At 39.4% G+C, this 60,948-nt stretch overlaps 3 protein-coding genes, 1 long non-coding RNA gene and 1 pseudogene across 4 annotated transcripts; 2 read left to right on the forward strand and 3 right to left on the reverse strand.

Moving 5' to 3' along the window:
* Positions 1-6,335: 6,335 nt before the first annotated feature.
* LOC119062524 (ras GTPase-activating protein-binding protein 1-like) lies at positions 6,336-8,819 on the reverse strand (annotated as a pseudogene).
* An 11,149-nt stretch (positions 8,820-19,968) lies between these two features.
* On the forward strand, positions 19,969-23,399 carry LOC128626699 (olfactory receptor 4E1; the record flags this gene model as incomplete). The annotated part of the gene is made up of 2 exons (XM_053660775.1): positions 19,969-20,874; positions 23,370-23,399. Coding segments are annotated over exons 1-2 (936 nt in total), but the record flags the coding sequence as incomplete, so codon positions are not given.
* Positions 23,400-23,938: 539 nt separating this feature from the next.
* On the reverse strand, positions 23,939-24,895 carry LOC128626700 (olfactory receptor 1509). Its single transcript, XM_053660776.1, has one exon. It carries the CDS (start codon positions 24,878-24,880, stop codon positions 23,939-23,941), a length of 942 nt encoding a protein of 313 aa, XP_053516751.1. The 5' UTR covers positions 24,881-24,895.
* A 1,387-nt stretch (positions 24,896-26,282) lies between these two features.
* On the reverse strand, positions 26,283-52,809 carry LOC128626702 (uncharacterized). The gene is made up of 3 exons (XR_008390740.1): positions 52,720-52,809; positions 30,456-30,527; positions 26,283-26,519 (listed from the first exon to the last, which is right to left on the reverse strand). It is a non-coding gene; the product is annotated as an uncharacterized LOC128626702 (long non-coding RNA).
* A 5,910-nt stretch (positions 52,810-58,719) lies between these two features.
* On the forward strand, positions 58,720-59,676 carry LOC128626694 (olfactory receptor 10G2-like). The gene has a single exon (XM_053660748.1). The coding sequence runs from the start codon at positions 58,720-58,722 to the stop codon at positions 59,674-59,676; it is 957 nt and encodes a 318-aa protein (XP_053516723.1).
* Positions 59,677-60,948: the final 1,272 nt, after the last annotated feature.

A 60,948-nucleotide genomic window follows, 5' to 3' on the forward strand; every position in this document is an offset into this window, starting at 1 on the left:
GAAGCAGCAAGAGCTAAGGGGACAGTCACCTACAAATGAGTGCCCATCAGACTGTCAGCTGATTTCTCAAAAGAGACCTTGCAAGCAAGAAGGGGCTAGAAAGAAGTATTCCAAGTCATGAAAGGCAAGGACCTACATCCAAGATTGCTTTATCCTGCAAAGCTTTCATTTAGAATGGAAGGGCACATAAAGCACTTCTCAGATAAGTTCAAGTTCAAGGAGTTCATCATCACCTAGCTCTAATTCTATGAAATGTTAAAGAAACTTATCTAAGAAGAAGAAGATTAAAAATATGAACAGTGAAAGGACAGCAAGCTCAAAGTTATTAACAATCACACCTAAAACAAAAGCAAACTAAGCAACCAACCTGGACAGGAACAGAACCACAGCAATGGATATCACACTGAGGGTTAGCAACAGGGGAGTGGGAGGAGGAGAGGGGGAAAGGTACAGAGAATAAGTAGCATAGATGGCAGGTAGAAAATAGACAGGGGGAGGGCAAAAGTAGTATGGGAAATGTAGAAGCTAAAGAATTTGTGACACATGCACATGAACTAAAGGGGGGATGTGAGTGGGAGGGGGTGTACAAGGTGGAGGGAAATAAAGGGTGAAAAATGGGACAACTGTAATAGAATATTCAATGAAATAATATAAATAGATAAATAAATAAATAATTCTTTTATAAAATAAAATAGTTGAGTGTAAACTTTAGTTGAAAAATAGTTTTTGACTCTCACTCAGAAAAGCCCAGGCCCAGATGTCTTTACTGGTAAATGGTACTGAATGCCTAAAGAATGAACCTCAGTCCTACACAAACTTCCAAACACAGAACAGGAGGGAACACTACCCACCTTACAATTACAAGAGGACAATGCTAAGAACTTTAAGAATTCTTCCCAAGACTAATTTTAAAACTTCTTAAACTACTCCTTTCATTCTTCTTTTCTGACTTTTCTCCCTTTACCTGGGCATTCCATAAGTTTCTATCTCCAGACCTCTACCTCCTACTCTTTATCTTTTAGTAGTAACTGTCATTTCAAAGACAAAACTTTGGACGAATGGATGAAACATGTATTTTTAAATAACTAACCTGACAGGGCTCTGAAATCAAAGCCATAACTCTGAGTTTTTTGTTTTTTCTTTATTCGCCCAGAATTCACCTTTAAATGCTAAACAGTTCTCTGGAGTTTGACTAGACTTTGCAATTCTCTCTCCGTTCGCCACCTGGATGTGTTCTGTATGCACAGCTTGGTTCGTTGCCACATTAATTGTCTTACATAAGTTAATTGTCTTACAACCACAACAGTTTTAATCAAGTCCACTGGGGAACCTAACTCCATTTGTTAACTGCTATTCTTACCACCGAGAAGCATTTAGAGGCCAGAGAGTAATCAGTGAGAGCAACAGTTATAATGAAGGGCTAGAGGTATCCTCTGGTCTTGTGTGAGATGTTGGCATGGGCCAGAGGAACACAGGAGATTAATTTAAAAGTTCAGTTTTCCCCTGGGCCATCTTAATAGGCAGTCTCTACTGACCTGTAATTTGTCAAAAGTACCCAACTCTAGGCTTCTTCCTTCCCTGAACTTTATGTGTGTTTCAGTTACAAGCACCTAACCTCTTGAGTGCCATTTGACCCAACAGAGCAAAAGCAAATTACTACCTACAACCCAATTCCTTTGTGCATAGCTCCCTTCATCATTAGCGGAAAGCACAGTGTCAGAGAGGATTTCTAATCTAGACTGTGGTTAAGTACCTCACCAGGGGCCTCTGTGAGTAGTTACTCCATACAATTCACTTATTCCTTCCATTTCCACCTGAGTTTGTCTGTCATCTCAGGTCTAACTAGGGATGAAATTCAAGATATTCAATTCCCATAATCTGAGAAATCTGGAACTGGAAGAAGTTTTTGATTACAGTCTAGCTGCTGTAGGACATTCATTTTACAGGAGAGAAAAGCAGGCTTTCCAGGTTATATGGCTTATGTAAGGAAGGTCACACAGAGAGCTTGAGTTTGAACCAGGTCTGGAATACTATTCTCCTATTCACTGTTCAGATAAAAATTGTAAAATTGTCTCCTGAAAAGCAGGCTGGGAAAAAGAGAGATTGCTTTCATTAAATTTTGATTAAGAAAATTTAATACCCTATTATTTCTTCCTTTGAAATTTTGAACTCTCTAATAGCTTTCATTACCTGCCCATTCTCATTGCCTTTGGCCTTACCACTCATGCTCCTAATGCTTCCACAGACTCCTTGCTTTGGCTTCAACACTCCAGGATTTCTTATTTCTCATCTGTGCTGCATATCACTGACAAATAATCTTCCTGAAAAAGATCAGGTCTCTACAGAGGGACCAGAGACATATGAAAAGATGCTCGGTATTGCTAGCAATCAGCAACACACAAATTAAAACCACAATGAGATACAACTTCACCCCAGTGAGAATGAACAACATAAACAAATCAACAAACAACAAGTGTTGGAGAGGATGTGGAGAAAAGGGAACCCAAGTGCACTGTTGGTAGGAATGCAGACTGGTACAAACACTTTGGAAAATAGTGTGGAATTTTCTCAAAAAACTAAAAATGGAACTGCCTTTTGACCCAGCAATACCACTGTTGGGATTATACCCTAAGGATCCTGAAACACCAATTCAGAAGAACCTATGAACCCTAAACTTTATAGCAGCATTATTTACAATAGGCAAGTGCTAGAAAGAGTGCACATCAATAAATGAATGGATCAAAACACTGATACATTTACACAATGAAATACCATGCAACCAAAAGAAAGAAGGAGCTCCTATCCTATGCAACAGTATGGATGGAACTGGAAACCATTATGCTGAGTGAAATAAGTCAGGCAGTAAAAGACAAATACCACATGATCTCACCTACAATGATCTCACCTGTAAATGGAACCTAATCCAAAAAACAAACAAACAAGCAAAATACAACCAGAAACATTGAAATACAGAACAAATTGACAGCAACCCGAGACCAGGGGGTAGAGGGATAATAGGGGATAATGGTGGGTGTAGGGGCCAAGGAATATGTATGAAGAACACATGGACAAAGCCAAAAGGGGTAGGTTGGAGTGTGGGAAGCAGGGATAAATGGGGTGGCAGCATGGTGAGATGACAATGGAAAGAAAGAACTGTACTTGAACAATAATAAAAAATAAAATAAAAGATCATGTCCCTGGACAGTGTTGTTTACTTGGTTGAAGCATCCTCTTCTACACTGAAAGGTCACCAGTTCAATTCCCACTTAGAGAATATGGAACATGCTTGGGTTGCAGGTTCTGTACTCAGTTGGGGTGCATGCGAGAGGCAACTAATCAATGTGTCTCTCTCACATCAATGTTTCCCTCTCTCTGAAATCAATAAACATGTCCTCAGGTAAGGATAAAAAAACATGTTGTTTATTATATGATAATTGCACCTCAATAAGGTTGTTATGAAAAAGAGAAAAGGCTTTCCTCACTAACCATTATGACGTAACTGGTGACCTTTAAGGGAACAGGTTCCATAGATAGGAGTTAGGAACTAAACGTTTGTGTCCTCCACCACCCCAATTCATATGATAAAATCTTAAACCTCCAGGTGTTCAGATTTGTGTGTGGGGGGGGAGTAATCAGGTTAGATTAGATCAGGAAGATGGAGCCCTCATGATGAGATTAATGCGTTTGTAAAAGTGGAGAAGACATAGGATCTCTCTCTCTCTCTGCTTTCTCTCTCTCTCTCTCTCCTCTCTGCCATGTAAAGATACAGGAAGAAAGTTCTTACCGGATACCAAATATGCCACCTTGATCTTGGGTTTTCCAGCCTCTAGAACTGTGAGAAATAAATGCTCCTTTTTTAATCACTCAGGCTATGGCACTTTTGTTACACCAGCCCAACAGACTAAGACAGACATACATGAGAAACCCAATTACAAACAGGAAAGAGTGAATGGGTAGTCAGGTACTGGAAGCAAATAATTTGTTGGTGAAATAGAGAATAAATAGAATAGCATCCCAATGAGACAAGAAAACCAAGATTAAAAAACTTTAATTATAGGTAAGTTCTAAGAATGTTTATAGACTGAAGGAATTGAAATGGTGAGAACAAAATTAAAGATATGAATAATTAAAGCAGTACATGATAGATTAAAGTCCCAAGGAAGAATAGAGGATATTTACCACAAAAATTTAGAACCTTCCCCCCAGAACAAAAAACGGGGGAGATGACCGCCAATAGCTGAGATACAGATATGTCTCTGAAAGGTTTCTTAGCAACATTGAAATCTATATGCATTTGCCCAGTGGCCTTTAACACCAATTCTGTTTCTGGGATGTTTTTCAAAAGTATAGCCACTTTTCACAAAGTTCACTTTAAAGCATTGTCTTGAAAAGAGACTTACACTCTCCATTTTAATCACATATCACAGTCTTGGATATAACAGAATTTATTTCTGGGATTTTGTTGTAGATGTTCCATGCATGTTTTGGTTAATTTTATATTTTCCAGCATTCTTTGACAAATACATCTTATAAATTGGAAAAACAAACTGTGGTATATTCAAATACTAACTACTCAGCACTAGAAAGTAATAAACCATTGATACAACAAATGATATACATGGATCTCAAAGTAATATTATGCTAAGTGCAAGAACACAGACCAAAAAAACAATACGTAATATCCACTCACATAAAATTCCAGCAATTCTAGAAAGGGCACAGTGATAGTGAATTTGATTTATTTTTTAATTATATTTTATTGATTGTGCTATTACAGTTGTCCCAATTTTTCTTCCTTCACCCGTCTCCACCCAGCCCACACCCCCCCACTCCCTCCGGCAATCTCAACACCATTATCCATGGCCATGCATCATGCATATGTATTCTTTAGCTACTCTATGTCCCGTGCTTGTACTTTACATCCCCATAACTATTCTGTAACTACAAATTTGTACTTCTTAATCCCTTCACTTTTTTGTCCAACCACCCATCCTTCTCCCATCTGGCAACCATCGAAATGTCCTCTGTATCTATGATTCAGTTTCTCTTCTGCTTTTGCTTAACTTGTTTTTTCAGATTCAATTGGTTTTTTTTTTCATTTTCTTCCAGAAATACATTAATAAAAATTGGCCATTTTCAAGAAGCACCTACTGTGTGCCCATTGATAAAACAGAATTATTAACTAAAAGAAATTTTACCATATGGATCTGATTTAAGCTAAAAGAATAGCATCTTCAAGCACATCCACAATGTCCAATATTAAAATCAAATTTCTTCTTATGGGCTGATTACAATTCTGAAAATACTGAAATAAAATGCAAACTATTTCAGTCGAAGTACCTCTGTCCTTAAAGGTATGCCAGTTTGAGACTCACTTTCAGAATGAGGCAAAACAAATGAACAGAAGACATACAAGTTGAAAAGAGGGAATCTACAACTCCCAACATACTCTGAACCTGAAAAAATAAATCTAGACTTTTTAAAGTAATTTTTCTTTAAACAATTGCAAAGGCTGGAATCAAAGAGAAATAGAAGGCACGATGTTTTTTTCTGGTTTTGTGTTTTCAGATTGTGATTGTGGTTTTGGTTGTTTTTTTTTGTTTGGTTTTAGAAATACAAATTAAACATGAAAAAGAACTCTACTTCAAAAATCCTAACAATCCAAGAAAGCATACCAGTAGTATTGTAGATATTTAAATCCTATCTCTCTATTTAAATTTCAAGGTAAAAACAGTGGATTTCAGAATTGTTTTGTGATCATATATGAAAGAAAAAACTTTCACTAATACCTGTTAACCATTCCATTGGGAATCTAAAATGTCCATTTTTCCAAAGGCAGTTTCTCCACACCAAAGTAGTCATGACTCTTCAAAGAAGAAACAATTTGGGTTTTACCTGTCTTCAAAATGTTTATCATATCTCATATTTCTCAAAGGCTTTCAAACATGTAGAAAATAAGAAATATCCCAACAAATAAAACATACCAAATGTCAGTAATAAGCATGACACATTACTTTGGGGAAATGACTATTTTTTTAAAAATCAGTTTATGCAAAGTAAAGCAAGGAAATTCAGTCTTTTTTCTTTGCTTAAAATATATTATTTTCTAAAGTATTATTTCATAAAATTGGAAGTAAAGGACCACAAGGTGAAAAGAGGGGAGGGGAGGGAAGGGAACACACACCATTAACACAAAAAGTAAAATTGGACAAACTTAAGCAGTTTCTAAGAGCCAGGGTCATACTGCAAGATTCCAAAGAGTGGATGAAGAAGTTTACCATTTGCAGGAGCAGGAGTTTGTACTGCTGCAGTGAGGGTCAGTGGAGAACAATTCACTACCTTGGAGAAATTCCCCTTCCCACCCCAAATCATGGTTTCAGCATCACACCTCCACAGGCAGAGCCTCTCATTCCACCAGCCAGGCCACCTCGAGGGCCTCTGGGGTCCCACAGGCAGTTATCTCATGGCCCTTTCCCAGGCAGCTTGAGTCTTCTCTTCCACATTCACTCGGACCTCACCTCTGAACACGATGGGCTTGCTCCTAACAACTTTTGAGCAGGCTCAGAATCACCAAACACAATGAATCCAAAATTGGGTAATTTTACACCACTACTGATGCACAGTTTAAACACATTCCCATAATTTTGAAAGAAATCTTTAAGCTCTGATTTATCCACTTCATGAGGCTGATTGCCAGTGAAGAGTTGGTGACTTCAGGGTGTCACAGTTCTTCAGGTGGTTCACATAACCTTCCTCACCAGCCTCACGGATTAGTCTAAGTCCCCTCTGGTGAGAAATATTTATACGTTGTTCAGACACTCTTTTTTTTTAATTAATTTATTTAATTATTGTTTGAGTACAGTATTCTGTCTCATACTGCCATCGTAGCCCACCCCCCCAGTGCTCCCCATCTCCCTCCCATTCCCCCCACTCTGCCTTAGTTTTTCTCCATGTGTCCTTTATACTTGTTCCTGTGAATCCTTACCCTTTTCCCCTGAAATTCTCTCCCCTCTCCCCTCTGGTCCCTGTCAGCCTGTTCTGTATTTCGGTGTCTTTGGTCATATTTTGCTTGCTTGTTTGTTTTGTTGTTTAGATTCCTGTTAAAGGTGAGATCATATGGTATTTGTCTTTCACTGCCTGGCTTATTTCACTCAGCATAATGCTTTCCAGTTTCATCCATGCTGTTGTAAAGGGTAGGAGCTCCTTCTTTCTTTCTGCCGCATAGAATTCCATTGTGTAAATGTACCATAGTTTGTTGGATCCATTCATTTACTGATGGGCACCTAGGTTGCTTCCAACACTTGGCTATTGTAAATGGTGCTGCTATGAATATTGGGATGCATAGGTTCTTTTGGATTGGTGTTTCAGGGTTTAGGATGTACTCCTAACAGTGGAATTGCTGGGTCAAAAGGCAGGTCCATTTTTAGTTTTTTTTAGAAAATTCCATACTGTTTTCCACAGAGGTTGTACCAGTCTGCAATCTCACCAACAATGGATTAGGGTCTCCTTTCCCCCACAACCTCTCCAACACTTGTTGTTTGTTGCTTTGTTTATGATGGCCATTCTGACCAGTGTAAAGTGGTATCTCATTGTGGTTTTAATTTGCATCCCTCTGATAGCTAGTGATATTGAGCATCTTTTCATGTGTCTCTGGATCCTCTGCATGTCCTCCTTGGAGAAGTGTTTGTTCAAGTCCTTTTCCCATTTTTTAATTGGGTTTCTTGTCTTCTTAGAGTGGAGTCATGTAAGTTCTTTGTATATTTTGGAGATTAAACCTTTGTCTGAGGTATCATTGGCAAATATTTTTTCCCATAGAGTTGGTTCTCTTTTTATCTTAATATTGCTTTCTTTAGCCGTGCAGAAGCTTTTTATTTTGATGAGATCCCATTTGTTTAGTCTTTTCTTTATGTCCCTTGCTTTAGGGGACAAATCAGTAAAAATGTTGCTGTGTGAAATATCTGAGATTTTCCTGCCAGTGTTCTCCTCTGGGATTTTAATGGTGTTCACACACTCTCTGATCCCTCTGAAACCTCTGTGGATGAATCTCAAATTCAGGGTTAGACTCTGAGCAAGGCTGGGAAGTTCATGCATTAACAATGAGGGGGTATCCCAGTAACTTGAAGAGCTCCACTAGGTGAAAAGTTCTTACTGGTCACAGATGCCCAGGAAAATGTCTCAAGTCTTCCTGCATCATCTGAGTTATGTCTATAGGTGCTGGAGACATCGGGTCAGTACAGGGTCAGGCTCTGCTTCAGCAACAGGTTCCTTTAAATGTTTTTCAAGTCTTTGCTGACAGTCTGATCATAGAAAGTTCCAGAATCATCAGGTACCATCTCATGTGTCTGCTGTCTTTCTTTACGTTCCTCTACTTCTACATCAGATTCCTCCTGAGGCTCAGTGACAAAGCCACCAAAGACCTCATCTTGGTATCTGAAGGTATCATTGCGAATGTATAAGTTATTTCCAACAAAGCCCTCAGGAGCAAGGACAAATGTCTGCATGAATCTTCTCAAAGCCTACTTGTTATCAGACAGCAACCCTATCACCTGGACCAGCACACCAGCATTCAGAGCAATATAAACATCAACATGGAAAATCTTAGTGTGACAATTGGTAAAGGTCTGTGACCTCACTTTGCTACAGATTTCTTTCTGTTCAGAGATCTCATCTGCTGGTTTTCCATTTTAATCCAATCCCCCATGAACATAAGAAGAGTTCTTGCCATAAAATCTGTGGAACATGTCTGGGGCCTGGCTCAGTAATGTGTAATACTGTCTCACACGTTCCTGCCCTATCAGCAGGGGTCTAGGTTTCTCCATAACAGTGTTTTAGTCTATTCAACATGCACAGGAGAGTGGGAGAGCTTGGTTGTTTAAAGATATGTATTTGTTATTCATATGTCTCTTCTTCTTCTTCTTCTTCTTCTTCTTCTTCTTCTTCTTCTTCTTCTTCTTCAGGAGCCTTTAATATTTCATATAAACCTGATTTGGTGGTGATGTACTCCTTCAGTTATTTCTTACCTGGCAAGCTCATTTATCAGTCCTTCCATTTTAAATGATAGCTTTGCTGGGTACAGCAATCTTGGTTGTAGTCCCCATTTTCATATCTTTGAATATTTTTTGCCAGTCCCTTCTAGGCTGCAAAATTTGCTTTGAGAAATCAACTGAAAGTTTGATGGGGCTCCCTTGTAGTAACTAACTACTTTTCTCTTGCTGCTTTTAATATTCTCTCTTTGTCTTTAACTTTTGGCATTTAAATTATGATGTGTCATGGGGAAGACCTCTTTGAGTTCATCTTGTTTGTGACTGTCTGTACTTCCTGGATTCATAAGTCTATTTCTTTCAACAATTAGAAATGTTTTCTTTCATTATTTTTTTCAAATAAGTTTCTAATTTCTTGCTTTCTCTCTTCTCCTTCCAGCACCCCTGTGATGTGAATGTTGGTACGTTTAAAGTTGTCCCAGAAGATCCTTATGCTATCCTCATTTTTTTAGTTCCTTTTTCCTTCTTGCTGTTTCAATTGCTTTTTATTCCTTCCTTATATTCCAAATAGCTGATTTGGTTCTTGGCTTCATTCTGTACACTCTTGATTCCATGTAAATTGTTCTTCATTTTAGTTAGTGTATCCTGTGTTTGAAACTGGTTCTGTTTTATGGTTTCAATGTCTTCTTTTTATGCTGTTGAAGTTCTCTCTGAGTTCATCTGCTCTTCCTCTAAGTTCACTGAGCATCCCTATAACCAGAGATTTGAACTCTACATCTGATAGCTTGCTTGATTCTATTTTGTTTAGGGTTTTATTTTTCCAAAGTTCTGTTCTTTCATTTGGGTCATGTTTCTTTGTCTCCTCATTTGTCAGCTTCCCTGATTTTTTTTCTGTGTGTATTAGGTAGAGCTGCCACATCTCCCATCTGTGATATTAGAGTGGCCTAATATCACAGGTGTCCTATAGGACCCAGTGGCACAGCCTCCCCTATTACTCTAGCTGAGTAGTCAAGGTGCACCCATTGTGTGGGCTGTGTACAGCCTCCTATTGTAATTTAAACTTGATTGCTCTTCACATGTCCAATATCAGCCACTGCCTGTGTTCTGTCTAGAGTCACACAACATAAACTACAGAGAAATCTGTGAATTGCTGCTACTTCTACTGAGCTGGAGGTGCCCAGGTGAAGCCAAGCTGTGAATCAAGGTCAGCTGCTGCTAGTGCTCAGCCTGTGGCAACTTAGTGAGAGGCATTGTACTCACTGAAGCCAGATGCCTTTTGTTGGATAAACTTTAGGAAAAACTTAAGCATGAGCCAAGCCAAGCCATTCATATGGAAAAGCCTGGAAACAGCTTGGGTTGTCCTCTAAGTTGGGTGGGCAGGGTCTCTTGGAATCACCAGGGTGGGGCAAACAGTGTGAACCAGGTTGTAGAGTCTCTGGTACGGAGCCTGCCTGCTAACTCTGTGGCTCTGTTGGGGGAGGACTCAGAAAAGGAACATTGGCTCCTGCCAGCCCTTCTGTCTGGAAGAAATCCACCCCTGCTCCACTTCTCACCCTGATGCCCCACAAACCAGTTCCTCCCCATATGTCTCTGGTGCCTTTCAAGCTGCTGCCCTTGAGCTTGAGCTCAGAGCAAATAAGTCTCAGTAAGTCTGTGCATGGCCCTTTATGAGGAACTTTCATGAATATCAGAAATTTCTGTTTTCCAAAGCCTCAATACCCACTGGGTCTCACAGTCAGAAGTTACAAAGACTTACCTTCCTGGCACCGGAGCCCTGGTCTGAGAAGCCTTCCAACTTTTAACAGTATCCTCTGATTAGGGAAGTCGTACATTACTTCCTCATCCTTCTCCAATAATATTTTATAGGAAACAAAAGCCAGATTTAATCTGGTGAATTTTTACAGTAACATTGGCTGTGTTATGTGCTGTGTGTTTGTGTGTGCAAGAGAGAAAATGAGGGTATAAAGAAAGAGGAGTTGGAAAAGCTACACCAATGAATGGAAGGGTTAACCTATATATAATTAACCTGAAATTTTTAGTCTCTACAGAATAACTTCTCATTTTTATCACAGTGGGTAAAATGAATGATTTAGCCTCTTAAATGTAGATAAGGCAATAATATCCTATGAGCCATAAATGTATATGAAGTTCTACTTTTTCATAACATCTCACATGATGCTTATATTCCATTTTATTACTTTACAGTGTCAGGCAAATTCCAACTACATATTAAACTTTCAAATATTAATAGTCACTAACATTTGAATATGGACAAACTAAAGTGGAAAGAAAAGGAATACAAAAATATAGCTTCTTCCATTATCTATATCATAACATTAAACATCGAGTGTTTTAAATCAGCATCAGTGTGGATGTGATGGCTGGAACCCTACAGCCATCTTGGGCAACATGGACAAGGTCTACAACTACATACAGTGAATTAGAAATGTAAAAGGACTGCCCTGGCTGGTGTAGCTCAGTGGATTGAGCATGGGCCTGCAAACCAGAGGATCATGGTTTGATTCCCAGTCAGGGCACATGCCTGCGCTGCAGGCCAGTTTCCAGCAGAGGACTCACGAGAGGCAACCATACCTTGATATTCTCTCCCTCTCTCCTTCCCTTCCCCTCTAAAGATAAATAAATAAAATCTTTAAAAAAAAAAGAAATGTAAAAGGACTGTGGGTAGTAGGTCCCTCATGTCAAAATCATCATACCATTCCCTGAGTTGCTACCCCTACACTTATTTTATGTGAGAGAAATGTAAAATTCTAACTTTTATAAAAATCATATCACTATTCAGGCCTTCCTTTTTTATGTGTCATCCGCTATTTTTGCTTTTCTCTTTTCTTTAAATTACCCATTCATTTAACACCAACTTCATTTTCGCCTACAACCTAGAGATAGACATTGAAAAACATAAAATAAAATCCCTACTTTAAAAATATAGGTCATTGTTATGTGGTTCAAAACTCCAAAAGTATAAAAGAATATAGATTCTCCCTCCTACTCTTGCCTCCCAGGTAACAAATTTCTACCCTGTTTATCAGTACATAATGGTCTTATATAAGTGTTCTGACCACCAATTTCAGTGAGGAGATGGGGGCTTTTCTCTATACTAACAAACAATGGTCAGGACACCAGCTGGCTATCCTATGATTCAGCTCAATTCTCATACTATTTACCTGGAGATAGTGTCAGATTCCACAGGTTAAGGGTTCAGTTCTACCCTTAAGGGTTCAGTTCTACATTGTCCCACCTCACCATCTCTACCACTTCAGATGTCAGGCACAAGACCAAGCCCAGATTATCATTTGTTCTTCTGACCCACCAGCTGTAGATGGGAAGTTCCACCAACACTTTCCTTGTACTTCAGATGCCACTTGAAAGTCCTGGTTGTTATCTATACTTTTGACTAACAGGCTATAAATCACAGATTCTCATGACTGCCCTCCACCACACACACACACACACACACACAACTTGGCCTTCATTAATTTGTTGGGGCAGCTCACAAAACTCAATAAATATTTTACTTAGTAAATTACTGGTTTATTATAAAAGAAAATAACTCAGGAACACTGAAATGGGAGAAATACATAAGGAAAGGTATGGAGAAAGGGCATGGAGCATAGGCTATTCTTCTGAAAATTTTGCTCTAAGGAAGAACAAAGAAATTAAGTTATGTGCTGGTTGGAGAGAAATGTGGAGTAAAAGAAGGGTTTTTTAGTACTGGAGTTATTACTGCATGTTTGCAGTCCTGGAAGTAATTATTCAATACTGGCAGAAAATTGATGATGCAGATGGCAGAAAATAGCAGAAGCAAAGTCCTCGAGAGACAAGAAAGAATGACACCTCAAAACAAACAAAGGATGGCATTCAAAGTACAAATGGAAGAGTTGGCCTTAGATATAAGAGGATGTCCAATATGAAAATAGGCAGAGTTTACAGGTTTAAATGCAAATCTGCGGATGATTGAACAAGTCTTTAGCTGCACCTAAGAAAGCAGAAGTTACTGAGTTTTGAGTAAAGACAATGTAAAACAATCACCATGGAGGAGAAGAAAGTAAATTGAGTATGGAAAATGTAGAATTGCCTATGTAAAGTTGTGGTCAAAAATTATAAAAATAATAAATTCAGAGAAGACATAAATGAAATAGAGTTATAAAATGATACAAAATAGCAATGAATCCAAAAGCTAGTTCTTCAAAAAGGTGAACAAGATTGACAAACCTTTAACCAAATTCATCAAGAAAAAAGAGAAAGAACCCAAATAATTAAAATCAGAAGTGAAATAGAAAAAACATCAGCTAACACCATAGAAATACAAAGGATTGTAAGAAAATATTATGAACAATCCTATGCCAACAAATTGGAAAACCTGGTTGAAATGAGTAAATCCCTAGAAATGCACAACCTTCTAAAACTAAATCAGGAAGAATCAGAGAATATGAATACATTGATGACACCCAGTGAAATTGAAGCACTAATCAAAAAAATCTCAACTTATAAAAGCCCTGAACTGGATGGCTTCACAGGTAAATTTTACCAAGAACTAATACCTCTCCTTCTCAAACTGTTTCATAAAATTGAAAAGGAGGGAAGCCTCCTCAGCTCATTTGACAAGGTCATCAATATCTTAACTCCAAAAGCAGATAAAAACACTACAAAGAAAGAAAATTCTATGCCATTATTTCTGATGAACACAGATAATAAACTCCTCAACAAGATGTTAGTGAACAGAATACAGCAATGCATCAAAAATATCATACAGACGTCCAGCCAAGATGGAGATGTAGGTAGATACACTTTGCCTCCTTGAAAAACCAAAAGAAAGATAATAAATTCAAAACAAAATAAATAACCAGAACTGTGAGAAAATTGAACTGTGTGGCAGTCTAACAACCAAAGAGTTAAAGAAGAAACATTTTCAGACCTGTAGCAGGGGTGGAGATGGGCAGCCAGGGCGGAGAGGACTTGTGGCAAGGCAGCAGCTGGACTCTGGGCTGTCAAGGTGGATGCTGGAGGAATGGGTGGTCCTTCACTTGCATGCAAATAAACAAGGAGAAACAACTTCAGAGAGGAACAAACCACACAACCCAGGATTCCAGTGCAGGGAAATAAAGCCTCAAAACCTCTGGCTGAAAAAAACTGTGGGGTTGAGGCAGCAGGAGAAAGTCCAGCCTTACAGCAGAGTGTTGGAGAGACCCACAGGGTCATAGAATCAAACCCACTCTCCCAGGAATACACACCAGAAGGTCCCAATTTGCTCATGGGAAGGGGAGAAAGTGAATGAAAGCCAGCATATAGCTGGGCAAGTGTCATTGTTCCCTCTCAGACACCTCCCACACATATAGAACCAAACGCAGCAATGTGGGTGCTGTGCCCTGGCAAATAGCTAAGACTCCACCCATTACTACACAACAAGCCTGCTAACAAAAAAAATATATGAAGGAACAGATGAACTAACAGATCATAGCTCCAGGAAAAAAATACAACTAAGCAATGAAGAGATAGCCAACCTATAAGATGCATGGTTCAAAATACTGGTAATCAGGATGTTCACAGAAATGGTTGAGTATGGTAGCAAAATGAAGGAAAAAGTGAAGGCTATGAAAAATGAAATAAAGGAAAATGTAAAGGGAACCAACAGGGACAGGAAGGAAACCAGGACTCAAATGAATGGTTTGGACCAGAAGGAAGAAATAAACATTCAACTAGAACTGAATGAAGAAACATGAATTCAAAAAAATGATGAGAGGCTTAGGAACACCCAGGACAACTTAAAATGTTCCAACATCTGAGTCATAGGGGTGCCAAAAGTAGAGGAAGAAGAGCACGAAATTGAAAACTTATTTAAAAAGATAGTCAAAGACAACTTCCCCAGTGTGGCAAAGGAAATAGATTCCTAGGAAGTCCAGGAAGTTCAGAGAGTTCCAAAGAAGTTTGACCCAAGTGGGTACTTCAACAGCATAAAGGTAGCAAGACCCAGGTAGCAATGAAGGTCGTATTATATGAAATAAACAAAAATATACAAAGAACTAACAGTGACCAGAAGAAAACCAGAGCTCAGATCTGTTTTTTTGTGACCAGAGCTCAGATCAAGGGTTTGGAGCAGAAGGAAGAAAGAAACATTCAACCAGAACAGAATGAAGAAACAAGAATTCAGAAAAATGAAGAGAGGCTTAGGAACCTCCAGGACATCTTTAAACATTCAAACATCTGAATCATACAGGTGCTAAAAAAAAAAAAAAAAGGAAGAGTGAGAAATTGAAAACTTATTTGACAACATGAAGAAAAAGAACTTCCCCAATGTGGCAAAACAAATAGACTTTCAGGAAGTCCAGGCAGCTCAGAGGGTCACAAAAAAGCTGGACCCAAGGAAGAACATATCAAGGCACATCATAAGTCCATTACCCAAGATTAAAGATAAGGAGAGAATCTAAAAAGCAGTATGAGAAAGGAGACAGTTATCTACAAAGGAGTGCCATGAGACTATCAGCTGATTTCTCAAAAGAAACCCTATGGGCAATAAGGGGCTGGAAAGAAGTATTCCAAGTCATGAAAGGCAAGGACCTGCATCCAAGATTGCTCTAACCAGAAAAACCATCACTTAGAATGGAAGGGCAGATAAAGTGCTTTCCAAATAAGGTCAAGTTAAAGGAGTTCATCAACACCAAGTCCTTACTATATGAAATGTTGAACGGACTTATCTAAGAAAAAGAAGAGGATCAAAAATGTGAACAGTAAAATGACAACAAACTCACAAGTGTCAACAACTGATTCTAAAAAAACTAAAACTAAAACAAACAACTAGAATAGAAACAGAATCACAGAAATGTAGATCACATGGAGGGTTATGAGCAGGGAAGGGGAGAGGGAAGAATGGGGGGAATAAGAGGCATAACTGGTAGGTACAGAATAGACAGGGGGAGGTTAAGAACAGAATAGGAAATGTAAAAGCCAAAGGACTTATATATACAACCCATGGACATGAATTAAGGGCATGGGGAATGATGGTAGGAGGGGGTATGCAGGTTGGAGGGGGATTAAAGAGGGAAAATGGGACAACTGTAATATCATAACCCATAAAATATATTTTTGAAGTGCTAGTCTCTGCTGATCAATGATAATAAACCCAAAAAGAAAACTGAGGGAAGAGAAACCTAAAGCAGAGTCCTGGGAGCAAGACCTTTTGGCAACTTCTGATACTTTTCCTCTATTACCATCTTCTCTTCTACCTACTGTCACATGGAGAAGAATCAGTTATGACACTTGCTTCAAGCTCTACACCCTCTGTTTAGAACATCCTAATCATTCCACAGAACTATTCAGTCTTGTAATTTGAACTCAAAGCGTAATCTCCATCTCTCTCCTTTGAGTTCTTTCATGAACTTAAACCAACAAACTCATATATCTAAAGAGAGAAAATACAAGGGAATTCACACATGAAGTTCTACATTTTTATGATTATCCAAAATAATGAATAAGTGATGCTAAAGAAGTCAGCTGGTAGTTGGTGGTGGCTTGTTTCTTTGCTTGCTTGCTTGTTTGAACTGCATATTACAAAATTATGTGAATACCATAACACATTGACTAAGTGCCACATGCTTTGCAAAGAGTTCTAAAATTCTTACCAGTTTTATTTATGTTTTATAAATTAAAAAACTGAGGTCCAAAGAGGCTAGATAAATTGCTAAAACTTACACACCGAGGACACTGAAATTCCCACTTAGACAATCTAACTCTAGAGTCCAAACGTTTGTCCTCTCTGGCAGGAAAATGATTAAAGTCTTAACTCCATTAACCTTCCCTCATCTCTGTGTTCTTACCTGAATTAAAATAAGAAAACATGAAAGCCCCTTACCTAATACTTAATACATCATTAACAATCACTAAATTGTAGCTTATTTAATCACATACAAACACATCCTAAAGATTTAGATGTCAAAGTCTCACTTTTTCATTACATTTCCTTAATGATATTTGTATAGTCTATAACTGCAGTCCCCATACAATTTACTTTTTTTAACTAGTTACTAAGGCAAGCTGATGTCATTGCTTGAAAGTTCCCAAGGACACAAAGCCTATATAATTCAGTAGAAAAATACCATTGGTGCAGCTGCATTGGTCCTAAACAATTTGTTCAAATTTGGCATTTGAAGTGTCCTGGTAAACTAGCATGGCCTGCAAAAGTGCTTGGTAGTGGCTTTTAATCCTTTCTACTCATCACAGCACTCTAACAAAGTACAAAAAATAAACCCTTCCTATACCATATCTTCAATTCACTGGAAACCAATTCTAGAAAAGCTTAGCACAGAGTTACATACTCCACATATTGAAAAAAACTGTGACAATAATATAGGTGTGATTTTTTGCAGAAATCTTGAAATACCTCTGATAAAATATCACCAAATATAGCTACTGTGACTTATTACAAAAATTGTGAACAAGACCAAAAGGAACTTCAAGGACTTTGACCTTCTTTATAGAAAAATAAAGGTAAGTGGGGTGATTTGATTTGTCCAACTTCAAACAAATTGCTATTTCTACTGGAAAATAATATTCTTGAAATTTAAGCTATGAGACTGTGACAGTTCACTTTCCTCTGGAGGTGCTGAAGCATCAGGAACAACCCATGGTGAGTTTTAAAGACATTTTACTTTTATTCTGCTTTTGCTCCTGTTTTCCCCCATTTTCTGACAAATATGAGAGAGACACTAGGTTTTCTGTTTCTGCACAATATTCTTGACATAAACTAACACCAAATTTTAACTTCAGTTGGACACATTTCCCTTTACCAAAGCATTTTTCCATGGCTCCACAGATATAGAAACAAATTATGATAATAGAACAAAAGTCATCATGTCAGACCTACATCTCACTCTTGAAACCCTTTCCTATCTGTGCAACTAGAATTTCTCATATGAATTTAAACAAATCCATGGCTCCCTTCTTGGTCAGTTTTTCAGCTTTCAATTATGTAATCATTCTTATTGAACTTAACAAATTACAAAGGTAACAGATGTAAATCATTAAACATTTAAAATTGTTCTCTGGAGGAACAGATTTAAGTGGACACACTAAGAAAAATGTTTAAATAGTAAAATTAATCAATGCCTACATTATGTGTTACTATAAATATAAATCTAAACACTGGACACCGTGAGTTTAATTTAACTGAAAGAGTTCCCCTTTCCCCCAAATTCTTTCTTTGTCACAGAAGTCTTTTTCTAGTTCCCTGATATTACAATACCATTAGTCTTTCTTCTGATATGGGCAACAAGGGCCATTGTCTGCAGAAGTTCAGGATGAAATACAAGAAATATTTCAGAAGAAAGGGAGAACTAGGAACAGAAAAGTGTTTAGTCTTTTTTCATAAGCAATGTGGAGTTGATTTATTTCTATGTAGAGTTGATATCTGTATATTGAGAGAAGATATAAAACATGAGTCCTGATAAATATGGGAAAAAAGGTAGCACCAGACAATAGGGCCCAAGGAACTAAAAGGGGAAGCCTGCTTGGGTGGGCTACCCCTGAAAGACCATGCATCAAGGCAGCAGCATTGAGGAGACAAGCTACATAAGAGAGGCTCCCCACAGATGCCCACCCAAGCTGGCCCAAAACACCCAGGGAAAGAAGTGGGAGGTCACACACCCATTCTACTTAACACCCCAATGATGCCTATCACCACCAAAAGGCAGGTCAGAGTGCTGGTAGAGTAGAGAGAGCCTGGACTAGGAATTAGGTAGCCTGAGCTTTAGACCCAGCTATTATTCCAATTCTCTGTGAACTTGGGCCAGTTGCTTTACCTCTCTGTGCCTTATTTTCTCGATTTGTAAGATTAAAAACAAAACCGAATAGAGCCCTGGCTGGTGTAGCTCAGTGGATTGAGTGTGGGCCTGCAAACCAAAGCATAACCAGTTCAATTCCCAGTCAGGACACATGGCTGGGTTATGAGCCAGGTCCCCAGTAGCAGAGCACAAGAGGCAACCACACATTGATATTTCATTCCCTCTCTTTCTCCTTCCCCTTCCTTTCTCCCTAAAAATAAATAAATAAAATCTTTAAAATATAGAATAGGTAAACTACTTAAGGGCTAAGTTCATTTAAGGGCCAAGATGTTGTAATCTATAATATATACACATATATATTTTTTATTAAAAATAATGAGCCTTGAGTCAAAGGTAGACTAATATAAGAGAAAATAAAACAACTACTTTTGTTTTACTTGTGGCCAAGCTACAGAACTAGATTTTTTTTAAAGATCTGAGGATATACTCAAGACAGCGATGCTATTAGACCTGAATCTTGACCTCCAGCTTAAGAATAAGTCAATCCTCATCTGAAGGGTAAGGGAAAAGCAAGCCTTCATCACCCTCTCCAGAGTTTTCAAAGTTTTCAGGTTTTATCTATGTTCCTCTACAGAATTGTTTTAAAAATGCCCAGCCACATTGCCAGTTGGCCAGTACCTTGGAGAAAAACTTCCGTCTTCTGAAAACTAGATCACTGAAATTACTGTCTCAGGGCATCATGACAGAGCCAAGAGGGTAGCAAGTAATTTGGGTAGGTAGAAAATGCAGTCACAGAACTGTGAAGAAAAGTGTGCTCGAGGCCAGCGTTTATGTGACCTTGCACAAATTACTTACTTGGAGTAAAGAGAATTTTAATTTCTCGTCCTGTAAAAATCTATAACTTAAATCCAAGCACTAACATCTCACAATAATGAAGGAGAAATAACTTGTTTTCTGTCTTCCTATCCAAGGTTGCTTTATATATCTTTGTAAATCAAGATTCTCCATTCTGTTATTCAAACATTTACTATATGTCCAGCATGATTTAAGATGCTGAATGGGGTTTTAAAATAAGATACTTTACCATAAATTCTAGATGCAGAGGAGAGTCATGGGCATAGAAGAAATTAAATGACCAAATAATTGATTCAGATCTGTTTTTTTTTTAATCCTTGACAGGAGTGTCCAACAAAGAAATGCAACAGGCTGGTCTGCTCAATCAAACTACTTTAGTGACACATTTTCAGCTTCAAGGTTTATCTGTAAATCAGAAGGAGCAGGTGACCATGTTTGTCATGTTCCTCATTCTCTATGTCCTGACACTGATTGGGAACATTCTCATCATAACTATTACCTATGACCACTGGCTCCACACCCCCATGTATTTCTTCTTCAGCAACCTGTTCTTTATTGATGTCTGTCACTCTACAGTCACTGTCCCCAAGATGCTGATAGATACTTGGTCAGAGAAGAAGCTCATCTCCTTTGATGCCTGTGTAACTCAGATGTTCTTCCTACACCTATTTGCCTGCACAGAGATCTTTCTCCTCACTGTCATGGCCTATGATCACTATGTGGCCATTTGCAAACCCCTGCAGTACATGACAGTGATAAACCAGAAGGTATGTGTGCTGCTGGCTGTGACCCTCTGGACAGAAGGGACCATTCACTCCATAGCCCTGACCTCCCTCACCATCAGGCTGCCCTACTGTGGTCCTGATGAGATTGACAACTTCTTCTGTGATGTACCTCAGGTGGTCAAACTGGCCTGCACTGACACCCACATCATTGAGATTATCATCATCTCCAACAGTGGGCTTATTTCTGTGGTCTGTTTTGTGGTTCTCCTGGTGTCCTACACCATCATCCTGGTGAGTCTGAGGCAGCAGGTCCACAGAGGCAGGTGGAAAGCCCTATCTACCTGTGCAGCCCACTTCACCATCGTCACACTGTTCCTAGGACATTGCATCTTCATTTATTCTCATCCGCCCATCAGCCTCCCAGAGGACAAGGTGTTCTCTATGTTTTTCACTGCTATCACCCCCCTGCTGCATCCCATCATCTACACCCTAAGGAATAAAGACATGAAGAATGGCTTGGACTTCCACCAAGATGGAGGCACTGCACCTTCTCACACAACCAAGTTTAAAAACAACAAAGTTTTAGCAACAAAAACGTAGCCAAACCACAAAAAATTGAACTACTTGGAAGTCTGACAACAACGAACCCTTCAGCCATACCGGTAAGAGGGGCAGAGCCAGCAGCAGAGCAGGGTCGGGCAGGAAAGATCCACCAGACCGACCCAGGCACCCAACCCAGGTGCATCAGCAGCCGTGGGCGGATCCCAGGTGTGGAGAAGCAGGCGGACCCACTGAGGGCACAAGGCAAGGAACCCACTGAGGGCGGACTGTGGTCATACATTTGCATGCAGATAAACCGGATAAGAAGCTAGCAGTCGTGAGACAGACCTTGCAGGCAGAAAGCAGTTGAGGGAGCCGCCATTGTCCCTCTCTGATTCTGCCCCCACATACAGTGTCACAAACCAGTGACCTGGGTGGCCCCGCCCTGGTGAACAACTAAGGCTCCGCTCCTCATACATAACAGGCACGAACGGATCAAAACATAGCTCAAGAAAACCTCAGATGCACACTTCAAAACACTGGTGATCAGGATACTCACAAAACTGGTTGATTATAGTCACAAATTAGAGGAACATATGAAGGCTAAACTAATTGAAATGAATGGAAATGCACAGGAAACCGATAGTAATGGAAAGGAAACTGGGTCTCAAATCAAAGGAGTGGACCAGAAAGAGGAAAAAAATGACCAAACAGGAAAGGATGAAGAAACAAGAATTCAAAAAAATGAGAGGCTTAGGAACCTTCAAGACATCTTTAAACGTTCCAACATCTGAATTATAGGGATATGAGATGGGGGAGAGGAACAGCCACCAGTGGAAAACTTATTTGAACAAATAATAAAGGAGAATTTCCCCAATCTGGCAAAGGAAATAGACTTCCAGGAAATCCAGAAAGCTCAGAGAGTCCCAAAGAAGTTGGACCCAAGAAGGAACACACCAAGGCACATCATAATTATATTAGCCAAAATTAAAATGAAGGAGAAAATCCTAGAAGCAGCAAGAACTAAGGGGACAGTCACCTACAAAAGAGTTCCCATCAGACTGTCAGCAGACTTCTCAAAAGAGACCTTACAGGCAAGACAGGGCTGGAAAGACGTATTCCAAGTAATGAAATCCAAAGACCTACAACCAAGATTGCTCTATCCAGCAAAACTTTCATTTAGAATGGAAGGACAGATAAAGTGCTTCTCAGATAAGATCAAATTCAAGGAGTTCATCATCACCAAGCCCTTATTATATGAAATGTTAAAGGGACTTATCAAAGAAAAAGAAGTTAAAGAAACATGAATAGTGAAAGGAAAACAAACTCACAGTTATTAACAACCACACCTAAAACAAAAGCAAACTAAAAGGACAGCTAGATCAGGAGTGGAAACATAGAAATGAAGATCTCAAGGAGGGTTAGCAACAGGGGAGTGGGAGGAGGAGAAGGAGGGAGAAGGTACAAAAAATAAGTAGCAGAGACAGTAGATAGAAAATAGATGGGGGGTGCAAGAATAGTAGGGGAAATATAGAATCTAAAGGACTTGAGACACATGGTCATAAACTAAAGGGGGGTAATGGTGGGGACGGAGGGGGTAGGGTGGAGGGGAATGAAGGGGTGGAATAGAACAACTGTAACAGCATAATCAATAAAAAAAAATTTTTTTAAAGTACAAATTGGTAGTTACAGAATAGTCACAGGGATGTGAAGTACAGCACAGGAAATATAGTCAACAATGTTGCAATAACTATAGATGGTGTCAAATAGATTTATTGGAGTGATTACATTTTACGAGTTATAAGAATATTTGTTTTTATGTTATATAAATGTCTAAACAAGGAGCTATATACCTGAAACTGATATAATATTGTGTGTTGACTGTAATTTAAAAAGAAAAAAGTAGGAAAAAACTGGAACCACCCAAATGTCCACCAATATATGAATGAATTAACAAATCGTGGTATACCCCGGGCAATAAAATGTTACTCACAACAAAAAGGAACAACCTACTGACACTACTAAAACATGGACTGACCTCAGAAACAGCATGCAGAGCAAAAAGTGAAGGAACAGAAGAGTACATTTTGTATGATGTAATTTAAATGCAACTCTAGAAAAGACCAATGTAATGCTTAGTGGCAAAAATCCGATTCTTGGATGCTTGTGTGGAACGGAAAGATTGGCTGAGAAGGGGCTGAAGGACCTTTGTGGAGTGTTGGAAATGTTCTGTATCGTGAATAGGGAGGTGGTTATATGGGTGTATATATGCCTTTATAAAAACTTGTCAAGATTTACAATTAAATTTGGTGTCTTTTATGTAACTAAATTTTACACTGATTAGGTTTATTTTAAAATGCATACTTTCCATATATATATCAACCTTGAAGTTGTCAAAATAAAATCACTATGAAAAGTACAAAAATGCAATGCAGTATAAATAAGTAAAGGCTTAAATACGTTAGAAATATATTTTAGAACAAGTAACCAGAAAGGAGGGGGAGGAGGATAAGGGGGGAAAGAAGGTGAAGGGTCATCAGGGAACTTGTATAAAGGACCCAGAGACAAAGCCAAAGGGGGTAGGATTGAATGTGGGCAGTGGGGATGGATAGGGTAAGGGAGATGGTGGGAAGAAAGTGGGGACAAAGTTAGTTGAAAAACAACAATTTTTTTTAAAGATTGAAATCACTAAACTGTATAATATACATGAGTAATTTACAGCTTCTCAGAGTCAATAACCCACAGAACAGTACAAATCAACAAAATAGGCTCTCTCTGAACTATACCAGTTCCTGAAAATGGCTCTATGCCACAAATTGTGGGTTTTTATTTGTGAAATCAGAAGCTTTTGAATGTTTCCAAGTTCTTTTTCCTTACATGTCCTACCATGAGTTTTTATTTTCTCCCATTAAGTAATAGTTAACAGTCCCTCTCTCTGATGCAAAACCTTCCCTGCCACCTGCCATTTCACCTAATGTTTGTGTTTCTTTACTTTTGCTCTCTGATTCAAGATTTGGCCACAATCATATCTATAATCTCAAGATCATCATGTACATGCTTTTGTGAATAAAACTTGTCTCTGTCTGAGATGCTTCATGGCAATTTTTATTTCCTCATTCCTCAAGCTGTAAATGAGGGGATTCAGCAAAGGGGTGACCACTGTGTAAAAGACGGATACCACCTTGTCCAGGGGGAAGCTGGTGTCGGGCCGAGTATAGATGAAGATACATGGTCCAAAGAAGAGGACAACCACCATAAAGTGAGCTGAGCAGGTAGACAGGGCTTTCCGGCGCCCTTCAGCAGACTGTTTTCTAAGAGAAACTAAGATGACTGTGTAGGAGGTGACCAAAGCCAGGAAACAGGTGAGGGAGATGGTCCCACTATTGGACACCATCAGCACTCCTGTGAGGTATGTATCTGCACAGGCTAGCTTGATGACAGGAGGCACATCACAAAAGTAGCTGTCGATAACGTTCGGGCCACAGTAAGGCAGATGAACAGTCAAGATGGTCTGCACAAGAGAATGAACAGTGCCCCCCACCCAGAGTGCAAGGACCAGCTGTGTGCAGACCCTCATGTTCATCGCATTGGGGTAGTGCAGTGGAGTGCAGATGGCCACATATCGATCATAGGCCATAATGGTCAGCAGGAAGATCTCAGCACAGGCAAAGAGATGCAGGAAGAAGAGCTGTGCAATGCAGTTGTCAAAGGAAATGGTTTTTCGCTCTAAAAGCAAACCCTCCAGCATCTTGGGCACAGTGACAGATGAGTGGCAGATGTCAATAAATGACAAATTGCTCAGGAAGAAATACATGGGGATATGGAGACGTTCCGTAAAGACTATGGTAACCATGATGAGAATGTTCCCCCATAGAGTTAGCACATATGTGGCTGTGAATGCCATGAAAAACAATATCTTCAGTACCCAGTTATCAGCAAGTCCCAAGAAGACAAATTCAGTCACTCTTGTTTGGTTTAATGTATCCATCCACTGAGTTTTCCAAAGGACCTTGGGGTGGGGGTGGAGAATAAAAACTAATTCAGCTTTAATATTACAGGAATCAAACAAACTGAAGTGATTCTTTATGCTGATCTGAATTGTTTATATATATTTTAGAGTTTATGTAATTAAGACCAACCTAATAATAATTGCTCCTATGTACCCACCATGTATCAGGAGCCATACCAGGCACCTGATGTCCACCATTCTATTTAACCAAACTACACTATGGCGCAGGCATGGATGAGCTTGTCTCGCAGATGACATAAGTGGGCCTTATGAGAATACACCCTGGCTGGTTTGTCACAGTGGATTGATCGTTGGCCTGCAAATCAGAAGGTCACCAGTTCAATTCCCAGTCAAGTCACATGCCTGGGTTGTGGGCCAGGTCCCCAGTTGGGAGCATGGGACAGGCAACCAACTGACATCTCTCACACCAAAGTTTCTCTCCCTCTCTTTCTCCCACCCTTCCCCTCTCTCTAAAGTAAATAAATAAAATATTTTATTTTTAAGAATAAATAAGTTGCCAAAACCCTTAGCCACTAGTCAGCTGGCTCTTTTCATTTCATTCTAATCCACAGATACCACTAAATTAATATTTCAAAGTACAATTCCCGATAAAAAATCATTCCCTATTTGACTCTTTCTATCAAATTAAATGTACCTTCAAAACCTGCAACAGTCTGCTGCACATTAATTTTTTCCCATGCATTCTTTTCTCCAGCCAAACAAGTTCCCATTGCTCAGCTATACTACCTCCACTTACTTTCCAAAATCTTTGTCTCTATCTACTCTGTTTCCTCAGCTCAGAGGAAACCCTCTAATCAAGTATACTCTTCTCACCTCATCAGTGACTATTTATGTACTGTTCATTTTTCAAGTCTGTCTCAAAGACACTCTTCCTTTAGAAAACTTCCTGACACAAGCAAATTCTATCTCTGCCCTTTCTATTTGGAACTTAACTGCAAAGAAAAATGAAATATTTAGTTTTGCTCTCCGGTAAGTTGAAATTTTATTTAAAAGCAATAACCACATATGACTTATTCCTTATAGCACATAGCATGGTTCCTTGCACACAATAGGCATGCAAAAAATATTTTTATTTGAACTGAAGTAACCTGTAAAAGAATCCAATCCTTCCTGCACAATAGAGATAACAAGTGACTAAAGACACGTAGTTTTTTAATTTTGTAATATGATTTGTCCCTGAAGACATATTATTATATGAATACTAAAGTTATATTACCTTTAATTCCCTATACTGATTAGGTGGCTAAAAACTGCAACAGAGTTTACAAATTAATTACAACAAATTATTTAAAATATTGATGTTATTGATTCAATTATTTCACTTGTAGCAATCTTCTAAGTATCCAAACTACGAAAAAAACTAAATGCAAGTAAATATTAATGCCCTGACCAATGTGGTTCAATTGGTTGGGCAGCGTCCCACATGGCAAGACGTTGCTGGTTCAATTTTGGCTTAGGACACATGTCTGGGTTGCAGATTCAGTCCTAGGCCAGGGTGTATACCAGAGGCAAACAATTGACGATTTTCTTGCACATCCATGCTTCTCTCCCTCTCTTTTTCCTTTACTTTCTCTCTAAAAACAAATAAGTAAAATCTCTAGGAAAAAAACAGAAAATACTAATTACAGCATTATTTAAAATAACAGTCTTGCGGCTTTTCTATTTCTCATCAAAATCCCAATGGCATTTTCTTGAAACCTGAATAAATATAGTGGAACTTGAATAGAACTGTATGCAGCTAATATTAAAATATTATGAAAAATAAAAATTGAGATAAACTTGTTTACAGTCTCAACAATTTAAAATGTATATAATGTAATGTGTGTTTTCAAAATACATATAGTAGACTAGGAGAAAATATTGCAACCCATCTGACCAAAAAGGAACAATATCTTCTTATTCAAAGACCTTTCAAAATTTGGCAAGGAAGGAGAGATGACAATTAAATATGGGGGAAAATATAAGTAGGTGAATCAGGAAAAATGCAAATGACAAATAAGTATGCATGAAAAGATGCTTAACTTCAGAAGTAAGTGAAAAAACAACCAAATCCTTTTTTGTCTCTCTTCAGACCAGCAAAGGTGTACGCAGGCTTGTAGAATGCTACTGGATGAAGGTATTATTAAGACCTTTTTGGCAAATAATCTGGCAGTGCCCTCAAAATTTTAAATGCTTATAGCTCCAATCCAGGAATCCCCCCTTCTAGGTCTATACAGGGTGGGGCAAAAATACATTTACAGTTGTGAGTATGCAAAACACAGAGTTTATTCTTATATTATTATTTATCAAATATTGTATTATTTTCCATGCAAACGAATATAAACCTAGTTTTGACCCACTCTGTATTTCACAGAAATAAAGGAATTGGCGATTAGGGCTATATGTTTTAAATATTTTTAGCAAACCATGGTACTAAAAATAAACTAAATGTTTATCAATAGAGAAATAGGTAAATTAATTTTAGCATAGCCTCAATATTATGTAGCCATTAATAACAATGAGTCAGGTCTATACACACTGAAGCAGTGATTTTTAATGCCTGAGGAGGGTGCTTATAAATTTTGTTGCCCAGTCCTCACTCCAAACAATTAATCCAGACTCATGAGTACTTTTAAAGCTCCTTGTTGATTCCAATGTAAAGCCAAGATTACAGGCTATTTTCATGGAATGTCAACCATATATTAAGTAAAAAGACCATATTATAGGTGGGGAGCACCTGGCAGGGTGGGCTGGGATGGGAGTAAAAGACAGAAAACTGTACTTGAACAACAATTAATTAAATTTTTTTCTAAAAAGACCATATTATGAATATACTGTGAATCAGGAAAGAAGGAAGGGAGGGAGGGAGAAAGGTAGGGGAACAAAGAGAGAGAAAATAAAGAACCAGAGAAAGGAAGGAATCAAAAGAGTTTTTACCCTGGCTGGTATGGCTCAGTGGACTGAGTGCCGGACTGCAAACCAAGGTGAGGCAGGTTCAATTCCCAGTCAGGGCATATGCCTGGGTTGTGGGACAGGTCCCCAGTAGGATGTGCATGAGAAGCAACCACACTTTGATCTTTCTCTTCCTCTCTTTATCCCTCCCTTCACCTCTCTAAAACTAAATAAATAAATAAATAACTTTTTAAACAAAGCCCTGCCTGGTGTGGCTCAGTGGATTGAGTGCCATCCTGTGACCCAAAGGGTTGCCAGTTTAATTCCCAGTCAGGGCACATGCTTGGGTTGCAGGCCAGGTCCCCAGAAGGGAGCACAAGAGGCAAATATACACTGATATTTCTCACTCTCCCTTTGTCTCTCTAAAAATATGTAAATAAAACTTAAAAATAAAATTTAAAAAAAGGAAGAAAGATGCTCTGAGGTCTTAAAGATGAGGATTGTTTGATTATTTTTAAGATTTTCTTTCTTTCTTTATTTATTTTTAGACAGAAAGAAAGTGACTTAGAAGAGAGGGAGAGAAACATCAATATGTGCTGGCTTCTTGCACGTCCCACACCGGGAACCAAGCATGCAACCCGGGCATGTGCTCTGACTGAGACTCACACCGGTGACCCCTGGGCCAGTGCTCAATCCACTGAGCCACAGCAGCCAGCGCTGTTTTTAAGCCAAGAGCTAAATGGTGTCCTCTTCTCTGCATACAGAGCATGCAGTCAACACCATCTCTCCCATATTTTCCAAGAAGGCAGTCATGGTGAGTTGTGTCCCAGAGAGTGACACAGAGTAAGGAAGGACAGAAGAGCAGAGCTCTTGTAACTCAGCTGTGGTCTTCCATTTCTTCTCCAGAAAGGCACAAATCTAATCTGTATGCTGGCTTTCAGAGCACAGAAATGACATGCTTATTTCAGTGGTAATAATTACAGCCTTGCTTAAACAAATAAACAAAGACTGAATGACCATCTGCTAGTAGAAGAGACTCATTCTCTCTTCAGATGGTTGTGTCATATTAAACATTTGCTCTATAAAGAAGTGTGAACTAGGATGATGCTGGCTTCATAAAAAGAGTTTGGGAGTTTTTCATCCGTTTGGATTTTTTGGAATAGCCTGTAAAGAATAGGGGTTAGCCCTTCCTTAAATGCTTTGTAGAATTCTCCTCTGAAACCATCTGGTCCAGGGCTTTTGTGTGATGGGAGTTTTTTGATTACTGCTTCAATTTCATTTGCTGTTATTGGTCTGTTCAGGTTTTCTGCTTCTTTTTCATTGAGTTTTGGAAGGTTATATTTTTCTAGAAATTTGTCCATTTTACCCAGGTTTTCAAATTTCTTCGCATACAGTTCTTCATAGTAATTTCTTACAATCCCTTCTATTTCTGTGCTATCAGTTGTAATCTCTCCTGTTTCATTTCTGATTGTGTTTATTTGTGTCCACTCTCTCCTTTTCTTGATGAGCCTCCTTAAAGGCTTGTCTATTTTGTTTATCTTTTCAAAGAACCAACTCCTGGATTCATTGATCCTTAGAATTGTGCTTTTAATCTCTATGTCATTTAGTTCTGCTCTGATCTTGGTTATTTCCTTCCTTCTACTGCAAAGGGCTGTCTTTGTTGTTGTTCCTCGAGTTCTTGCAGGCGTAGGGTTAGATTGTTTGTTTGAGATGTTTCTATCTAGGTGCCCATCAGTAAATGAATGGATCCAAAAACTATGGTACATATACACAATGGAATTCTATGCAGCAGAAAGAAAGAAGGAGCTCCTACCCTTTGCAACAGCTTGGATGGAACTGGAAAGCATTATGCTGAGTGAAATAAGCCAGGAGGCGAAAGACAAATACCATGTGATCTCACCTTTAACAGGTAGCTAAACAACAAAACAAACAAGCAAGCAAAATAAAAACAATGACACTGAAATAGAGAACAGGGGGACAGCGACCAGAGGGGAGAGGGGAGGGAATTTCAGGGGGAAAAGGGGAAGGATTTACAGGAACTAGTATGAAGGCCACATGGACAACAACTAAGGGGGGGTGGAAATGGAAGGGAGGTGGGGGGCACTGGGGGTGGGCTGGGATGGGAGTAAAAGACACAATACTGTAGTTGAAAAATAATTAAAATTTAAAAATCTAAAAAAAACAAAAAGATTTGTGAGTGCCTAGCCAGAAACTGTGCTAGGGATTCAAATGCAAAGAGAAAGGGGGAAGTGCTGGTCTTGATCTCTCCCAACCCCCAAACTCCATAACTCTATGACTTCTTTAATAAGTAAAAAAAAAGAAACAGGTGCTCTGGCAAAATCTAAAAGGTGACAAATCAGAACCCTAGGCATCTTGAGGAATCTTGGAGAATGTGTGTATATGTGGTGTATATTTATTGGTGCCCTCATAGAAAGCAACAAAATGAAAAAGCACAGTGAGTCAGAAGACAAAGAAGAGGTTAAAATACTTCTCATAGGTTAAAAGGCCTTCTATTAAACTTCTAAACACTGCACACTCATGTAACATTTCAGACAAGTAGTTAAGATGGGGTCTTGCTGAACACCATGAACATATGTGAACACAGGTGCAAGCCCACAACAAACATGGCAGGCAAAGCAGGTAAAGAGGTGGTAAAACTTACCAGTTTTCTCCTATTATGCAGGGGTAATTCAGCTGATTGATATTCTTTAACCCATGTCTTTCATAATTCCTCCTGAAATGAAATAAGCAAAACAAAATACTTTTAAATACAAAATTTTAAAAACTCTGCTTTGGACATTGGTAACTGGTTTTCTATTTAAATAGCTGCACCTTTTTAATGTTGGTGCTTGTATTTTTTTAATCCTTTCATTCTCTGTAATTTTGCATGTGTCCTTTTCAATACCTTTGTCATTCTCTGCCAAGAATGGCAGAACTAAGCCTACTTGCCATTTCTATTTTAAGCAGTAATTACCATGGCACTTTAGAACTGCACTTGAACTGACTCCAAAAAACACATTTATTACAGAAGAAAAGTATTTTTGTTAATATAAATAAATGGCATACTTTAAGACATATGACCTGATATTAACTTTAAGCTTAAATTTTGTATCATGAAAATAAAGAAGTATTTTGATTGTGGTAAATATGTCACAATGTACACATACATCAAATCATCACACTCTTATCTTAAATATATTCAATTTTTATTTGTCAGTCGTATCTCAGTAAAGTTGGGGGAAAAGAAAATATACAAATTTCTAAGGAGTTGTGCCAAATCAAAGGAAGTTAGTCTCCAGTTCTATTGCTCTCCTGCTGAAGTAATAAATGTTATGGAGTGAAGACCTACTTTGTAAATTGACATATCTAAACTCTTGGATTCTGATTCTTTTTACTCCTTTAATGAATACATCTATCATATCTGTGACTTGGGCAAGTCACCTGATTTTATTTTCATTACAAAGTAGTAATAATTTTATCTCTGTAATTATTGTGATGGTTCATTTTCTTTGTCAACTTGACTAAGCCATGGTATTTCATTGTGTGGCCAAATACCAGCCTAGGCATTATTGTAAGGGTGTTTTTTCAAATGTGAAACATTTAAATCAGCGGACTTTGAGAAAAGCAGAATACCCTGCACAATATGGGTAGGCCTAATACAATCAGTGGAAGGCCTTAAAAGACAAGACTGAGGTTTCCAGGAGAAGAAATTCTGCCTCCATACTATATTCCGATTCACAACTATAAGACTAACTCCTGCCAGTGTTTCCAGTCTGCCAGCCTGCCCTCAAAACTTCAGGTTAACCAGGCCTCACAATCTCATGAGCCCATTCCTTAAAATAAATCTCTCTCTCCCTCTTTCTCTTTCCCCGTACTTATAATTTATTTTGATCAATAGATTAGATGATAAATAGATATAGATAGAGACAGGAATAGATGATAGAGAAATAGATGATAGATAGATAGATAGATAGATCCCATACATTACCTTTCTCTGGAGAACCCTGATTACTAAAATTACCTTCCTTGTAATTATCTTAAAGATAGGAATGTGGTTTAGGTTTAGGAAAGTTCAGGTATATAAGAAGACCACTGCTCCTTTATTGTTCTCAAGTGATAAACTTCCTTTGAAGATTTCACTGTGTCCTCTCCCCCTCCCTCAACATCTACTTTAAATAACTAACAATAGAGGTGAGGCAGAAAGAAGACAGGAAAATTCCTGTAATCCAATCAACTTGAGCTAGTAACTATCAAACTCTGACTCACTTTTAAAGGTTTGCTTGTCGCAAATAGATTTTCCACTGGCTTCAAACACTTACCATAAACTCCCAGACCTCCTCTAATGATTTATTTCTCCTCTTACAACATGTTACAGAAGCCTAGACTGTAAAATCGTGAAGCACAAAATTCTGCACGCGGCGCATTTCAGGCTTGAAAGCTTCGGGATTTTTATCTACCTGACAAAAGATTTTGAATTGATCATCCAATGACTATAATTGAATTTGCCATCAATGAATACTCAAGGGTATTATTAAAAGTTTTCTGTTTCACTGAATTTCCAGTGATTAATCTCCTTCACTTAGCGATTTAATAAGTGGACAATAAAACCAGCAGCCTCCAACTATGGAAGAGTTCCAAACTTTGGCAATTAGCATGACATCAGTTTGCTTAGCCACTGTACTAACCACTGCAGTACGCCCCAGGGATTCACAGGCCAGTGGCAAGTGAAACCTCACCCAGGAATATTCAATAAATTGGTACCAAGCTACAAACTTCCAAAATGCCCAATCTATATCCTAGAACACACTTAATGTCCAGAAATATCGACTAGACCCCTCCTTGTAGGCCTTTTGTACAGACTGGATAAAAGTTGAAAGCAAAAAATATATATAATCCACACTCTACAGGTTGTTTGCATGGGGTAACCTCTTTCACTAAGGAAAAGTATAAGGAGGTTTGTAACCAGTCAGGTTTTTTTTTTTTAAATTTCTTTATTTTGAGAGAGACAGGAAGGAAGAGAGAGAAGGAGAGAAACATCGATGTTTGAGAGATACATCAATTGGTTGCCTCTTACTCACCCCCAACTGGGGACCTGGCCCGCAACCCAGGCATGTGCCCTGACTGGGAATCAAAGCAGCAACCTTTCAGTTTTCAGGCTGGTGCTCAATTCACTGAGACACACCAGCCAAGGCAAGTTTTTAAATCTCCTTAAAAGAATTTTGACCACTTAAAGCAACAAATAATAATAATAAGTTGCGGAATTTATTTTTTAAAGATTTTATCTGTTTATTTTTAGACAAAAGGAAAAGGAAGAAGAGAGGAAAATATCACTGCGTAGTTGCCTCTCAGGCACTCTTACTGGGGACCTGGCCCAAAACCCAGGCATGTGCCCTGACTGGGAATCAAGTGGCAATTCCTTGGCTCACAGGCCTTTGGTTTTCAGACTTGCACTCAATCCACTGAGCCACACCAACCAGAGCAAGCTTTTAAATTTCCTTGAAATAATATTCACCACTTAAAGCAAACATAATACTAATACATAGTGGAATTTACAACATGCAGGAGTAATATATTAAAATAATAAGAAAAAGGCTGGTAAAAATAGTAGTTTGCAAGATTTTTATATTACACTGCCAGGGTCCAGCCTCGGCAGGTCTCAGGGTCCCCGAAGGATGGACGGTACAGGCAACAAATGAAGAGTCAGACACCCAACTGGATGATGGAAAACAGCCAGCCTCTGTGGATCTGCCTGAATTCCCAGAGTTTGATCTAAGCTCCATTTTTATAGAGATTGTTATGTAACATTAAAGGAACAGGTTCATGGCATGATCAGTTAAGCAGAAAGAATCAATATAAAGGTAACTAGGAAAAGTCCAGGAAATTCGAACTTCTGCCAAGATGGAGCCGTAGGTGGAAACATTGTACCTTCTCGCACAACCAAGTCTAAAAACAACAAAGTTTTACCACAAAACTTTGTAGTAAAACCACAAAAACCACAGCCAAACTACCGAAAATTGAACAATACAGAAGTCCAACAACAACGAACCACTCAGCCAGACCAATAAACCAGTGAAGGAGCTAGCAGTGAGACAGACCGTGCAGGCCCCAGCAGGGGAAAGAAGCAGAGGGGACCACTACTACTCCCTCACTGACCCCGCCCCCACACACAGCATCACAAACCAGCAAACTGGGTGGCCCCACACTGGTGAACATCTAAGGCTCCTCTCCTCATACCTAACAGGTGCGAACAGATCAAAACATGGCTGAAAAAAAACTCAGAGCCCCAGAGCCCATAAATCTAAGCAAACAAGAAATTGCCAAGCTATCAGAGGCACAGTTCAAAACACTGTTCATCAGGATGCTCACAGAACTGGTTGATTTTAGTCACAAATTAGAGGAACACATTAAGGCTAAACTAATTGAAATGAAGGGAAATGCACAGGAAAGCAACAGTGATGGAAAGGAAACTGGGAATCAAATTAAGGGAGTGGACCAGAAGGAAGAAATAAACAACCAAACAGAAAAGAAGGAAGAAACAAAAATTCAAAAAAAATGAGGAGAGGCTAAAGAACCTCTAGGACATCTTTAAATGCTTCAACATCCGAATGATAGGGGTACCAGAAGGGGAAGAGGAACAGCCACCAGTGGAAAACTTATTTGAACAAATAATAAAGGAGAACTTCCCCAATCTGGCAAAAGAAATAGACTTCCAGGAAGTCCAGAAAGCTCAGAGAGTCCCAAAGAACTTGGACCCAAGAAGGAACACACCAAGGCACATCATAATTACATTAGCCAAGATTAAAATGAAGGAGACAATCCTAGAAACAGCAAGAGATAAGGGGACAGTCACCTACAAAGGAGTTCCCATCAGACTGTCAGTACACTTCTCAAAAGAGACCTTACAGGCAAGAAGGAGATAGAAAGAAGTATTCCAAGTCATGATTTCCAAAGACCTACAACCAAGATTGTTCTATCCAGCAAAGCTTTCATTTAGAATGGAAGGACAGATAAAGTGCTTCTCAGATAAGATCAAATTCAAGGAGTTCATCATCACCAAGCCCTTATTCTATGAAATGTTAAAGGGACTTATCTAAAAAAAAGAAGATAAAAAAGATGAACAGTGAAAGGACAGCAAACTCACAGTTATTAACAACCACACCTAAAACAAAAGCAAACTAAGAGGACAACTAGATCAGGAGCAGAACCATAGAAATTAAGATCACATGGAGAGTTATCAACAGGGGAGTGGGAGAAGGAGAAGGGGGGAGAAGGTACAGAGTATAAGTAGCATAGACGGTAGATAGAAAATAGATAGGGGGGAGGTCAGGAATAGTAGGGGAAATAAAGAATCTAAAGAACTTGAGACATGTGGTCATAAACTAAAGGGGGGAACGGTGGGGGAGGGGTGTGCAGGGTAGAGGGGAATGAAGGGGTGAATAGAAAAACTATAATGGCATAGTCAATAAAATATATTTCAAAAAAGTAAAGTACAGGAAATTCCATAGATTCAATTATGTTAAACAAAGGTTATTTTGACCAGGAGAGGCATTAATCAGACAATTAGAAATAGCTGTATGTACATAGTGTTAAATGTCTCATTGATGAATAGATGTTTATTAAAGTTCTTAGAATTTGGCATGGGTCAAAAGGATACACCAGACTGAACAGTGGTTATAAGAAATTTATTACAAGGCCTTTGTGGTGTCTAACTTAACTATCTTTCTGCATAAACTCTTACTTTATGTACTTTGGACTCTAACTCTTTAGCAATTGTTTTTACATGCTCAGTTTGTAATAGTTAACTAGCTTCTCCTGCTTCTTTACCTGTCTAAATTCCATTAATATATATTCCTGTCCAAGGTAGAGGAGGGGCTGTTACTCCATCAACTTTTAGACATTCAGGGGCTACCCCACTGGGGGGACTTTTGTTCTATGGCTAAGAAATCATTTTGTACAACTTTATTGGAATTCTGCAGATCATTGGGCCTGATATACAGGTGTCTAAACATCCCACCACCTATTATTCACAGAGACAAACATGCAAGGAGAGATAGACAAGAAATCCAGCCACAGTTGCCTCTGCTGTGCAGATGCATCTCATCCATCCCAACTGTGTCAAGGGGATGGATGTTGGTCAGCTCCTAACATTACACAGGGAGTGGTATGATATTACTTGATGATGTACTACATTAAAGATATATACGTGTATGTCGAGAAGGTATCCAACCATGTAATATGAAAAAGTAGAGACACTGATTGAGGAAGATACAAGATAGAAGAGACATTGTAAAGAGAAAAGTGACACCTCAGTCCCTTCAAAGTAGGCCCCTTGGAACCTCTCACAGTTCTCCCAATCACCATCAGCTGCCCCATCACATTTTCCTGAATGTCATCGGTGGTCTGAAATCTCTTCCCTTTCAAAGGTAATTTTAGTTTTGGGAAAAGCTAGAAGTCACAGGTTGCCAAATCTGGGCTGCAGGGCTACTGGGTTACCTGCGTGATTTAATGTTTTGTTAAAAAACTCTGCACAAGACTTGACACAAGAGTGGGCACATTGTCCCACTCATTGGCAACACAGTGAAGTTGCCAATCATCAGCTGCCCATAGCTGAAGCCACCTGAATCACTGGAATAGTTTCTGCAGAGTACGTTCAAGCTTCGTGCAAAATTTGATGTAGATTTATTGCTCTACTCAATCATTTTGAATGCAGGGCCACACAGTACCCATGCTCACTCAGCAACGTCTATTGCCCCCACTGACTACTACAGTGAAGTCATCATTCTTCACCTACACACATTCATTCCTGTCCACTATCCTGTCTGCCAGGTTACGTCAATGTCACACAAACTGTTCTCATTATGTTAACAATGGCTGGACTTTTTCCAGCCAGACATCAGATTCTAAATGCTAGAGAAACAACTAAAATAAAATGCCATAGCTAACAAGGTAATAGTAGAGATAAAATGGTTTTAAAACTTAATCCAAATTCGAAAAGAAAGAAAACATACAAAAAATGACAATCAGAAGCAAGCAGCAAATTGGTGGATGTAAACCAAACCCCATCAGTTATTATATTAAATATAAATTGTCTAACCTGTATTCAGAATATATGAACAACACTTACAACTCAATGATAAAAAGACAAAAATCCACCTTAAAAAATGGGCAATAGGAAGATGGTGATGGAATAGGATGGAGAGGATTCCATTTCCTGTACACATGGGAGAAAATCCTGGCCAATCTACAGAGGAACAGCACAGCCAACAGTTCCCCAGCATGTATGAAAATAAGAGACCAAAAACTGCAATGGACAGTGAAAAACCAGACAGTAAGGAGACAGTTGCAGGTCAGTAGGGTCTCAGGGACCTGAGCAAAGGCAAGAGCAACGGCCTCGATCTGCGACCAGCGCCCGGTGCATCTGCCATGGACTCTTCAGGAGCCCCAGTGCCCCGCAGGTCTACGGCAGACTCCTTGGGAGCCTCAGGCCTGCTGCAGGGTCCTTGGGAGAGAGCTGGGTCATCAGCTCCTCCCTCTCCGTCTAAGCAAGGTTGGGCAACACCAGGGAGAGACCTTTCTGCTTGAGTTCACAGAGAATGTAATAAGAACAAAGGGCCATGTTAAACCGCAGACTCTGTGGTCACCAGCCCAGGAGAATTGAGAGGCATATTGTCGAGCTCTGACTCTGATACTCCCCCGTCTGGCTGGGAGATTAGGCTGTGCCGAGAGGCAGGCTTTCTCGGGATATTTTTTGGAAAATAAACTGAAGGATTCTCCTTCGACAGCCCCTTGGCTTGCTCTACCCTCCCCCACCTCCCCCACCCTGGCGGCAATCCAGAGGATGGGCAGAGTTCCATCCTTGAGTTCCCCCACGGAGCTGGGAAGGACCGCACCAGATCATAAAGGACCCAGACAGCCTGGATCGCGAGCGTGTGCCTGTACCCCAGCCCACAGCAAAGACCCCCCACCCCCCGGGGAAAGTGCTCTGCAAAGAGCCTAGATCACCTTCACAAGGGCTGCGGAGAGGCGCCTGACTAGCTCTTGGGAGAGTGCTCCCAGAAAGATCACACCAATAGACCCTCAGCCTGCTGCAGCCAGAAAAACCAGTTTGGCCACTTTGAAACCAAAAAGAGATTTTATTTTAAGTAATCTTGTATCTTTTGAATTTTATTATTGTTTTATCGTTCAGTACTTCTTTCCTCTCCTTTCTTCTTTCCTGTTTTATTCCTTCTTTCTTTCTTTCCAAACTTAATGTTTTTTCTCCCTTCTCCTGCTTTTTTTGCTTCTTTGTTTTCTTTTCTTTTACCCACAAGTGACACAAACAACTTGGAATCACGAAAGACCAGAGTTGGACCCAAGTAGGGGGCATCTCAACAGTAGAGACAGAGAGACGAATTTCACTTTGCTATACCATAGAAGCCACAAGTTGCTGAATATTTGGGTGGGTTTTTTTTTTTTTCATTATTCTCACTTCTTTTATATTTTAATAGTATCTTTGTATTCCTTCTCTTTCTGTCTAGGCTTCTTTGCCTTGACTAGTTATATTGTATCATTTGATAGGTCTCCCCTGTTCTCTCCTCCACATTGTATTGCTAATTTTCTACACTTCACGCCACTTTTTTTCATTTAGCACACTTCCCGAAGTTCTATACCCGTATTCATGTTATCCAGATCACATAGAGTCTGTCATATTGTTGCTGTAATATTATTGTAAATAATGGCTGTTCTATACAACCGTAAATACTTCACAACACATCTCCCAGATCTTAGCCCACTTTACAGTTTCCTGAATTTTTTAGTGTAGTGATTAACTCTATTTGCTCACACACCACACCTAGTTACTATCCTTTACTCTCACCTTACCTCAATATTTGACCACGCACAACCTCGGTGCTTTCTAGACCCAACTCACAAGACTTTCCTCCCCAACAAGAGACTGATCTTTTGAACATCTTTTCTTAAAAGTGGCAAGTTGGGTTGAAGATTATAGTTAACACTATATATAGCCTAAAGATATTCTATCTCTTCTCTACCGGCTGTGACTGTACATATCATAAAATACTCTCCCACTGTCATAAACCATTTTGCCTCCCCCTCCAAATATTCACACACACACACACACAAAAAAAGAAGTAGGTGGAAGCAGAGAAAATCAGGAAAACTGAAGGAGACTGTCCCACTGAATTTCACAGGTATTTTACCACAGAAGTTCACAACATAAACCCAGGGAGTCAGAACAGATCAATTTAACAAGCTGAGGCTAACAAGAAGAGTCTCACAACCAACTGGAAGACAAAGAAACAATCCCCAAGTGAAAGGAAAGGAGGAAGCCTCAGAAAGAATGTTACATGAAATAGAGGCAAGTCAGCTATCAGATATTGAATTCAAAGCACTGGTTATCATGAAGTTCAAAGAGCTCACAATGAGCTACCAGAAACTACAGGGGAGGTACAATGAACTCACCACAAACTATATCAACATGAAAAGAAATAGAAACTATCAGCAAAGGCCAAGAGGAAATGAAGAATACAATTTCTGAACTAAAGAACACAGTAGAAGGAATCAAAACAAGATCGATGAGGCAGAGGATAGGATTAGTGAGCTGGAGGACAAAGTAGAAAGCATCTCACAGAAAGAGCAATAAAAGGAAAAGAGGCTCAGAAAGAATGAAGAGGGATTAAGAGAAATGCAAGACAATATGAAACATAATAATGTCCAAATAATAGGGATACTGAAAGGAGAAGAAGAACAACAAGGGATAGAAAACCTATTTGAAAAAGTAATGAGGGAAAACTTTCCTAATTTCATGAGAGAAAAAATCACACAAATCCAGGAATCACAAAGAGTCCCAATCAAGAGGAACTCAGAGAGGCCCACTTCAAGACACATCATCATTAAAATGGCAAAATTCCAAGACAAAGAGAGAATCTTAAAGGCAGCAAGGTAGAAAAAAGAAGTAACATACGAGGGAGTCCCAATAAGGTTAGCTACTGACTTCTCAATGGATACACTCCAAGCAAGAAGAGAATGGCAAGAAATATTCCAAAATGAGAACCAAAGACCTGCAACTAAGACTACTTTACTCAGCAAGGCTCTTAATCAAGATAGAAGGCCAAATAAAGAGCTTCCAAGACAAAAGAAGTTTAAAACAATATGCTGCCACCAAACCAGCCCTACAAGAAATACTAAAAGGACTGCTTTAAGGAAAAGGAAAGAAAAGAGAGAGGTAGAGAGGAACACAGGTACAAAACTGGCAATGAATAAGTACCTATAAATAATAACCTTAAACATAAATGGATTAAATGCTCCAATCAAAAGACATAGAATAGCTGAATGGATAAGAAAGCATGACCCACACATATGCTGCCTACAAGAGACCCACCTCAGGACACAATACCTACAAAGACTAAAAGTAAAGGGCTGGAAACAAATTTTCCAAGCAAACAGACAAGAAAAAAATCCAGGGTACCAATACTCACATCGAACAAAATCGACTTCAAAAAAAGGGTCCTAAAGAAAGACCCAGACTATCACTTCATAATACTCAAGGGAAGAATCCACCAAGAAGACATTAATATCATAAATATATATGCACCCAATAAGTATATAAAGAAAATCTTAGAGGACTTCAGGAAACATATTGACAGCAACACAATTATAGCAGGGGATTTTAACACCCCACTATCAAAAATGGACAGATCTTCCAAGCAAAACATCAACAAAGATATTGTGGCATTGAACAACACCCTAGATGAAATGGACTTAACTGATATATACAGAGCCCTTCATCCCAAAGAAGCTAAATACACATTCTTTTCAAATGCACCTGGAACATTTTCAAAGATAGACCACATGATAAGACACAAAATGATCCTCAAAAATTGAAAAAATTTGAAATCATACCAAGCATTTTCTCCAACCACAAGGGATTGAAACTGGAAACCAACCCCAAAGGAAAAAACCCAAAACACCCAAAATCATGGAGATTGAATGGTATGCTATTAAACAATGAATGGGTCAAGAATGAAATGAGGGAAGAAATCAAAAAGTTTCTGGAAACAAATGAAAATAAACTCACAACAACCCAAAACTTATGGGACACAGTGAAGGCAATCCTGAGACAGAAGTTCATAGCAATACAGGCCTAGCCAAGAAAGATAGAAACATTCCAAACAAACTACCTAACCCTACACCTACAAGAACTTGAGAAACAACAACAAAGACAGCCCAAAGCCACTAGAAGAATGAAAATAACAAAGATCAAAGCAGAATTAAATGACATAGAGACTAAAAGCACAATTCTAAAAATCGATGAGGCCAGGAGCTGGTTTTTTGAAAAAATAAACAAATTAGACAAGCTTTTAAGCAGGCTCATCAAGAAAAGAAAGGAGAACCCGAATAAACACAATCAGAAATGGAAGAGGAGAGATTACAAGTGATCAAACAGAAATACGAAAAATTGTAAAAAATTATTATGAAGAACTATATACCAAGAAATTTGAAAAACTAGGTGAAATGGATAAATTTCTAGAAAAATATAATCTTCAAAAACTCAATGAAGAACCAGGAAGCCTGAATAGACCAATAACAGCACATGAAATTGAGGCAGTAATCAAAAATCTCCTGAAGCACAAAATCCCTGGACCAGATGGTTTCACAGGAGAATTCTACAAAGCATTTAAGGAAGAGCTAACTCCTATTCTTCACAGACTCATCCAAAATATCCAAAATGATGGAACACTCCCAAACTCTTTTTATGAAGCCAGCATCATCCTAATCCCCAAACCAGATAAAGACACAACAAAGAAAGAAAACTTCAGGCCAATATCAACATAGATGCTAAAATGCTCAACAAAATATTGGCAAATCGCATCCAACAATACGTTAAAAAGATCATTCACCATGACTAAGTGGGATTCATCTCAGGGATGCAAGGATGGTTCCATATTCCCAAATCAGTAAATGTAATACATCATATAAACAAAAGAAAAGACAAAAATTAAATGATCATATCAATAAATACAGAAAAAGTTTTTGATAAGGTACAACACCCATTTATGATAAAAACACTCAGCCAAGTGGGAATAGAGAGAGCATTCCTCAATATAATAAAGGCGATGTATGAGAGACCTACAGCCAACATCATTATCAATGGGCAAAAACTAAAATCTTTTCCACTAGATCAGGAACAACACAAGTTTGTCCACTTTTTCCACTTCTATTCAATATAGTATTGGAAGTTTTAGCCACAGCGATCAGACAAAAAAAGGAAATAAAAGGCATCCAAATGGAAAGGAGGAAACAAAATTGTCATTGTTTGCAGAAGACATGATAGTATACATAGAAAATCCTATAAACTCTACCCAAAAACTGCTCCACCTAATAAATGAATTCGAAAAAACAGCAGGATACAAAGTCAATATTCAAAAATCAAAGGCATTTTTGTATACCAGCAACTAAATACCAGAAATAGAAATCAAGAAAAATATCTCATTCAATATTGCAAAAAGAAAAATAAAATATATGGGAATAAACCTAACCAAGGAGGTAAAAGACCTGTATACAGAAAACTACACAACACTGAAGAAAGAAATCAAGGAAGACACAAACAAATGGAAAAATACACTGTGTTCATGGATTGGAAGAATCAACATCAAAATGCACATAGTACCCAAAGCAATTTTCAGATTCAATGCAATATCTATTAAAGTACCAATGACATACTTCACAGATACAGAAAAAACACTTCAAAACTTTATATGGAACCATAAATGACCTTAAATAGCAGCTGCAATTTTTTTTAATTTTTATTTTATTGATTATGCCATTACAGTTGTTCTATTCCCCCCCTTCATTCCCCTCCACCCTGCACACCCCTCTCCCAACATGCCCCCCTTTATTTATGACGTGTCTCTAGTTCTTTAGATTCTGTATTTCCCCTACAATTCTTCCCCTTCCCCCTATCTATTTTCTACCTACCGTCTATGCTACTTAGTCTCTGTACCTTCTCCCCCCTTCTCTTCCCCCCAGTCCACTGTCGCTAACCCTCCATGTGATCTTCATTTCTATGGTTCACTCCTGATCTAGCTGTCTTCTTAGTTTGCTTTTGTTTTAGGTGTGGTTGTTGATAACTGTGAGTTTCCTGTCCTTTCACTGTTCATCTTTTTTATCTTCTTTTTCTTAGGTAAGTCCCTTTAACATTTCATATGATAAGGGCTTGGTGATGATGAACTCCTTGAATTTGATCTTATCTGAGAAGCACTTTATCTGCCCTTCCATTCTGAATGAAAGCTTTGATGGATAGAGCAATCTTGGTTGTAGGTCTTTGGATTTCATGACTTGGAATACGTCTTTCCAGCCCCTTCTTGCCTGTAAGGTCTCTTTTGAGAAATCTGCTGACAGTCTAATGGGCACTCCTTTGTAGATGACTGTCCCCTTATCTCTTGCTGTTTCTAGGATTGTCTCCTTCATTTTAATCTTGGCTAATATAATTATGATGTGCCTTGGTGTGTTTCTTCTTGGATCCAACTTCTTTGGGACTCTCTGAGCTTCCTGGACTTCCTTGAAGTGTATTTCCTTTGCCAGATTGGGGAAATTCTCCTTTATTATTTGTTCAAATAAGTTTACCACTGGTGGCTGTTCCTTTTCCCCTTCTGGTACCCCTATAATTTGGATGTTGGAGTATTTAAAGATGTCCTGGAGGTTCCTAAGCCTCTCCTCATTTTTTTGAATTCTTGTTTCTTCATATTTTCCTGTTTGGTCATATTTTCCTTCCTTTTGGTTCACTCCCTTGATTTGAGTCCCAGTTTCCTTTTCATCACTATTGGTTTCCTGTGCAATTCCCTTCATTTCAATTAGTTTAGCCTTCATATGTTCCTCTAATTTGTGACTAAAATCAACCAGTTCTGTGAGCATCCTGATGACCAGTGTTTTGAACTGTGCATCTGAAAATTTTGCTATTTCTTTGTCACTTAGAGTTATGGGCTCTGGGGCTTTGAGATCTTCTTGAGCCATTTTTGGTCTGTTTGTGCCTGTTAAGTATGACTAGCAGAGCCTTAGGGGTGGGGAGGGGCCTCCAGGGCGGGATCGCTGGTTTGTGATGCAGTATGTGGGGGCGGGGTCAGAGCCAGGAAATGGCGGCCCTCTCTGCGGCCTCCAGTCGCTGGTACCGACTGGGTCTCGTCTCACGGCCCACTACCTCACTGGTCTATCTACGCAGGAATGTGCCACCACAGTAAACCCACCACCCTGCACCCTTGCTGGATCCGCCAGTTGCTCACTGGGTCGCACTCACTTGGCTCGCTCACTGAGTCCACCCTTTACAACCCCACGCCTGGGACCCACGTGCCTGAGTCCATCTGACCGAGCTTATGTGTGCAACCCCGCTCTGCCAGCTGCTGGTTTTGCCCCTCTTAACGGTCAGGCTGAAGCATTCATTGTTATCAGACTTCCAAAAAGTTCAATTTTCTTGTTCTGGCTGTTTTCTGTTGCTAACATTTTGTTGTCTCTAAACTTGGTTGTGTGAGAAAGCACAGTGTCTCTACCTATGCCTCCATCTTGACAGAAGTCCAGCAACTGCAATTTTGAGAAGAACAAAGTAGGATGGATCACAATACCTGATACCAAACTGTATTACAAGGCCACTGTAATAAAAAGCCTAGTACTAGCATAAAAACACGCACATAAACCAATGGAACGGAACACAGAGCCCAGAAATAAACACAAATCTCTATGGCAAATTAATATTCAACAAAGGGCGCAACAACATAAAATGGACTAATAATAGCCTCTTCAACAAATGGTGTTGGGAGAACTGGACAGCTATGTGCAAAAAAAATGAAACTTGAGCACCAACTTACACCATACACCAAAATAAATTCAAGGTGGATAAAAGACTTAAATATAAGCCATGGCACCATTAAAGTCCTAGAAGAGAACATTGGCAAGAAAATCTCAGGTATTTCACGCAGCAACGTTTTACGGATATGTCCTCCAGAGCAAAGGACATAAATGAAAGAATAAACAAATGGGATATCATCAAAATTAAAAGCTTTTGCACAGCTAAAGAAAACAGTATTAAAATATAAAGAGATCCAACTATATGGGGAAACATATTTGCCAATGATACCTCAGACAAGGGTTTAATCTCCAAAATGTACAAAAAACTCACATGACTCCACTCTAGGAAGACAAACAATCCAATTAAAAAATGGCCAAAGGACTTAAACAGACATCCCTCCAAGGAGGACACGCAGAGGGTCCAGAGACACATGAAAAGATGCTCAATATCACTAGCTATCAGAGAGATGCAAATTAAAACCACAATGAGATACCACTTTACACTGGTCAGAATGGCCATCTTAAAGAAAGCAACAAAGAACAAGTGATGGAGAGGTTGTGGGGAAAAGGGGACCCTAGTTCACTGTTGGTGGGATTGCAGACTGGTACAATTATAGAAAACAGTACGGAATTTTCTAAAAAAACTAAAAATGGACCTGCCTTTTGATCCACCAATTCCACTGCTTGAATTATACCTAAGAACCCTAAAACACCAATCCAAAAGAAGCAATGTTCACAGCACCACCATTTACAATAGCCAAGAGTTGGAAGCAACCTAGGTGCCTGTCAATAAATGAATGGATCAAAAAATTATGGTACATATACACAACAGAATTCTATGCAGCTGAAAGAAAGAAGGAGCTCCTACCCTTTCCAACAGCATGGATGAAACTGGAAAGTATTATGCTGAGTGAAATAACCCAGGAGGTGAAAGAAAAATACCATATGTCTCACCTTTAACAAGAAGCTAAACAATGAAACAAACAAGCAAGCAAAACAAAAACAAAGACACTGAAATAGAGAACAGTGGGACAGTGACCAGAGGGGAGAGAGGAGGGAATTTCAGGGGAAAAAGGGAAAGGATTTACAGGATATAGTATAAAGGACACATGGACAAAAACAAAGTGGGGTGGCAATGGGAGGGAGGTGGGGAGCACAGTGGGGTGGACTGGTATGGGAGTAAAAGACAGAAAACTGTACTTGAACAATAATTAAATAATTTTTTAAAAAATATTTCAAACAAACAACCTAACCCTATGCCTACAATAACTCGAGGAACAAAAACAAAGACAGCCCAGAGCAAGTAGAAGGAATGAAATAACCTATATGAGAGCAGAATTAAATGACAGAGACTAAAAGCACAATTCTAAGGATCAGTAAATCCAGGAGCTGTTCTTTTTGAAAACATAAACAAAATTGACAAGCCGTTAAATAGGCTCATCAAGAAAAGAAGAGAGACGACCCAAATAAACACAATCAGAAATGAAAGAAGAGTGATTACAATTGACACCACAGAAATAGAAGGGATTGTAAGAAATTACTATGAGGAACTGTATACCAAGAAATCTGAAAACCTGGGTAAAATGGACAATTTTCTAGAAAAAATATAATCTTCCAAAACTCAATGAAGAAGTAAAAAGCCTGAACAGACCAATAAGAGCAGAAGAAATTGAAGCAGTAATCAAAAAACTCCCAACACACAAAACCCCGGACCAGATGGTTTCACAGGAGAATTCTACAAAGCATTTAAAAAAGAGCTAACTCCTATTATTCACAGACTCATCCAAAATATCCAAAATGATGGAACACTCCCAAACTCTTTATGAAGCCAGCATCATCCCAATTCCAAAACCAGATAAAGACACAAAAAAGAAAGAAAACTTCAGGCCAACATCACTGATAAACATAGATGCTAAAATGCTCAACAAAATATTGGCACACCTCACCCAACAATACATTAAAAGGATCATACTACATGATCAAGTGGGATTCATCCCAAGGATGCAAGGATGGTTCGATATTTGCAAATCAGTAAATGTAATACATCACATAAGCAAAAGCAAAGACAAAAATCAAATGATCATATCAATAGATTTAGAAAAAGCTTTTGATAAAGTACAACACCCATTTATGATAAAAACACTCAGCCAAGTGGGAATAGAGGGAGCATTGCTCAATATAATAAAGGCCATATATGAGAGTCCTACAGCCAATATCATACTCAATGGTCAAAAACTAAAATCTTTTTCACTAAGATCAGGAACAACACAAGCTTGTCCACTTTCACCACTTCTATTCAACATAGTATTGGAAGTTTTAGCCACAGCAATCAGACAAGAAAAGGAAATAAAAGGCATCAAAATCAGAAAGGAGGAAACAAAACCGTCACTGTTTGCAGATGACATGATAGTGTACATGGAAAATCCTGTAGACTCTGCTAGACATAATAAATGAATGTGGAAAAACAGCAGGATACAAAGTCAATATCCAGAAGTCAAAGGCATTTTTGTCTACCAAAAAATGAAACAGCAGAAGCAGAAATCAAGAATAAAATCCCATTCGATATAGCAAAAAAATACCCTAGGAATACATCTAACCAAGGATATAAAAGACCTGTATGCAGAAAAACATAACACTGAAGAAAGAAATCAAGGAAGACACAAACACATGGAAACATATACCATGTTCATGGATTGGAAGAATTAACATCATCAAAATGTCCATACTACCCAAAGCAGTTTACAAATTCAATGCAATACCTATTAAAGTACCAATGGCATATTTCACAGACATAGAAGAAACACTTCAAAAATTTATATGGAACCATAAATGACCCTGAATAGCAGATGCAAGTTTGAGAAAGAACAAAGTAGGAGGAATCACAATACCTGATACCAAACTGTATTTCAAGGCCACTGTAATCAAAACAGCCTGGTACTGGCATAAAAACAGGCACATAGACCAAAGGAACAGAACACAGAGCCCAGAAATAAACATAAATCTCTATGGCAAATTAATATTCAACAAAGGGGACAGCAATATAAAATGGAGTAAAGAAAGCCTCTTCAACAAATAGTGTTGGGAGTCCTGGACAGCTATGTGCAAAAAAATGAAACTTGAGCACCAACTTACACCATACACCAAAATAAATTCAAGGTGGATAAAAGACTTAAATATAAGCCGTGACAACATTAAAATCCTACAGGAGAACATAGGCAGGAAAATCTCAGATATTTCACACAGCAACATTTTTATTGATATGTCCCCTAGAGCAAGGGACATAAAAGAAAGAATAAACAAATGGGATCTCATCTAAATAAAAGGTTTTTGCATGGCTCAAGAATACAGCATTAAGATAAAAAGAGAACCAACTCTGTGGGAAAACATATTTGCCAATGATACCTCAGACAAGGGTTTAATCTCCAAAACATACAAAGAACTTACATGACTCCACTCTAAGACAAGCAACCCAATTAAAAAATGGCCAAAGGACTTAAACAGATATTTCTCCAAGGAGGACATACAAAAGATCCAGGGACACATGAAAAGATGCTCAATATCACTAGCTATCAGAGAGATGCAAATTAAAACCACAATGAGATACCACTTTACACTGGTCAGAATGGCCATCATAAAGAAAGCAACAAAGAACAAGTGTTGGAGAGGTTGTGGGGAAAAGGGGACCCTAGTTCACTGTTGGTGGGATTGCAGACTGGTACAATCATTATAGAAACCAGTATGGAATTTTCTAAGAAAACTAAAAATGAATGTGCTTTTTGACCCAGCAATTCCACTGTTAGGATTATATTCTAAGAACCCTGAAACACCAATCCAAAAGAACCTATGCACCCCAATGTTCATAGCAGCAAATCAAAGGCATTTTTGTGTACCAAAAATGAAACAGCAGAAGCAGAAATCAAGAATAAAATCCCATTCGATATAATGAAAAATACCCTAGGAATACATCTAACCAAGGATGTAAAAGACCTGTATGCAGAAAAACATAACACTGAAGAAAGAAATCAAGGAAGACACAATCCATGAACATTTACAATAGCCAAGAGTTGGAAGCAACCTAGGTGCCCATTAGTAAATGAATGGATCCAAAAACTATGATACACTTACACAATGAAATTCTATGCAGCTGAAAGAAAGAAGGAGCTCCTACCCTTTGCAACAGCATGGATGGAACTGGAAAGCATTATGCTGAGTGAAATAAGCCAGATGTTGAAAGACAAATACCATATGATCTCACCTTTAACAAGCTAAACAACAAAACAAACAATAAGGCAAAATATAACCAAAGACACTGAAATACAAAACAGGCTGACAGGGACCAGAGAGGAGAGGGGAGAGAATTTCAGAAGAAAAGGGTAAGAATTCACAAGAACAAGTATAAAGGGCACATGGACAAAAACTAAGGGGGGTGGAAATGGGAGGGAGGTGGGGAGCACAGGAAGGGTGGGCTGGGATGGGAGTAAAAGACAGAAAACTATACTTGAACAATAATTAAATTTTAAAAATTAAATACATAAATAAATATAAATAAAAATAAAAATGGGCAATAAATGCATGAATGTATTTTCAAAACAGCCTGCAGGGAAGTCAAAATCAAAGTTACAATGAGACACCACTTCACATTTTTTGTAATGACTTAACTGAAAAAACAGACAATGACAAGTGTCAAATAGGATGTGAAGAAATTAGAACCCTCATATATTATTGATACGAATGTAAAATGGCGCAATTTGGCAGTTTCTCAAAATGTTAAACACAGAGTTACCATAACTCAGAAAATTCACTCCTGTACTCAAGAAAACTGAAAACATGTCCACACAAAAACTTGTACACACCCTGGTGGGTGTGGCTCAGTGGACTGAGTGCTGACCTGAGAACCAAAGGGTTGTAGGTTCAATTCCCAGTCAGGGCACATGCCTAGGTTGTGAACCAGGTCCCCAGTAGGGCACATTCAACAGGCAACTACACATGGATGTTTCTTTCCCTCTCTTTCTCCTTCCCTTATCCTCTCTCTCTAAAAGTAAATAAATACAATCTTTAAAAAAAATCTTGTACACAAATATTTATTGCAGCATTATTCATAATAGCCAAAAAGTAGAAAGAACAAAAATGTCTATCAATTGTCAAATAGATAAACAGAACATAGTATACCCATAAAATGGAATATTATAAACTAATAAAAGAGTGACGTACTGAAATGTAATACAACCTGTATCCATTTTTGTGGGGTAAGAGATGGAGAGACCATGTGTGGAGTTTGACGTTGAGGAGGATAGGGTATGGGGGCAGCAAATGTGATAGGCCCTGGCGGGATTCCATCAATGCAAGGCAATAAATATGCAGCAGGCTGTAACCATTATAAACGCTACCAACATAACAGGGGTTCTTCACACCATTATTAGAACCACAGAACAAAGACAGTAGGAAAATAAATAAGGAATGGAAAAGTGATCCCAAAGGCCAGGCCCAACAGCTCTAGCCACTGTTAATGGCTTGCTTGGGTGGGTTTGAAAGTTGGGTGGGGCAGAGCCTCAGGGACTCACCAGGGTGGAGCAAACAGTGTTAGCCAGGTTGAAGGAATCTCAGATATGGCACCTGCCTGCCTGCTCTGTGGCTTTCTGGGGAAAGGTTCAGAAAAGGAACAATGGACTCTCCTCACCATTCTATTTGGGAGCAAGCTGTTCTCCAGCTCTTGTCTAGATGCCAGACACTTCGCTTCTTCCCTTTATGCCACTGGTGCCTTTCAAGCTGCTCCGAGCTTCAGCTCAGAGAGAGCAAGTCTGAATAAGTCCATGTGTGGGTTAAGAGGAATTGCTTGGGGTTCTGGAAGTTTCTTTCACCAACTCAGTCCCTGCTGGTTTTTGCAGCCAGAAATTATGGGGACTCATATTTCTGGCACCGAAACTGGGCTCAGTGCTCTGGCATTGGGATGAAACCCCTCCCTCCCGACATACCCCTCCCAAATTTGTATCCACCACACATGACTGTAGCACTAGCCCATTCAATATGTCCACCCCTCCTTCCAGTATGAATGGATGTGGTTCCTATAATTCCATAGTTGTCAGACATCCATTCAACTTGATTTAGGAAGGTTATGAGTGATGGTTGTTCTATACTTAGTTGCAATTTTGATGTGGTTTTGTGAGGAGGTGAGTCATGTTTACCTACACCTCCACCTTGACCAGAAGTCCACACATGAGATTTTAAATGTACATGAATTATCTCTGTCTTTGGCAGAGGAAGAAGGCAGAAGATGAAGCCAAAAGATTCCAAACACGAGAAACACTTGAAGTGCTGTTGCTGCTTTAAAGATGTAATGGGTTGCATGAGAAAGAATGCAGGTGACCTTAGGAAGCTGAAGATGTCCCAAGCCCACAAACAGCAAGAAAATGTGGACCTCAGTCCTGTAAGCACAAGACACTGAATTCTGACAATAATAGAGATGAACTTGGACAAAGGCCCTGAGTTCCAGATAAGAACTCAGCCAGCCAACACCTTGACTTGTGATATCCTAAACAGTTGAAACTGCCTGAACTTCTAACCTACAGATCTAAGTAAATATACAGGTGCGGTGATCATTTGTTATGCAGCACTAAACTAACATACCTTTAAAATGTTCCACTGATCATAACTTACTTAAGATTGTTGCCCATATTTTACCCTAAAGAATAAGGATACTGTACAAGCACTCCAAAGTCCAAAGCCTCTAACCCTAACCCTCTTTTCAAACCTGCCTCTCTTTAAGTGGAGTTCAAAATAGGATTATCCAGTAAACAGAATATGAATGTTTTAATGGCTTTGATTCATAATGTTAGATTGCTTCCTAACACCATTATGTCCATTCAAATTCTATCTCAAAAAGTTTACTCAGAGTCCTGGCTGGGTGCCTCAGCTGGTTGGAGGATCACCTGCTACAACAAAAGATTGCAGGTACTATCACCCGTAGTAGCACATATTAAGTAAATAGATGGATGTTTCTCTCTCACATCCATCTTTCTCTCTCTTTAGAATCAATTAAAAAATACCTCTAATGAGGGTAAGAAAAACGTTTGCTCAAAGATAATTTTGTTTAATCTTTGATACCAAACAAATTATATATCATATGACTAACTATATCTTATTTTAACCTGAGGACACCTCAGTTATGATACCCAAATATCCTACAATTTTTCTTTCCAAGCTTTGGTCATCTTTGTCTTGGGTGGGAACAAAGCCACAATAATAACTACTCATTCTCTAAACCTAATAGACAGTAAGGATGTAATGTTTAATGAACATCATTGAAAATTTGAAGACAATATAAAAGAAATAGAATGCAAGAAAGATACTCTTAAAATGGACTGCAAATCCAGGCAGTCTGGTTCTAAAATCCCCATCTCAACCCAGAGCAGGCATACACCCAGGAAATACAACTTCTCACTGCCTGGCTGCCTTTGAATTTTGGTGCAGCTGAAGGGGCCTCACACTCACTGTGTCACTCACAGCACAGAGGTAAGAGGCAGAGTCTTTCACCTGCAGCTCCTTCAGAAGAAGGTAACTGTATGTATCAGAGCGACTAAGGAACGAGGAAAAAGGACCTCTTCTCTCCAAACCATCCAGAACATGGTAACAGAGAAATGTGGGTGTTCCGCCGTCACGTTGTTGGTACCAGAACAGCCCGTTGAACGCAGTCGTCTGGTAGCTGCAGTTGACCTGGACAGAGGCTCCTTCCATTGCTGTCACCTCAGGGGGCTGCTGAACGCTTTGTCCCTCTGTGCCTATGACAAGACTCATGACAGTTACCCAGGCAGCACTCCTGGAAGCTACATCAGTATTTAAAAGGTTTGTTTCCATGTATTCACAAAAAACTGCCTTTGGTAGAAAAGTTCCTTAGACAGAAATAAACTGGGCTAAAAAAGAGCAGGAAAAGGACAAGGACAGTGACGAGGACCAAGACAGCACCACACAAGGAAAATGTATATGGGGAAAGGTTCCTTTACTAAAAGTGTGAGAAGTGACAACCATTTAATTTAGCGGTAAGAAAATGATTTTGAAAGTTCCCAAGTATGTTGCCTACTTAACTTGAGACTTACCTCCCACTGTCAGAAAAACGTAAAGAAGGAAAACTCCCCACATTGGAGGCAGGACACTATGAGCCAGACACTGCATCCTGCTCCTGAGCCACTGGAGCCAGCATGTCACTCCCCCACTTCCTGTGGGTGAGGGACAAAGTTCAATCTGGAGGCAAACCCCAGAACACACACAAGGGGAGGAGCTGCTTTCCTGAGTGGGTGACTTTGAGCTGCCTCCTAAGCTGCTCTTGAATAAGCTGCTTCCCTTATTCAAGTGTATTTACATGCATATTTTATAGATGAATCCACAGGTTTTAGCCCAAGTGATCCTGTGAACATTGAACAACGGAACCGTGCGCAAAGAACAGAGATGAGAGATGGGAAAATGACAAAAAGCAAGTCCAGAAGTGGTCAATTCCTCTATAATGTGTTTCCCTTTCTACATACATTGTGTGTATGGTTCTGACCATACACAGACAGGAAAGACAGGGAGGGAAACATCAATGTGTGGCTGCCTCTTGTGTGCCCCTTACTGGGGACCTGGCCCACAACCCAGGCATGTGCTCTGACTGGGAATCAAACCTGTGACCATTTTGTTCACAGGCTTGCACTCAATCCACTAAGCCACGCTAGCCACAGCAAGATATTCTTTACATATCTAAAGAAATATAATATATGTATGAATAGAGAGAGAGGAACATGAAACAGCAAAGGAAACTATTAACTTTAGTTACCTTAGGAGGTTGAGATTTAAAGAAAATGGAGACAATGTTAACCTCTTTTCACATCTCTGTTTCATTTGACTTGTCACTTTACATGCAACCAAATGAGAATGTCAAAAAACGAAATGGGAATAAAGGAAGGAGAGGCAAAAACCATAATGGAAGGAAGGGAGGGAGGGAGGGAGGGAAGGAAGAAGGAAAGAAGAAAGGAAGGAAGGAAGGAAGGAAGGAAGGAAGGAAGGAAGGAAGGAAGGAAGGAAGGAAGGAAGCTATACTTCAAACTATTCCCAATTATCATATCACAAAAGGAAATGATCTCTTTCACACTTGCTTTTTCCAAGCTAACGTACCCCTCACCCACAGTATTTTTGCTACAGGAATTTATATACCTCATGGCCCTCTGGATTGACTCTATTTGCTCCATACAGCACACACAGCATAGTACTTGGTTATAAAACAGATAATACTTCCATCTTGTGGCCAGATGTAGCATTGCAAGGTTACACACACACACACACACACACACACACACACACACACCCACACACCACCACCACCACCACCACCACCACCCCCAAATACTAATCATCCTCCCTAGGAATTGGGAATTAAAAGGAATCTTAAGAACCATGCAGTCTTTTTCCAGTTCCATCATCTTACTGTGGAGGCTCCTGAAGCTTATATCACACTCCCGGTTTCATTTCTTCACTTCTAACCAGTTCCCCAGTATTACTCAGATTAACATTAACTTTTTTTTTTTTGTCCTCACCCAAGGACATTTTGTTCACTGCTTTCCAAGAGAGAGGGAGAGAGAAAAACATCTACTGACCACTTTCTCATACACACCCTGACTGAGGATGGAACCCGAAACCTGGCTACGTGCCCTGACCAGGAATCAAACCTGCAAACTTTCACTCGACCAGATGACACTCCAACAAACTGAGCCATGATGGGCAGGGCAGACTAACATTTACTTTTATTAACATAAATAAATGAATACCCAAAGCTACTGACAATGTATGTGCACACAGAAATGAGAATCACTTTGATACCAACTCCACTCCTGGTAATGTTAAATTGGAAGTTCATATTTGAAAGCACGGCTTTTTATTTTCTGCCCACAGTGTTTGATATGTGTGGTAGTTTCTCTTATTCATTTACCCAAGTTGTTCTGCAGACCCTGCTCTGTGCCGGGGAAGGTACTAGTGTTGTGGATTCCACAGTGAGCAAACCGACCTCCTCTCCTGAAGCCTACACCCCAGTGAAGGGAAACAAGCAATAAACGAGGTTACTGCCCACAGCCTAACTTCCAGGGATCTAGTAGAATCGTTCTCTCTCCAGACAAAATAATGAGGATTTGGGTAGGGAAGATCTCATTATGGAAACACTTCTGAGTAGAATTTCTCCTGAGATTAGAATTGTTCTTCAAATCTCTTGACAGTGGAGGTCTTTTTTTTTCTTTTATATTTGGAGCCACAGAGGCAACGGGTGATGAAAACAAATGTCAAATGTGACTCAAGCAATATAAAAGTCACTCTCTTCATAGAGCCCTGAAAGACAGACACTCTTGGAGATTCTGAATATTTATTTGCCAGGTAAACTACTAAAAGAATTCTCTTTTTAAAAAGATTTTTCTTATTTATTTACTTGTTTTTAGAAAGGGGAAAGGAGGGGAAAAAAGAGGGAGAGAAACATCAGTGCATGGTTGCCTCTCATGCACCCTCCACTGCAGACCTGGCCTGCAAACCCGGCTTGTGCCCTGACTGGGAATACAACTGGTGATCCTTTGGTTCTCAGGCTGGCACCCAATCCACTGAGCCACACCAGCCAGGGCCTAAAAGGATTCTAAATCCCAAACAGAAATAGGAGCCCTTCACAATAGACTGAACTGAACCTCTGAAGGACATCTCTCTCTCTGCTGGACCATCCCTTCAAGGTCAGCCACCTCCTGCATGATTTCACAGCTCTGTGTATATGAGTCTAACAGGATGGAAAAACAATCCTAAAACCAACACCTTTCAAAATTAGGTCACTAATTTTGAAGCTTTAAAAATTTCTGTTATTTGGTTCAAATGTTAATTTAACCAGTCTCTTTTATTCATCCTCTTCCTCAACTCCTTACCAAACTGCTAGAATTAAGGTTCTTCCTTCCAAATGTATAGAATTTCTTTTTTCACATTGAGCAAATGACTCCAAAAAATCTTAACACTATTTTATTTTTAGCTCCTCTTAGTTTTTTTCTCTAGCACAATGATAAAGGGCAAGATTGGGCAGTGATACAGGCGTAGAGGTTGGGAAAAATATTCTTTGTTAATTCTATAACACAAGCCAAATGGGTAACCTTTTCTTTCTCCAGTGAAAAGGATACTAAGTGTTTTTCCTTATGCAAGCTCTTTTTTCAAACTTGGTAGAAAGGCAAGAATATCCTGTAGTGGAAAGAGATAAAATATGTCTATGCCACCACAAATTCTGTCTATTTCCCTAACTCTGCCCTACCTCCACCAGGATATCTAACAGTCAGTGAATGTGAAGGGAAAAGAATATTTCTAGCAACAGGTTTGGGTTGGGTCTTCTCCTAAGAGTCAATAGCAGGCCTATCCTAGGTTGTCTCACACAACACTGGGCCAGTCTTTATTCCTCACCTTCAGGATCTCACATCTGCTCACTGACAGCACAGATCCCACAGTTCATTCTAGAAATCAAACGTTTCAAATGGCTGGATGTTCTTACACCACACTGGCCTGATTGGGAGGGTCCGGATGCACAGAAAGCAGCCTATTCCATGACCCCACGGCTCTGCAGAGTTCTCTAAAAAGCACTCTTGGCAGAACCCCAACTTGTCCTCATCCTCTCAGCACCACCTTTCACCCTGTCCCCACAGCCTCTCCCTAGCACAGCCGGGATAAATGCTTTCTAAACCTGTATTGTTTATCCTCTAATGTCACTGGGCCTTTGTTTTCAGATCGTTTCTATATTGAATTGTAACCTTGGCTATTTTTGTGAGCTTTTATATTTAAATTCCAAATATTTTACATGATTTTACCAGCATCAAATAGTCTAAAGCTTGGGACATTTTAAAATACTTTGCCCTGACTGGGTGGCTCAGTTGATGAGAGCATCATCCATACACCAAAAGACTGTGGGGTCAGTTCTCATTCAGGGCACAAACACAGGCTGCAGGCTCAATACTTTACGCATAATCTTACTCCCGACTCTTTCTCTTTCCTATAGCCTCGCTAAAGAAACAGGAACTAGTCTTCCCATCTATCTTCAAATAAGCTGTGTTCTGAAATTCTGAATCTCAGGCGGTAAAACTCTGGTATTTCTTCTATCCTTGTAGACAAAGGGCATGCTTCACATTTTCTATGGACCCTGAAGAGACAGCTATACTAAGTATTATCAATACTATTGATATCTGTTAAATATTAGTATAGGAATTAAGTAACCTTAGAAAATAACCAATATAAAGTCTCTTGGAATTTTCTGATGGAGACTAAATTGGCAAATATGTGAATACTTATATGTTATTTTTATTTACTCTGTTACCATTTTAATTGCTTCCTCAAAATAGCCATTTAAATTGCAAAGGTATTTTATAGGTAAATGACAGATGATTGTATCTCAAACCCTAGTGTCTGGATATTCAACAAAAGGAGTGAAATAAGCACATTTTATTCCTCTATCTTTTCTTATCATCTGAATTAGGTATTTCGAATTATTTCAAGGAATATATATCACACAAACTAAAGATCAAGGTCTTCATTAATCAATGCTTTTTTTTTATTTTTTAGATTTTATTTATTTTTAGAAGGGAAGGGAAGGAGAGAGGGAGAGAAATATCAGTGTATGGTTGCTTCTCATGCATCCCCCACTGGGAACTGGCCTGAAACCCAGGCATGTGCCCTGACTGGGAATCGAACCACGATCCTTTGGTTCTCAGGCCAGTGCCCAATCCACTGAGCTACACCAGCCAGGGCTAATCAGTGCTTTCATAATAAACAATAATAATTCATGTGTAACTCCATACCAGAAAATCCAACCTAAACCATTGGTCCATATAAATCTATCAATCAATATAAATAATATCCTGGAGCAATAAGAAAGCATTAATGTCCATTTCATTTGTTATAATAAAACTAGACACACATTGCATAAGAATCAGATAGTCCCTTGCCAGCCAGGTGAGCCAAGAGTCTGGTGAAAAAGATCAAGCAGAGAAGGAAGCACTGTGTCAGATCAGTGGGATTTGGTGACATCCATTCAATCAGCCATTCGGTCATTTAGAAAATAATTATCACTTGTACAGTGCGAGATGGATGACTAATGGAGGATGCGTTAAGAATTTAGGCAATGGCAAAAGAATGTAATATGTGCTCTGGAAAGTGTAAGCGTGGCTCTTGGAAATCAGGAAAGCCATTTTAAAGGAAACCTGGTGAAGGGAGCATTATGTAGGTGAGGAAGCAGAGGAGGCAACCTGTGCACAGGAGCATGCTACTGAGAAAGCCTGCAGGAGTCCTGTGCCTTTTAACAATGACAAAGAATTGTAAGGGGTGAGGGTAATAAGTAACAGTGATGTTCTAGAGTGGTAACGACCAGATAATGAATATTTTTGCATGCTCTTGTGAAGCGATGCAATTTTATTTTATTTCATTTCATTTATTTTATTTGAATTTATTTTATTTTATTTTATTAGATTTTATTTGTTTATTTTTAAAGAGGGGAAGGGAAGGAGAGAGGGAGAGAAGCATTAATGTGCGGTGGCCTGGCTTGCAACCCAGGCATGTGCCCTGAGTGGGAATTGAACCCATGACCCTTTGGGTCGCAGGCTTACACTCCATCCACTGGGCCACACCAGCTGGGCAAGAAGAAGGGATTTTAGCTGAGGGCAAAGAGGAAGCATTGCAATGATGATAAGTGGAGGGAAAATAGATGTAATAATTGTGAGATACGCATTCCACACTGCTCAGCCTCAACATTAGCCCCTCTTTGGTCAACACTTTTTGGTTGGAATTCTAAGTCCTTCTCACTCAGTTCTTTAATCTGTCAAATTCCACTTCTGAGTATTTACCCATAAATAAGCTTCCATCCATCTAGGAAACAAACTAGCCTCTTCACTGTTTCTCTTATCAACTAAACCAAATAACTAATGGTAACACTCTCTTCTTTAAAGAAATTGTTTTAATACTATTCAGCTTCTCTCAGAACTCTTAGGCATATTCATCAGACAGAAGCACCAGCCCCCTGTGTGGTCTTTCCCTTGTCTGACCTCACCCTTCATCTTAGCAGACTACAGAAAGACATGGGAAAGACCCTGAACACATCCCTGGACACCGTGGTGACACATTTCATCCTCTTGGGCTTGTCTCACCCCCCAAATCTGAGGACCCTCCTCTTCCTGGTCTTCTTCCTCATTTACATCCTGACTCAGCTGGGGAACCTGCTCATTCTGCTCACTGTGTGGGCTGACCCAACGCTGCATGCTCGTCCCATGTACATTCTCCTGAGTGTGCTCTCATTCCTGGACATGTGGCTCTCCTCAGTCATTGTTCCTCGTCTAATCATGAATTTTACTCCTGCCAACAAAGCAATCCCATTTGGTGGCTGTGTGGCTCAGTTGTATTTCTTTCACTTTCTGGGCAGCACCGAGTGTTTCCTCTACACCTTGATGGCCTATGACAGGTACCTGGCAATATGCCGGCCCCTGCACTACCCCATGCTCATGAATGGTAAGTTATGCAGCATCCTTGTGGCTGGAGTTTGGGTGGCTGGCTCCATCCATGGATCTATCCAAGCTGTTTTGACTTTCCGCCTGCCCTATTGTGGGCCCAACCAGGTGGATTACTTTTTTTGTGACATTCCTGCAGTATTGAGGCTGGCCTGTGCTGACACGACTGTCAACAAGTTCGTGACCTTTGTGGACATTGGGATAGTGGCTGCCAGTTGCTTCATGTTAATTCTACTCTCCTATGCCAACATAGTCCATGCCGTCCTCAAGATACGCACTGCAGATGGGAGGAGGCGGGCCTTCTCCACCTGTGGCTCCCATTTAACTGTGGTCACAGTCTTCTACGCCCCCTGTATTTTCATCTATCTCAGGCCAGGCTCCAAGAGTCCCTTGGATGGGGCAGTGGCTGTATTTTACACTGTTGTCACTCCATTACTGAACCCACTCATCTATACACTGAGGAACCAGGAAGTGAAGTCTGCTCTGAAGAGAATAACAGCAGGTCGAGGAGCTGCAAGGGAAAATAAGTAACTGCAGCCTGAGGAACTACCTACATCTCCATTGCTATGCTCTTCTCGGCTACTGCTGCATGTGGCAAACACTCAACAAGTAGATCTTAGTTTCAGCTTAATTGAATGTAATTTTACTATGAAGACACTTCTTGCCCTTGCTGGTGTGGCTCAGTCATTGAATGCTGGCCTGTGAACCAAAGGATTTCCTGTTCAATTCCCAGTCAGGTCACATGCCTGGGTTGCAGACCAGTTCCCAGCAGGGGATGCACAAGAGGCAACCATACATTGATATTTCTCTCCTTATCTCCTTCCCTTCCTCTCTAAAGATAAATAAATAAAATCTTAAAAAATAAAAGAAGTTTCTGTTGTTACATTTATCCTCAATAAATTGGCCAGAACTGTTTTACGCTTTCTTACCCATCTCTTGGGAGAAAGCACATTCTACACAAATGTCAACAATGAAGAATAAATGCTTTATCTAGGAGAAAAGGGGATTATTCCAGGCAAATTTGGAGAAAACCAGCATGATGCTGTCTCATCTCCCTTCATCCATTTGCTTCATGCCTAATTTCCCAAGCTTCTATACATTCAGGATTGCTTTGCCCACACCAAGGCAAAGCACTTGGTATGAATCTGTGTGTGGATTGTCTGTGTTTTCTTCCAGGCCCCCACCAGCCCCCATATAGTAGTTAACCAAATTCTGCTCACTCTATCTCAGGAATGTCTCTCTGGCTTCCTTAGTATTCCCCTTGACATCCCCATCCTCATCCATATTGCTATCAGACTTTTCTTTCTGAAAACCATGAATATTCACTGGCTCTCCACTGAGTTAGGTAGATAAAGCCAGACCTCATAGCTTGGAATTCAAAGTCCTCCACAATCCAACCCTAATATACCTTATCTCCTAAGATATCCATACTGCTTTCTTCCCTCCTGGCCCCATTAATTTACCTGCTTAATTTTTTTAAAGATTTTATTTATTTATTTTAGACATAGGATAAGAAAGGTAGAGAAATACCAATATGTGGTTGCCTCTCATGTACCCCCTACAGGAAACCTGGTTGGCAACCCAGGCATGTATCCTGACTGGGTATCAAACCAGCGGCCCTTTGGTTCACGGGCCAGTGCTCAGTCCACTTAGCCACACCAGCCATGGCTACCTGCCATTCTTTAAACATTCTCCTTTCTTTGGGGCCTCTTAGCCTTTACTTAAGATATTCCTATATCAGAAATACTCTTTATATTGATAAATTGATGTTTTATGCCACCTTCATGGTCAAGGAAAAACTCT

This window comes from Artibeus jamaicensis, unplaced genomic scaffold (assembly GCF_021234435.1).
Source record: "Artibeus jamaicensis isolate MK-2021 breed Jamaican fruit bat unplaced genomic scaffold, CSHL_Jam_final scaffold_854, whole genome shotgun sequence".
Taxonomy (NCBI): Eukaryota; Metazoa; Chordata; class Mammalia; order Chiroptera; family Phyllostomidae; genus Artibeus; species Artibeus jamaicensis.

Coding starts and splice junctions, on each gene's coding strand:
- LOC128626700 (XM_053660776.1), bottom strand. CDS start 24,880: ATGGATACATTAAACCAAACAAGAGTGACTGAATTTGTCTTCTTGGGA.
- LOC128626694 (XM_053660748.1), top strand. CDS start 58,720: ATGGGAAAGACCCTGAACACATCCCTGGACACCGTGGTGACACATTTC.